A 72,089-nucleotide genomic window follows, 5' to 3' on the forward strand; every position below is an offset into this window, starting at 1 on the left:
TTTCTGTGTTTTTCCTTGGGTGACGATTTCAGGAAAACCATAGTAAACTATTGTTGGGTCGTGTGTCTAGATGACAGATGCGGATATTAGTTAAGGATAGGGAAGGTAGTTGATTTTGAGTTGGTACAAGATAGGTCCGTATAGGGAATAAGTGCTTAAGTGTGTTTCTTGTTTTCAGGATGGACCTAGGTAGTAGTGGCACGAATACAGGGGAGGATAGGCCCGGTCCTTCCAGCATGGGTGGAGGAGACTCAAATGCTGTACTACGTAGTGTCACTCAGCAGGTGATGGCTGAGATGGCCAGGAGTTCCGGGGAGCATGACTATTCGATTGAGTAGTTTACGCGTTTGAAGCCCCCATCCTTTGCTGGAGGTGATGACCCGATTGTAGCTGATAATTGGGTCCAGGATATTGAGGAGATGTTGGCAGTGCTTCCATGTACGGATGAGCATAAGGTAGCATTTGCCACATTTAAGTTGACAGGGGAGGCAAAGCGCTGGTGGAGAGCAGCGCGTTTGATAGAGGAGCAAAGGCCGGTTCCAGTTCTAGTGACGTGGGACCTATTCAAGGAGTTGTTCTTTGAGCGGTATTTCCCTGCTATCGTTCGGAGTGCAAAAGCTGCAGTGCATTTGGTACGAGGTCAGATGACGGTATCTCAGTACGCAGCTCGATTTGTCGAGTTGTCACTTTTTGCTCCACATCTAGCACCTGATGAAGAGAAGAAGGCGAGGAAGTTTGAAGAGGGACTGAGGTAGAATCTGTTTGAGCAGGTGATCAGTTTCAGGGCTCAGACATTCACGGAGGTGGTAGACAAAGCTGCGATTATTGAGAGTGGCATTTAGAGGGGTGTAGCAGCTCAGAGTCAGAGGAAGAGGCTTGTGCCTCAGGGTTTCCAGGCTGGCTCCAGTAGAGGCTCATGGAGAGGAGGTCGTGATAGGGGGGATCAAAGACAGATGTCAGGACCTCGTGGGAACCAAGGTGTGCAGACTTACCTGGTTTGTCAGACATGTGGGAAACATCATATGGGAGAGTGCCGGGTAGGAAAGGGTGTATGTTATCATTGTGGGAGACCAGGTCATGTGATGCGTGATTGCCCAGGTCAACAGGATCAGGTCCCAGCTCCCACGCCTTATCAGGGAGGACATCAGGCGGCTAGGGGAGGATACCAGGCACCTCGTGGTGGCCAGAAGAGGAATGTGGCCCCAGCACGAGTATACGCTCTGATGCCAAGAGATGCAGAGGCTGCTACGGATGTGGTGATAGGTACATTTACTATTTCATCATATCCAGTTATTGTTCTCTTTGACTCGGGTGCTACTCATTCTTCTATTTCTGCATCTTATGTTAAATTATGTGAGACTGAGACCCAGTCATTAGATATAGCACTATCAGTATCTACGCCATCGGGATTAGTGATCAGATGTCAGAGGGTACTTAGAGGCTATCCAATAGAAATTTAAGAGAAAGTATTACCGGTAGATCTAATTGTGTTTGATATGTGCGGGTTCGATATAATACTGGGTATGGATTGGTTCGCTGCCAATCATGCTAGCATTGATTGTTTCTAGAAAGAAGTAATTTTTAGACCTCCTAGAGAGCAGGAATTCAGATTCGTTGGTTCACGAGTACGTGCTCCAACACAGCTGGTATCCGTTGTGCAGGTAGGCAGATTACTCATGGAGGGAGGTCAGGGGTTTATAGCATTTGGAAAAGAAGCACCTGAAAATGAGTTGAAGATTGACAGCACTCCTGTAGTACGAAAATTTCTAGATGTTTTTCTAGAGGAGCTACTGGGGTTGCCTCTTGTGCATGAGGTAGATTTTCCTATAGATTTACCTCTAGGGACTGCGCCGATCTCTAAGGTTCCGTATCGTATGGCTCCAGCTGAATTGGGAGAATTGAAGGAGCAGTTGTAGGATTTGTTGAACAAGGGGTTTATACAACCCAGTGTATCGCCATGGGGAGCTCTAGTGTTGTTCGTAAAGGAGAAAGACTGGTCCATGAGGATGTGCATTGACTATAGGGAGATAAATAAAGTTTCTATCAAGAATAAATATTCTCTGCCCTGTATAGATGATTTTTTTGATCAGCTCCAGGGTACACGGGTATATTCCAAGATTGACCTCAGATCCGGGATCATCAAGTGAGAGTAAAAGGGGAAGACGTCGCAAAGACACTCTTCAGGACCAGGTATGGGCACTATGAATTTCTCGTTATGCCTTTTGGTTTGACGAATGCCCCGGCTGTGTTCATGGACTTGATGAACAGAGTTTTCCACCAGTATCTAGATCAGTTTATAGTAGTTTTCATTGATGATATACTGGTGTACTCGAGAAGTGTTGAGGATCGTGAGATGTATTTAAGGCAGGTGCTACAGACTCTGAGGGAGGAGAAGCTTTATGCTAAGTTTAGAAAATGTGAGTTCTGACTTGAGAAGGTGGCATTTTTAGGCTATGTGATTTCAGGATATGGTATTTTAGTGGATACCAGCAAGATTGGCGCAGTGGTAAATTAGGCTAGGCCGAGGAATGTGCAAGAAGTCAGGAGCTTCTTAGGACTGGCAGGTTATTACTGTCGTTTTGTTGAGGGTTTTTTAGCCTTGTCAGGTCCTCTTACGCGGTTGACCAGGAAAAATTCCAGATTTATGTGGGATGAAGATTGTGAGCAGAGCTTCTAGGAATTAAAGCAGCGGCTCGTTACTGCACCAGTTCTGACGATTCCATCAGGTGGCGATGACTATGTTATTTACAGTGACGTGTCCTTGAAAGGGCTCGGTTGTGTGCTGATGCAGCAGGGTAGGGTGGTGGCATATGCGTCCAGACAGCTAAAGGAATATGAAAAGAACTACCCTACTCACGATCTAGAATTGGCTGCGGTGGTACATGTGCTGAAGATCTAGAGGCATTACCTTTATGGTGAGAGGTGTGAGATATTTTCTGATCATAAGAGCCTAAAATAAATTTTTACACAGAAAGAATTGAATATGCGGCAGAGGTGGTGGTTGGAACTTATCAAGGATTACGACTGCACCATTAGTTACTACCCAGGTAAAGCAAATGTGGTAACTGATGCACTGAGTAGTAAGTCAGGAGACACAGCATAGTTAGCAGCGATAGTTCAGCATCCGATTCAGATGGACTTAGAAAGACTCGGTGTGGAGTTAGTGGAGGATGATCCTCAGGCATTTATGGCCAGTTTGGTTGTACAGCCCACATTGTGTGAGAAGATTAAAGCTGCTTAGAGAGATGATTCAGAGTTAGTGGTGGTTATAGCCAGAGTTCAAGACGGTCAGGGAAAGGAGTTCAGTATTTCTGACGATGGGGCTCTGAGATTCCGCACCAGATTATGTGTGCCTTCAGATGACAGTATCAGGAGGACGATTTTAGAGGAGGCACACAGGTCCCTATACACTGTTCATCATGGCAGTACAAAAATGTATAGGGATTTGCGAGATTCTTTCTGGTGGAGTGGCATGAAGAGGGAGATAGCAGAGTTTGTGCGGCAGTGTTTGACGTGCTAGCAGGTTAAAGCTAAGCACCAGAGACCGGCTAGTCAGTTGCAGCCACTTTTCATTCCCGAGTGGAAGTGGGACCACGTGTCCATGAATTTTATTACTGGGCTGCCGCCGGCGTTGCATGGTCAGAATGCCATATGGGTGATAGTTGATAGATTAACGAAGACAGCGCACTTTCTGCCTATTAAGGTCAGCTACCCTATGAATCGGTTAGCAGAGATATATATACAGGAGATTATTCGATCCCATGGAGTGCCAGTATCCATAGTCTTGGATTGTAATCCACGTTTTACATCACGGTTCTTGAGGAGTTTGTAGGAGGCACTAGGGACTCAGTTAGCATTCAGCACAGCTTTCCACCCTCAAACCGATGGTCAGACTGAGAGAACCATCCAAGTATTAGAAGATATGCTTCGTGCTTGTGTGCTAGACTTTGGAGGTAGCTGGATTCAGTTTTTGCCACTAGTTGAATTTGCTTATAATAACAGTTATCAGACTAGCATCGGCATGGCACCCTATGAGGCAATGTATGGTAGGAGATGTAGATCTCCTCTTTTCTGGGATGAGGTAGGCGAAAGGCGAGTTTTGGATCTGGAAATAATTCAGCAAGCATGTGATAAAGTCCGACTTATTCGAGATAGGATCAATGCAGCACAGAGTCGGCAGAACAGCTACGCAGACACTCGCCACCGAGAGTTGCAATTTGATGTGGGAGATCGGATATTTTTGAAGATAGCTCCTCTAAAAGGAGTTATAAGGTTTGGAAAGAAGGGAAAGTTGATCCCTAGGTATATTGGCCCTTTTGAGATACTTGAGAGAATTGGGTCAATTGCCTACAGGCTAGCCTTGCCGCCAACTTTGGCTTGTATTCATGACATGTTTCATGTTGCCATGTTACGGAAATACGTCCCAGACCCATCCCACATCATTAGCTATGCAGAGATAGAGCTCAAGGATTCATTGGCATATGAAGAAGTACTAAAACAGATTTTGGACAGAAAGGTTCAGACCTTACGTACTAAAGAAATACAGTTAGTTAAAGTTTTGTCGAGGAATCACGCCATAAAGGAAGCTTCTTGGGAACTCGAGGAGCAAATCAAACAGAGATACCCATAATTGTTCCAAGAGGAATAGAGATATCCAGGTAAAGTATAATAGTTAGATGAATTTCTTTTTCAGGTACATGTATTGATTTTGGTTAATAGATAGTTTTTAGTTTTATGCGTGTAATTTCCCAGAATATGGTATGTAACCATGGTATTCCTCCGCCATAAGTGAGGGCAGGTAATAAAATAAGTAGACCCTTTTTCTTTACAGAATGATGGAAGTATAGATAGAAATTTAGATAGTAAATTTCGAGGACAAAATTTTATAAGGAGGGAAGAATGCAGTTGATTACGCGCTTAAATTGCGTAATTAGGTGCTTTAATTCATGCATTGCGAATGATATTTTGTATTTAAATGCCTAATTACCCTCAATATTCTAACATTGTGTTCTATTTATAAAATTTGGGTTTTATTGAGTAATGTATGAAATTTTGGTGTTTTTTTTTATTGCAGAGCAACTGTGGGAAGCTAAAAAAACCGACGGTACTTTGCAATCTATGCATAACTCTCTCATCTAACCTCTGATTCAAATGATTCAAGATGCCATAGAAAGATAAGAAAACAATTTACAATTTTTGTGTTTTGTGTTTTGCAAAATACTGGCAGCATCAAGGCTGAAATCAGACGTGAAGTTAGCATACGCTGGTTTATGGATTTTTTCGACAATTCTTCGTAATCTTAGCGTAACTTTCTCATACGAGCTCCGATCGAGATGATTAAAAATTCTAGGAAAAGCTGAAAAAGAGATCTACATCTTTTGTGTTTTAAGCCTTGAGATTTACGAGCTGTAAGAGGGTCCAAAGTGGGCTTGAAAGAAGAGGACAGTTCATGTACCTTTGAAAAAAAAAAAGAAAATCAAAAAATCAAAAAATGAGATGTGACCCAGCCATGCAGCCGGGTCATCTCAGAAGGGAGAGTGTGCGCTGGGTACATACAAAGGAAAGACAAAAGAATGGAAAGAAGAAAAAGAAAGGAAAGAAAAGCAAAGAAAGAAAGGATAAAAGGAAAGTAAGGAAAAGTCAAAGAGGAGGGGTTTCCTTTGAGGGAGCCGTGTGCAAGAGGAAAGGAAGAGGGGGCAGCGTGCGCTGGGCTGGAGGAGAGGCCGCACCATAGGAAGAAAAAAAAAAAATTATTTTTTGGAGAGCTTTCTTGTGGTTTTCTTTTGGGGGTGCTGTGAAGATACATACACAGCTAGCAAAGGAGAGTTGGAAGCACGCAAAAATACTATTTTTTCAGAATCGAAAAGCGGCAAACAACGGCGGTGTTCGGGGTGTTCGTGACGCATGACGGCGGTGCGGCGAGTGTTGATCTTTTCCGTACGCTCCAAATTGAAGAAAATATGGTGAAATCTGTTATGTTGGATTTTATTTTCGGAATGAACTAAATTTTTGAATTCTAGGAAAACTATGTAGCCAGTTTCGAACTATGCTTGCTCTTTGATGCTAATTTGAAATAGTTTTCATTAATGTTTGTTTGAGTTATTCTGTGCCTAATGCTTTTAATTAACTGGCCATTAATTAAATGATTTTAGTCTTGTGATTTGCTACCGAAAGGGGGGATTATAGGATAGATCTTGGATAATTCAGCGTAGGTAAATATAGAGATCGAAAGACTTGTATGAACGTACGTAGCATAAAAAATCAAGGGTCTTACTGCGTTCTTGCGTTATTAATTTGCATACTCTTATGTTAAATAATAAACAAGAATAGGTTCCGATTGACTATCGAAAGAGGCTTTTGGAAAAATTGGCGATTTGCTAACAAACAGAGAAAACGAAGTTAAATTAGCTAAATGAGTAAAGCATAGTGAGAAACTAGGTGAAATCGGTTTCTTAGAAGTTTTCACCATCATCAATTTGACACACGGTATTCAGTTTTAAATTCTCCTGAATAGTTTATTTAAAGTAGATTTGTTTAAATTTTGCAGTCTAAAATTGTTAATTTTTCTAAATAAAATCAAGGTTAGTAAAATTTCGGTACTTGGTAAAATTAAGACATCAATCCCTGAGGACGATACTCTAGACATCATTATATTATAAAACTATGATACTGTGCACTTGCAGTTTGCACCGGTCAAGTTTTTGGCGCCGTTGCCGGGGATTGAGTTTTTCTTATTTTTGCCAATATCGATACAAAGTAATCTTGGTTTTAATTTAGAATTTTATTTTTAAATTTTTATTTATTTGTTTATTTTATTTTATTTTATTATTATTATTATTTTTTTTTGTATTTCTAGTGTGTTTTTTTTGTTGGATGCGCAGGGCTAGAACATGTGACATTATTCCTTTTGATCCGGAGATTGAAAGAACGCTCAGAGCACTAAGGAAAAAGAGGGTATTAGCCATGGAGAACGTACAAGATAATGCACAGCCACGAGCCTTGAAGGATTATGTGCGACCAGTTGTGAATGACAATTATTCGGGTATCAGACGCCAGCCCATTAACGCCAACAATTTTGAGCTTAAACCCGCATTAATCAGCATGGTGCAGCAGGCCCAATTCAGTGGATCGCTACTTGATGATCCCAATATCCATCTGGCGATGTTTTTGGAGATTTGTGATACTGTGAAGATCAATGGTGTTACTGAAGACACCATTAGACTGAGATTATTCCCTTTCTTTTTGAGGGACAAAGCAAGAGGTTGGCTACAGTCGCTACAACCTGGGAGTATTACTAGTTAGCAGGACATGGCAGAAAAATTTCTAGCTAAATTCTTTCCACCTGCAAAAACAGCTTAACTCAGGAGTGAGATTGGTCAATTCAAGCAGCATGATTTTGAATCACTCTATGAAGCATGGGAAAGGTATAAAGATTTGATTCGACGCTGCCCACAACATGGATTACCGGATTGGTTGCAAATTCAGATGTTCTATAACGGGTTAAATGGGCAAACGCGGACTTTAGTTGATGCTGCATCTGGGGGAACTTTGATGTCAAAGACACTTGAGGGTGCTACTGCTCTTTTGGAAGAAATGGCCTCAAATAACTATCAATGGCCAACTGAAAGAACAATGGCTAAGAAAGTTGCTGGAATTCATGAATTGGAGCCGTTTGCTGCACTTTCAGCTTAAGTTGCTTCTTTGTCTCATCAGATTTCATCTTTGACAACCCAGAGGATACCACAAGGTGCAGAATATGTGGCAGCTACAAGTAGGACAGATTCGAGTATTGGAGCGAGTCAAGAGCAGGTTCAATACATCAATAATCGGAACTACAATTATCGTGGTGATCCTTTGCCACAATATTACCATTCAGGGCTTCGAAATCATGAGAATTTGTCTTATGGAAATACAAGGAATGTGCTGCAACCTCCTGCAGGATTTGAAAGTCATCAAGGTGAGAAGAAGATGTCACTTGAGGATGCCATGATATCTTTTGTTGAGGAGACAAAAGCAAGGTTTAAAAAGACAGATGCACGGCTAGACAACATTGAGACTCATTGCAACAATATGGGAGCCACTATGAAGAACCTTGAAATACAAATTGGGCAACTGGCCACGACTATAAATACCCAACAGAGAGGAACTTTTCCTAGCAACACAGAAGTGAATCCTAAGGAACAATGCAATGTCATCACACTTAGGAGTGAAAGAGAAATTGATAAATCACCAGCAAAGGAAACTATGTCCACATCTACACCTGAAAAGAATGGCCGAAGCAAGAATAAAGGGGAAGAAGAGGAGATTGTGGAGGATACACCAAAAGAGACAGACACGCTTCCATCAATTTCATTTCCTGACAATCCTCCTATTCTCTCTACTCCACTTCCTTATCCTCAACGTTTTCAAAAACAAAAATTAGATAAGCAATTTTCTAAGTTTTTGGATATTTTTAAGAAAATTCACATAAATATTCCTCTTACAGATGCCTTGGAACAAATGCCAAACTATGTCAAATTCCTGAAGGACATCATTTCAAAGAAAAGAAGGTTGGAGGAGTTCGAAACAGTGAAGCTTACTGAGGAGTGTAGTGCTATTCTTCAAAAGAAATTGCCTCAAAAATTAAAAGATCTAGGGAGTTTTACTTTGCCCTGCACTATTGGAAATTTATTTTTGATAAAGTTTTATGTGATCTTGGTGCTAGTATTAATCTTATGCCACTTTCTGTTTGCAGGAAATTGGGACTTGGAGAGATGAAACAAACAACCATTTCTTTGCAACTAGCAGACCGATCCATCAAGTATCCACATGGAATCATAGAAGACATATTGGTAAAGGTGGATAAATTTATTTTTCCTACTGATTTTGTGGTGTTAGATATGGAGGAAGACCAAGAAGTCCCACTAATTCTTGGCCGACCATTCTTGGCCACTAGAAGGGCTTTAATTGATGTTCAAAAGGGTGAGTTAACATTGAGAGTGGATAAGGAAGAGGTTATGTTCAACATCTACCAAGACATGAGATTCCTAGAAGATCCAAGCACTTGCTTTCGGGTAGATGTCATTCAGCAAGGTGTAGAAAAAGTCTTTCAAAAAGATGTACAAGTTGATCACCTAGAACGATCCTTGCAGCAGATTACAACACAGCAGCGTGTGGGGAGGCTAGAACCTATGGTAGCAAGGATGGACTCTGTAATCTCTAAAGGAAAGATGTAACAACCTATATCTCTAGATTTGAAACAATTCCCTGAGCATCTTCGCTATGCATTCTCGGGTGATGCGTATGAAAATGCACAAATCTACAAAGAGCAGACGAAGAAGTGGAATGAAAAACAGATTCTTAGGTGTGAGTTTGCTCCAGGACAACATGTTCTACTCTTCAACTCACGATTAAAACTCTTCCCAGGGAATATATTCATAGTTAATGGTCAGAGATTGAAGCACTATTATGGAGAACAAATGGAGAGGAACTGTGCATTTATTCCTCTTGGTGATCCTGGTTGATGAAGATTGAAATGTCTGGCTGGAGACGTTAAAACAAGCGCTTATGGGAGGCAACCCAAAGAGTTTTTCTTTTGTTTATTTCCTTTATCTTTATCATTTATTTATTTATCTGTGCACTTTTGAATAATTTATAATTTAGATGCAGGTTCATTTGGCATGAGTATAGAGCTGAAAATTAAACTCCTCGATGGATTCACCAATAAGTCAGGGAAGTTTCTTTCTTTTCTTCAATCCTTCTCATTTTTGAATAACAGTGAAAAAAAAAAATGTGCGTGAATGATGCTACTTATGCCCTTCATATACCTGCATATAACCTAGGAGTACACATTGGGTCATTTATGTGTAGTTTCTATTTATATGGCTAAACTAGGAATCGTAACTCATTGAAAGTTGATTGGTAATGCAATTGTGTTAATCTGGCTATATAAACTTTTGTATCTATATGGTATCTCTTGAGGCTAAAAAAATACACGTTCACGTGACTTGTAGCACTTAGGATTCCTTGTGAACACTGAGAGAGTGCCCGTGGAGACTTTGACACCTTGTGAGGTACTGTTTAGCCATTTTTCGCTCTTTTGAGTTTTGATGTCAACTCAGAGTTCATGAAACTCAACTTTCCCTATTTTTTTTCTGGATACTCTTTGCACACTAGTCTTGTTTTTTGAATTGCTAGCCTAGAGGTGACATCTAGTGGGGAGATAAAAACTTAGGTCTTGTAGCCTACTCAAGATGTGAAGGCCGAACCACCTCTAGAAATAGACTTATTTCATGGACTCTTGTTCGAGCTTAATGCACATGGGTGGTATGAAAACAATAAAAGAAGTGTTATGATTGTCCTAATTGACCATGAAAAGAAAGAAATTGAAAAATGAGCAGAAGAAAGAAAAAGAGAAATAGAAATACCCTACAAGAGGTGAAAGATTAATACCTGCTCCACACAACTACAACAAAAGTCAAGGACAAGACGCATGTTATCCACATATGAAGACTCTTCACCCGCCTAATGCCTCAGATGTATTCACGCCTAGTTTGTGAATAAGTTGATCTAGGGTGGTCTCGGTTGGACATGACGAGTAGGTGAGAAGATGTTAGGGTGAAGGACCCGACACCTCCTAAATAGGCTTGATCCTTTTCAGACTAGTCCACTCCATACATTTAGCGTTTGTTCCTTGCAGTATGTGGGATGTTTGATCATGACACTCCTCCTCACATACGATGAGTGAACCCATCTTTTTTGAGTATTTTTTAGGGTATACCAGTTAGGCCGAGTCAAAGCGACAGTTCTTTAGGTGTCCATGGATATCCTGGGTGTAACGAGTCACACACATTACACGTGCTTCAAGATTTCGCCTATTTATACTTGAATTTATATGGTTACATTAACTCTGAATTGTGCCGCTAGTTAATTTTACGTGAGTTTACTGTTCTTAATAGTTATATAATGATGAGATTTGCATGAATGACTTACTTCAGAGTTGCGTGAATTGGGTATGAATGAGTTTGTGTGTAAATTGGTGATATTCCTCTATGTGAAAGGGTATGGTTGTGTTGCCTGTGTATTCATTCATTGCAATTGGTATGACACCACCCTAAATTGCATTCACGTTATTTGCTAGGGACTAGCAAAACTTTAGTTGGGGGGTGTGATTACGCGCTTAAATTGCGTAATTAGGTGCTTTAATTCATGCATTGCGAATGAGATTTTGTATTTAAATGCCTAATTACCCTCAATATTCTAACATTGTGTTCTATTTATAAAATTTGGGTTTTATTGAGTAATGTATGAAATTTTGGTGTTTTTTTTTTATTGCAGAGCAACTGTGGGAAGTTAAAAAAACCGACGGTACTTTGTAATCTATGCATAACTCTCTCATCCAACCTCTGATTCAGATGATTCAGGATGCCGTACAAAGATAAGAAAACAATCTACAATTTTCGTGTTTTGTGTTTTGCAAAATACTGGCAGCATCAAGGCCGAAATCAGACGTGAAGTTAGCATACGCCGGTTTATGGATTTTTTCAACAATTCTTCGTAATCTTAGCGTAACTTTCAAATACGAGCTCCGATCGAGATGATTCAAAATTCTGGGAAAATCTGAAAAAAGAGCTCTACATCTTTTGTGTTTTAAGCTTTGCGAGTTACGAGCTTTAAGAGGGTCCAAAGTGGGCTTGAAAGATGAGGGCAGTTCATGTACCTTTGAAAAAAAAAAAAAAATCAAAAAATCAAAAAATGAGATGTGACCCAACCATGCAGCCGGGTCATCTCAGAAGGGAGAGTGTGCGCTGGGTACATACAAAGGAAAGAAAAAACAATGGAAAGAAGAAAAAGAAAGGAAAGAAAAGCAAAGAAAGAAAAGATAAAAGGAAAGTAAGGAAAAGTCAAAGAGGAGGGGTTTCCTTTGAGGGAGCCGTGTGCAAGAGGAAAGGAAGAGGGGGCAGCGTGCGCTGGGCTGGAGGAGAGGCCGCACCATAGGAAGAAAAAAAAAATATATTTTTTGGAGAGCTTTCTTGTGGTTTTCTTTTGGGGGTGCTGTGAAGATACATACATAGCTAGCAAAGGAGAGTTGGAAGCACGCAAAAATACTATTTTTCAAAATCGAAAAGCGGCGAACAACGGCGGTGTTCGTGACGCGCGACGGCGGTGCGGCGAGTGTTGATCTTTTCTGTACGCTCCAAATTGAAGAAAATATGGTGAAATCTGTTATGTTGGATTTTATTTTTGGAATGAACTAAAATTTTGAATTCTAGGAAAACGATGTAGCCAGTTTCGAACTATGCTTGCTCTTTGATGCTAATCTGAAATAGTTTTCATTAATGTTTGTTTGAGTTATTCTGTGCCTAATGCTTTTAATTAATTGGCCATTAATTAAATGATTTTAGTCGTGTAATTTGCTACCGAAAGGGGGGATTATAGGATAGATCTTGGATAATTCAGCGTAGGTAAATATAGAGATCGACAGACTTGTATGAACGTACGTAGCATAAAAAATCAAGGGTCTTACTGCGTTCTTGCGTTATTAATTTGTATACTCTTATGTTAAATAATAAACAAGAATAGGTTCCGATTGACTATCGAAAGAGGCTTTTGGAAAAATTGGCGACTTGCTAACAAACAGAGAAAACGAAGTTAAATTAGCTAAATGAGTAAAGCATAGTGAGAAACTATGTGAAATCGGTTTCCTAGAAGTTTTCACCATCATCAATTTGACATACGGTATTCAGTTTTAAATTCTCCTGAATAGTTTATTTAAAGTAGATTTGTTTAAATTTTGCAGTCTAAAATTGTTAATTTTTCTAAATAAAATCAAGGTTAGTAAAATTTCGGTACTTGGTAAAATTAAGACATCAATCCCTGAGGACGATATTCTACACATCATTATATTATAAAACTACGATACTGTGCACTTGCAGTTTGCACCGGTCAGCAGTGACCCGAAAAATAATAGTATTTTAATAATAGAGAGGGAGAGAAAATAGAAACAGAAACAGAAGGAAGCCGTAGACTTCGTCGATGACATTGCACTTTGGGAATAATAGAAATTTCAAAAATTTTCCAAGCTTCGTCGACGAACACAGGGTTTCATCGACAAAGGTCTTCAGAATTTCATCGACGAATACAGGGCTTCGTTAACAAGAAAATACCGAAAGACGGTTCAGGCTTCATCAACGAAATTACTAAGGATTCGTTGACGAAGTTGGATTTATTAGTGTAGCTTGAGTTGATTGGAGTACAGTATCATATTTATACAAACCATGAATACCATGTTTACAGTTTATGAACAAAAATACCATGATATTTACATGCTTATAGAATAAAGGACTTTCAGTATACAGTATACTCAGAAAAATGTATTTCCAGTAATTTCATAATAATTAGTTTTTCAGTGCCATAACGCCCCAATATTCAGTTATACAGATAACAGTTCAGTTATACAGAAATCAGATTTTCAGTCAGTTAGTTTAGAATTTAAGATAAATTCTATAGGGTTATGGTTATTTCAGAAATCATGGTAAAACAGTATGTTAAAGATAGCAACTACCTATATAGTATTAGACCCTGATGAATCAGATTTAGCAGAGCACGGTACCGTAACTATATACAGTATAGAGTGCAATCACCTATTCAGATAATACGTGGTAGGTAGGTTGATCGTGCCCACGTGTGGACAAGCTCCCTATCAGATATGGGTTGAGGAGGGCTGATCAGACTGACGGAGTATAGTGGTTTATCCTGGTCGGCCAGCCAGGATAGATCCTGCCTATGGGCCGCACAATTCTGTCATGAGGGGTTAAATCATGACATACAGTTATCCATCGAAGGAAGTTTTCAGTTATTATTATGTATGTTCAGTTTCACAGAAACAAGGAATATATGTATATATATATATATATATTAAAAGTATTATGTATAGAAACCTAAAATATAGATATGTTAAGTAACATGGAAAAGGTGGTGATTTATATTATTTGTACTGTATTTACAGATTTAGTTATACATGATTATATATAAACATATTTTCATAGTATTGTAACTCATTTGCCACATACTAATAATAGCATATTTCGTCTTACTGAACATTGTCTCATCACATTAAATTAATATTTTTCAAGTGATCCAGTCAGGCGAGCAGATCAGGCTCATAGGTAGAGAGGCTTCAATACTGTCCTATCAGTTGAATGAGTATTTTTGGGAATATTTTTGTACAGTCCTAGCCCAGTTGAGGGTATTTTGGGAAACAGTCATATATGGATAGTTCGGGGAACATTGTAACTCTCTGGTATTGTACATATTTTATATATGGTGGTAGTGATGTAATTTTAGCTTCTCACTGCTTAGGTGGATGGTTAGTTTTATATATGGAAGAATCAGAACAACGAAATTTCACAATAATTATTATTATAAAAAAAAAAACTTAGTTAATTTTACAGGTCATTACAATAATTAGGCAAACGAACCACACTTAGGTAAATAATAGGTTAGTGGCGATTCCATCAATAATATTATCTCTCACCCCTCACGTTGCAACAAATCACAATTAGCACAAATATTTTATACTTAACCCACACCCACAAGGCTGCAATCAATTCTTAACACCCTCAAATATCATATTGAGGCTCTATATTTATTTTGAAAACATTACAATCACTTGGCGCACACTGTTCAATAACCTACTATATTAGCCCTAACAAAAATATGTAATCATAAATATTTTTTCTATCCCCACAATCACACCCGAAAATTGAAAGTTAGATTTGCTCATACATTTATAAAATTTAAAGATTAAATAAACATCATCCAAAAAGAATATGCACCCATATATCAATGCTATATAAAGTGAAAAGAATGAAGCAAAATATTTATGAAATAGTACCTCAACAAAAAACTAAATACATACAAAGATTAAAACTTTATCTAAAGAACAACATAATTAGTAAATTATATCGTTTCCGGCACTATTCTACGTTGGAACAATGCTCCCATCTCTCTCTTTCTCTTCCTTGCTATCAAAAGGGTTGAAATTTTATTTAAAAAAAAACTTTTTATTTTCTGAGGATACATTTGTATGAAGACTTTTATTTAAGAAAATAAAAAGGAAGGAAAATAATTAAGAAACTCATTTTCTATTATATTATCTCTAGACACTAAATACTATTAATAACAAAAATATATTCTACTATGATTAAGAACTAAACAAAAATCAAATTTTTAATGATGTGTAAAATAAAAAAATTATCTCATTAATTATATATATATATATATATATTCTTTTTCATTTTCCTTGATAATCAAATGTGAAAAATAAACTCTTTTAAATTCTTCTTTAGTTTTCCTAATGTTTTCTCAATTCCAAACATTACCTTAAGATCTTGAATAACCTTAAACCCATCCTCCTACCAAAATAAAATTAAAAAAAAAAAAACTCTCAAAAACTACACAAAGGTTCTAATTGCAAATAAGTAACGGTCTTTTAACATTAATTAAAATAAAGATTTGAGATTACTTATATGTTTAAATTTTTTGAATCAAGTAAGTTTTTTTCAATGAAAAAAAATAAATAAATAAAAGTAAAAACATCCAAGATCTAAGAAATCTATGCCGCTTTTTTTGTAGCATGTGAAAAAAAAAAACCCAAAGTGTATCAAAAGTTGTCCCGTCCCGACAAGTTGGCAGACTCTTGATAATTTTCATCTTGATCTTTGAGTCCAAGAGATTGATTAAAAGCAAAATCAAAAGTTTGAGACAAACAACATAACAAATTAAAATTTGGGGACTAATGTACAACAAAGGCCACAGCTTTGAACAAACAACTTAATTTTTTACCCTATTAAAATCTTACACACTAACATTCACGAGAGGTGTAACATTGTTAAGCACTTGAAGAAAGAAGAAACATTTGACATTTATGAACTGCAAAATGGGTAAAATGCTAAACCAAACACGCCCTCTCCATTTTATTTTCTTTAGTAATAATCCAAGTAAGGGCATTTGGACTTTGTAGTAAAGAAGTGGGTTCTCCTCTGGTGAGACGTGACTATCAATCCGAGATCTACATTATAATATAGTCTCCGAGATCCCTGATAACAACCCAAATGACTTTGTCAAGCAATCCCTCTACCCCTTCAAGCCAATTGGCCAAATATCTTGTCATCATCCCCTCACCCTGTTTCTTGCTCCGAGACATTGAAAACCAAAACCTCTGCTCTCAGCAAGCACATGCTACAAAATCCATCAAGCCCTTCTCATTCAAACAAATAACACCCTTGAAGTTTGAAGTTTGAATCCCCCATTCTCCATTTTGAGAGAGAGAGAGAGATGGCGGAGGGGTATTGTTGGAGGGAAGTGATACCATTTGGGGCCATGGTGCTGGTGGAGTGCCTCAATGTAGGCTCTAGCATCTTGTTCAAGGCAGCATCATTGAAGGGGCTGAGCAACTTTGTCTTCATCTTCTATTCTTACGCCATTGCTACTCTTGCTCTGCTTCCTTTCGCCATCTTCTTCCTCAGGTATGTCCCAGTGTCTCCCTGCTCTCACCATTTCACACCACAAACTCAAACACAAACATTTCTTTTATTTTCTTCAGAGCATGCAACGTCCATTCTGTCTTTCCCCATCTTCTAACATTCTCTCTTTTGTGTCTCTTAATGATGACTTATTTATTTATTTTAACAGAAGAACAGCTCTTCCCCCACTCAACTCTTGTCTTCCCTATAGAATCTTCCTCCTCGGGCTTCTTGGGTATGCTCCTGTTACTCATCCATAACCCTATGATTCCAAAAATTTCCCCATGTTCCATGGTTTAGCTGCTGGAATCAATACAAACAGTTAAGAAGAAGGAAAAAAAAAAAAAAAGAAGTTAGAAGAGCCAAATTGTGTATTAATTAAGAAATTAATTAATGGTTCTCCTTCTCGTATGTGAAATTGTTTGATTTTATTGCAGATTTTCAGCTCAGCTGCTTGCGTACAAAGGAATAGAATACAGTTCTCCAACTCTTGCTTCTGCCATCAGCAACCTTACACCAGCTTTCACCTTCATACTTGCCATTTGTTTCAGGTCTTGCCCCCTTTTCCTTCTTCAATTCTTCTGCTTAAAATGTGTGTTTGTTCATCACCCTGCTTTCTCGTGCTGTTTTCTTAAAAACTTACCTGCAAAATCTGCTACTTTAGAAAACTGAGATTGATTGAAGCGGCTGAACAACCCCTTAAATCATCCAGGAAAATTAGCAAAGACTTTCTCATCTTGGAAATCTCAGCAATACTATTATTTTTTCCAATTTTTTCTTAAGAGAGTGATTTCTTTAAAGATAAAAAAGTCAACATCTTTGAGTACAATGACATCTTCAGTTACATGTCCATATATAACCACCCCCTCAAATTAATGTACGGTTCAAATTTCCTTGATGCGGAGGATTGTTTAATGCTGTGTTTGGAAAATGGCAAGCAAAGGAAAAATATATTCCAAATCTGGATGATTTTTTTGTTTCTTCTGTTGCTTTGAAGAATTCAGTATTTTAAATGGCTATGATGTTCCCATCCTTTGGGCTAAGTGTAAAGACCCACGAAGATATATGTTTAATATTCCTTAATTTGTCAGTTTCAGCAATAGTTTTTCCTTTTTTATTTTTCATATGGTGACCTAAAAAGGATGGAAAAGTCACCTTTGAGAAGCTCAAGCAGTAAGCTGAAAATCATAGGCACCACGGTATCAATAGTGGGTGCACTGGTGGTGATTCTCTACAAGGGACCAGCAATCATATCAACTTCATCAGCATCCCATATCCTTTTCCATCCTCTAGGCTCAGCACAATCAAAGTGGGTCATTGGCGGTATACTGCTTGCAGCCGAGTTTTTTCTAGTTTCGATTTGGTACATTGTTCAGGTACATCCTAGCGAAATCTCATGGTTGTGTTTGGGAATATGAATCCGGGCCCTGGATTCGGAAAACAGTTCTGTATGGAGTTTTTTCAAATTTGTGTAAATTTGAATCCAAGGCACAGAATCTAGTGTATGAGTTTCTCAGAAAAGGCCTAATTTGATGTTAGTAGCATTTGACAGGTAAAGGTCATGGAGGAGTACCCGGTGGAGATAGTAGTAGTATTTTTCTACAACTTATGTGGCAGTGTCATCTCAGCACCGGTGTGCTTTCTTGCAGAAACAAACATGAGTGCATGGAGACTGAGACCTAAAATAGCACTAGTTGCTGTTCTATACAATGTAAGAGGACAATGGACCAGCATTGCTGAGAACTCATTAGGAAGAGCCTTTTGGTGATGTCTAAATGTCGGTTTCTCTCTATGTTTAGGGACTCACCGGGCCAACCTTCGGCACTGTTATTCATACTTGGGGCTTGCGCTTGAAGGGCCCTCTCTATGTAGCAATATTCAAGCCATTCTCAATTGCCATTGCAGCTGCCATGAGTGTTGTCTTCCTTGGTGATTGTCTCTACCTTGGAAGGTATAATTTCTTAATCTTCCTCCAGTGAGAGGTTTTCTGATAAAGAAATGACGTGTCACCCTCTTTTAGAAAAATAAAAAAATAAAAAAATAAAAAAATAAAAAAATAAAATTCTTAATCTCCCTACTTTCCCTTTCTCCCTTTTTGTTTGATGAGCTGTTGTGGAAATATTTGAAAGAATGAAGTGGCAACCACTCTTTTGCATTGTTAATCAACTGCTGATTATTTGGTTTTCCTTCGACTAATTTTCTCCCAAACTTTGCAGTGTTGTTGGAGCCATAATAATTTGTATTGGGTTTTATGCTGTAATATGGGGAAAGGCAAAAGAGGAGATGGGTGGCTGTGGAATTGGTAGCTTCGAGTCATCATCTACACCAAAAACCCCTCTGTTGCAAAGCACCAATGTTCAAGATGTATAGAACAAAAATACATAGGTGATAAAGAACAAACAGAGAATTTTACCTATTCCCATTTGAAAGCATCAATGGGGAAAGCACATCATAAGGGCGAAATTTCGAAATGTTGTTCAATATCCATAAGGTGGCCACAAGCTATAATACCACACGTATATAGACTATCAAAAGATTATAGGGGTCGACTTTTGCATCTTTCCTATGTTCTATAAATAAAACATCTTAATCCCGGTTAATGACGCTAAGAATAGTAGACCACCTAATGTTTTGACTTTTGAGAGTGATCTCTACCTTTATTGCTATTTGTACAGAAGTGTATTTAGAAGTGAAGTTTCAAAATGTTTAGTATGAATAACAGTAATTTGCCTACTCTATATCATGCCAATACTATTGAAAAAGAGAAAACATGTAACATTAGGTGCACACAAAGCTCCAATACCATTAGGGTCTAGGGAGAGCAAGATGTATGCCGTCTTACCTACTAAAATGGTTTCCATGATTTGAACTTGTCATCTTTAGATTTGGATGAAATGCCTTCACAATTGACTCGAGGCTTGCCCTTATTATGCCTTAGGGTAAAAAAATTTCCAATCTTGATTAATCTTGAGTCAATTCTTTTGCAATTATCCATAAGGCCAGCTAGAACCTGTGTATACATACATTGTGCAAAAAGATTATGAAAGTCATTGGACTATTTTTTGTAAATAGTTTGGTTAGCTTCTCAACCTTAAACGGCAGAAATGTGTTTGAGCAGAAATGTGATCAATCAGTTTGCTCCAATAGCATTCAAGCCAATGTCCTTGTATGCAATATTTAGATATTGCTCCACCTTTCAGATATGATTATAGTGGAAGGAAAATTTGGTAGTAGGTTGTTGATTGAATTTTGGAAGTGAGCAGCTAGTAGTTTTCCTATCAATTAAACATATAAAAGGCATTGTTGCTGAATAAAATTCAACGATCATTGGAGATGTTCCTTGATCACGACCACCTAAAGGAGAGAAAGTATGAATGGCTTGGAGGACCCACGGTGTATTCCGGGGGATCACTCCAATGTATAAGTAAAGGACTTTATTGAGAGGTTTATTGCAATAGTAAAAGAATGGGTATGAATGAGATGGTCTTACCTCTTCCCCATGCAATATTCAGATACTGCTCCACCTTTTAGATATGATTAGAATGGAAGGAAAATTTGGTAGTAGGTTGTTGATAGAATTTTGGAAGTGAGCAGCTAGTTGTTTTCCTGTCAATTAAACATGTAAAAGGCATTGTTGCTGAATAAAATTGAACGATCTTTGGAGATGTTCCTTGACCACGACCACCTGAAAGAGAGAAAGTATGACTGGCTTGGAGGACCTAGGGTGTATTTCAGGCGATCACTCCAATGTCTAAGTAAGGGACTTTATTGAGAGGTTTATTGCAAGAGTAAAAGAATGGATATGAATGAGATGGTCTTATCTTTTCTCCATGTCCCGCTTTTACAGTAGTGGAGTTTGACCTTTCAGTTATATATATGACATTTATGAGTGCATTATTGAGCTTGCGGGAAATACTATAGACTTTATGGACATTGATTTGGGGGGTTTTGTAACCATCCCCTCATCAGTATGGATGATTTAGTTTTCTCGTTGGTTATGGATGGCGTTTTAGTGATGGAATCAAAAATCGGTCTTCCTATTTAATGAGGATATTTTTGGGGTATATCGGTTGCCCCCCCTTTAGGTTTCAAATATTTGAAACTCGTTTCCAAAGTTTGAAAACTTTGCATGCTGCTTAGAAAGTAGTCTTACCTTCTTCTTTTTTTCCTATGCATTCGTCCGACCAACAAAAAAGCTTGTTGGCCCATCCGAGCCATTCTCATATTGGCCGAGCCATATCTACACCAATCTTGGCTTGTTTGAGCTGCCTAATCATCTTGTCAAGCCAATGTTCATCCATTATAAGCTTATCTGAGTCGTTCTACTATCATTTGAGGCGCGTCTTTCCTATCCAAACCACTCTCGGCTCTTTCGAGCCGCATAATCGGCTTGCCGAGCTGATGTTAATCCATTATTGGCGTATTCGAGTCATTCTATTATCGTCCAGGTTGTGTCTTTCTTGTCTACACCACTCTTTGCTCATCTGAGCCACATAATTGGCTTGTTGAGCCGATGTTCATCCGTTATCAGCTTATCCAAGATGTTCTACTATCATCCGAGCCATGTTTTTCTTGTCCACACTACTCTCGGCTTGTCCGAGCGGCCTAATCGACTTGCCAAGACAATGTTCATCCCTTATCAGCTCATCCTACCCGTTCTAAGATCGTCCGAGGTGCATTTTTCTTGTCTGCATTTCTCTCAACTCATCCGAGCCGCCTAATCAGCTTGCTGAGCTGATGTTGCTCAAAAATCCGAGCAGCTCCTCAGGTTAGATTTTGTAATACGAGCAGTTCTTTGAGCAACTCTTAATTCGAGTAGATTCAATTTGAACAGTTTCAATCTGAGCAACTCTTTGGTTGGATTTTATAATTTGAGTAGCTCTTTGAGCAACACTTAAATCGAGCAGCTTTAATCCAAGTAGCTCTTTGGTTGGATTTTATAATACGAGTAGCTTTTTAAGAAACTCTTGATTCGAGCAACTTCAATCCGAGCAGCTCTTTGGTTGGATTTCATAATCCGAGTAGCCCTTTGAGTGACTCTTAATCTGACCAGCTTCAATCGAAGCAGCTTTTTGGTTGGATTTTATAATCTGAGTAGCTCTTTCAGCAACTCTTTATTCGAGCAGCTTCAATCCGAGCAACTCTTTGGATGGATTTTAAAAATTTGAGCAGCATCAATCCGAACAACTTCAATCTGAGCATCTCTTTGAGCAACTCTTAACCCAAACATATTCAATCCGAGTAGCTCTTTGAGTAGCTTCTATTCGAGAAGCTCTTTGAGCAACTATTAATCTGAGCAGCTTCAATCTAAACCACTATTTGGTTGGATTTTATAATCTGAGTAGCTCTTTAAGCAAATCTTAATATGAGCAGCTTCAATCCGAGCAGCTCTAATTCGAGTAGCTCTTTGGTTGGATTTTTAAAATTCGAACAGCTTTTTGAGTAGCTTCAATCCCAGCAGCTTCAATCGGAGCAGCTCTTTAGGCAACTCTTAACACAAGCAGATTCAATCTAAGCAACTTTTTAATTGGATTTCACAATCTGAGCAGCTCTTAATCTGAACAGCTTCAATTCAAGCTGTTCTTTGAGCAACTCTTAAGGCCTCATGAGCTTTGCTCATCAGTTGAGTCGTTTCTTTACTCCTCATGAGTTGTGCTCGTCAATTTGGGCTATCTACTGGCCTCCTGAGCTTTGGTTATTAGTTGGACTATTTCTTTATGCTTCATGAGTTGTGCTCATTTATTTAGGTTGTTTTCAGGCCTCATGAGCTTTGTTAATCAGTTGGTTCGTTGCTTCATGCCTGTGTGAGCTGTGCTAATCTATTTGGGTTATCTTGGGGTCTCATGAGCTATGATCATTAGTTGGGTCACTCCTTCATGCATCATGAGTTGTGCTCATTTGTTTGGGCTGTCTTGGGGCCTTATGAACTTTCCTCATCAGTTGGGTCATTCCTTCATGCCTCATGAGTTGTGCTCATCTATTTGGGCTATCTTCAAGCCTCATATGTAACGACTTGCCTATTTTACCATATTATTTTTTTTTCACGTAATAATAATATTAATAATAATTCTAATATTGTGCTAAACTGTCATTGTCATGATCAATCAGGATCCATGAGTACTAGGGATATACCTATCATACAACTCTGATACCTAAGCAGCGAAAAACATAAATTACATATATGTCATTCACACTAGAAACCATACCAGACTTTTACTGAATTTATTATATATATACAGTCATCCACAAAAAGACCCAAAAAGTATCCTAGGGTTATAATAAAAAATACCCATCTGACCCTATCTCACCTACTTACCCTTCAGACAGGGTAGTTCCGTCAATTTCTACTACTACGGAGCTCGATCCACTTGCCTATCTAGATTTTCTGAAATGTTTGTAATGCTGGGATGAGACACCTCTCAATAAGGGAGATAAACTAATATCAGTATGTGATAACATGAGTATTTTAGTGGTATACATTTAAAAAGTACATAATTCATATCTGGTAAAACTAGTTTGTATCATATATGAATAAATCATGATTTGTCATAACATAGGTTAGCATACTAAATTTCTATACTAAAAAATCATCTTATATAACCATACCATACTGAATTATTACCCAGTATAGATAGTTAGTTGTTGTCATGTCTTGCCCCCCACATGACAGGGTTGTGTGGGCCCGTAGGCTGGACCTAGCAATGGCTAGCCGACCATGCTAAGTTAAACATAGGTGTGTAAGTACAATGAGCCTATTCCACCTGTGCCAAACTAGCAGGGAAACTACAACACTACCATGAAGTCACATTGACTGTCATCTCCTACACTCTACATAAGATGTATGACAGCACTAACATAAACATAAACGTGAACATATAGCTACAGTACCGTACTTCATGTAACTAAACTAACCTATCTGGGTTCTGATATCATATAATATATTTCATGATATTGAAATATAGCAGTTTCATATTTTAGAGTAAAATATGACATGATAATATTTTCTTGAATATTGACATAACATGCATAATTACGACATTTATACCGACATAATTCACAATATAAAAATCACGGCATTTGAGTCGACATAACATAACAGACTTGAACATGAAATTTTTGCACTATTTAACATAATATTTTTAAAATCATAGTTCCTATGCTGTTTTTATGGTTTTCTTGAAAACTGCTTTAACATGCTTATCTTGGAAAAATCATAATATTTCAATATAACATAATTTTCATGGAAATTATACTCATGCCACACAAATATAAGTAGGCTTCTAAACTCGTAATTTGTTCTGAAATCATATTTTCTTAAAAAATGTATTCAAATCATTTCCTTGTTCAACTGCAGTATTCCCAAACATAGTTGTATAACATACATATTTTCCTGAAAATAAATTATGTATAATAACAAATAATATCATGAAAAATGCTGACATAATTTATCCCTTTACCCAACTTACTGATAAGCCTACAAAATTAACCAAACCTACTTCTGTGGTATTCCCAACTCAACAACCTGAAATTATATTTTCCCCAACAAAACTTTAGTATTATTCTATCTAAAGCATTTTTCTCAGTCCAAAAACACCAAATACCTTATAAAACTTAAAATAACCAACTTACCAAGATTTTAGGATTGTGCTCAAGTTGGCCTAACCAATGAACTACTCTAGCAGACTTGAAGAGAATCTTCCCAAGAGTAGCATGGCGTTTTGATCATTGAATTGGTGAAGAACAAAGTCGAAAATCTAAAGAGAAGGAAGGGGAGACGAATTCTAGAGAAAGAGAGAGAGAGAGAGAGGGAATTTTGCATGCAGTTTCTCGCTGAAAAACCCAAAGTTGTCATATTTGTATAGTGTGGATTTTTTGACGAGACACGTTACCTCATCGACAAGTCCATAAAGGGAGTTCGTCGATGAACTTATAACCCTCGTCGACGAACTTCAGGCTCTACTAAAACCCTCTTGGTAAGTTCTTGTCGACGAGACATGAGTCCACGTCGATGAGCCCAAGAAGGCTGCTCATCGACGAGTGCTCTTCATTTGTCGACGAGACCCTGCTAAGTCCCTTTTGAAAAATCTTTTTTCTCTCCTTTCTTTTATTTACTTAATTCTTCGAGTCTCTACATCATAAGCTTTGCTTAGCTGGGCCACATTTTTGTAATTCAAAATCTTTTTTGGGCTTATAGCTATTCTCAAGGCTTGTAGTTGTTTTTGTAGGGATATGTACCTCTTTGGGATGCATACCAGCTCGATATTTGTGCTTTGTTTGGGACTCATGCATCCTAGTGATTCCCGCCTTATTGTGATGTGTGATGGTGATATCTTTTATCCTATCTTCCCTTTTGTATTTTTTATTCCTCCTGCTCTACGTCTAACTCTACCTTCTTTTTTCAGCCCGACAGCGCCACATTCAGCCCTCTTTGTCTCCCATGGAGCAAGCCATCCTTGAGGAGCTCTAAGCTGGGGTCTGTCAAGGGATCGTTCCTTATTCCAAGCTACTCAAGGAGTGAGTTTTTGTACAATGCAACCTCAGTCTTGTTCCATTTGGTCCTTACCTTTCATTCTCTCGTGAACTTTGTAGTACTTTATATATTTTTACCTTTGTCTTTTTCTTTTTTTTTTTTCCAGGCATGGACTGGAGTCACTTTGAAAACCTACTTGCCAAAAAGAAAAGGCAAAGAGCCAGCAAGAAGAGGAGCTTATGAGGCGGATCTTCTTAAATAGAGGATATACCTGGGACAACTGATGAAGTCCCCTCTCAGCCACCTCCACCCGCTATATTTGAGGGGTTAGGTTTGCAAGACCCCGTGCTCTTTGGTGCTGCCCTCTGACGCTCTGTATATCCGGAGGATGCTTATAAATTAAAAATGATGCTCCTTGAAGGCCTCACTTTAACTACCCACTATACTGCTTATAAGGTATGCTTTTGATGTGTCTATGAGTTTACTTCGCTGTTTATTCCTCCATATATATATATATATTCTTGCTATTTTTTAGCTAGCAACCATGAGCTTTACTTAGGAAGATAAGGTGGCTGAGATGTACCAAATCTCCATAGAGGCACAAAAAAAAAACCTAGCTTTAAAAGAGGAGTTGAATTCTATTGCCATCTGGGAGAAGGCTCTCCAAGAGGAGATTATTCGAATTCAGAGGGAAGAGCTCCCTGCTACTTCTAGTGCTGCAATTTCAAACTACCGAAATTCTGACTAGTTCTTGGAGGACAAATCTCAGTCATAGTGAGAAGGTTTTTAGAGGTGTCGGGAGTAGGTCAAGACTAGGTATCCTGACCTTAACATGATCGGCATCTACTCGTCTAATTATGGTAATAAGAGTCCTCCGTTAGGGGAAAATGGTGAAGAGGGTGATGAAGAAAGTAGTGAAGTTGGGGATGGAAATTCATGTTAAAATTTTATTATTACGTAATTTTCTTTTGAAGCATACAGAATTATGGATAGTATTTTTTTAGCAAATCAGAATTCCATGTGTTCTTAATCTCCTTCCCCTTTAAATCTTTCAATGTGTATGCCCGTGGTTTGATTTTTGTTCTTATATGATATGACCCCTCCCAGTTAGGCTTCAACTTACTCGGCCTAGGGTTTTGCAGGGTTGTTTCATACTTTTCTTAAGACCAAATCTCCTACTTTGAAAGTCTGTGCTCTAACACAGGCATTGTAAGATCTGGCTATCCTCTGCTGATAAGCCGTAACTTTGATCTGCACTTGATCCGGCTTCTCTTCCAGCAAATCTAAGTCTGTTTTCAACTCCTCACTATTCTTCTCTTCATTGAAATGTTGTCTTCGCCAAGAAGGAATTCCTATCTCTGCAGGGATGACCGCATCTACTCCAAAGGCGAGCAGAAAAGGAGTTTATCCTTTAATTGCTCGCTGGGTTGTATGATATGCCCATATTATTGATGGGAGCTCCTTTACTCACCTAGTTTGCGCTGACTCTAGACGTGTCTTTAGGTCGTGTAGAATCATTTTGTTCATGTTTTCCACCTGCCCATTGCTTTGTGTATATGCCACTTATGCAATGAGTAGCTTTATGCCAAGATCAGTGTAAAAAGCTTTGTGCTGGAATTGGTGTATTCCTAAAAGGGGGTGAATTGGGTATTTAAAAATTTCTTCCTAGGTTCGACTATCCAAATCAACAGTAGTATTACACAAACTTAGGATCTTTCTAGATAATCATAAACCCAATAATTCACAATAGAAAAACATAAAAATTCAAGTGCTGGAATTTAAAATGGGAAAAATTAAAAGTAGGCACAAGATATGTTATTAGGGTTCGGCCAACTATGCCTACGTCCTCGCTTTGGCTCGCAAGCCCAAAGATTCCACTATGGCTCACTTAACGGGTGGAGTGATACCATTTATAGCCAGGTCAAATTAAAGTAGGGTTGACTTCAACCTTTGCACACTCTCCTTACGAGGCGGAGAAGGCCCTAGGTCAAATTCACAGGGCTGACCCCAACCTTTACAACACACTTCTTAATAGGGCAAAGTATACCCTCTTTAGGCACACACCTGGAAATTTTGCGTACAAATAAAGTTGCTTCTAATACAAGCAGATTTGTACCGATATGCACAAGTAATAACTAATGCACTTCAAATGGATGAGAACTATAAGCTCAGTGCAACTATGTGATATAACACTCAATGTAATGTCAATAAGCAATCAAGTGCAAGAGTGTATTATCAAACTATCTTTGAAACGATATATATATATCAATCACAAGTAGGGTTTCAAAGATTTCTAATAGTATGATCAAATATCTCAAAAAATGATTTTCGAAAATATTAAACACAAGAGATATTTTGTAGCACTAGCTTGTCAAAAAGATTTTTTCTTTACAAATCACAAGACAAGATTATGAGTCTTGTAATACGAATGCTAAGACTCATAAGCTAAAAAGTTTCCCCACACAATGGATTTATTAATTAAATCGGGAGAAAAACTTTTGGCTAAACTCTCAATCAAAAATCAATCAAGCAATCAAAGCAATGAGAGTTTAGGCAATAGTAGGGAGTGTAGGATCACATAGAAATCTCTCACTCAAAAGGATTTTGCAATAGAATGATCAATGGAAGAGTATTTGGCTTAGTATGTGAAGAAAAGGCTCTCAAAAATCTAGAGTATTTTTCTTAATCCAAATTCTTAATCTTAGCTTAATTTGTGTAAATGAACTCATATATATAGACACCCTTACAATTTTGATAGTTGGGACATAGGGGACATTTCTAAAATTATTTTAAAACATGTTTAATCCTAATAACCCCATTTTAACCTTAATAAATCGCGATAAAAATAGGTCAACCCGAGAGTTTCGATCGCCTAAACCTTGGGTTCGGTCTCCCGAAAAGACACATGAAGAAAAGTGCATTTTTGAAGTTTGGGTGCTCAGTAGTAGGTTCGGGTGGCTGATTACGCGTCAAAACTGCGTAATTGGGCATCTTAACCCAGGCTTTACGGTTTATATTTTTAATTAAATATCCAAAATTGTCCAATATTTTAATAAAGTGCCAAAATCATCATTCTTGAACTTTATTGCACTATTTATGAAGTTTTGGTAATTTTTTGTCGCAGGAAAATTCCCGGGAACCAAAACCAACACCTGTTCGTATTTTATGCATAACTTTTCTTTCTGAGCTCCGATCGAGATGATTCAAATTTTTGGAGAAAGAGAAAAGGATTATCTACAACTTTTATGTTTTGAGTTTTATGAGAAACGGGCTCCAGAAGAGTCATATTTGCGATGAACAGAGAATGAAAAAATATAACAATTCAGGCCGGGTCTCCTATTCGGGTCGTGGGTTAGGGCAAGCCTCCTCCCCTATTTATTCTTTCTTTTTTCCCCTGTTCTGGGTGTGCCTTGTGCACCACTCTTCTCCTCTCTTCTTCTCCTTCTTCTTCTTCTTCTTCTTCTTCTTCTTCTTCCTCTTGTTCCTTCTCTTTCCCTTAGCTTTTCTCTATTCACTCTCTCGCAGCTTCTCTTCCGCTGTTCCTTCTTCTCTTCGAACCTTGTTCTTCTTCTTCTTCTTCTCTCCTTATTCCTTTCTTGCTGTTTCTCTTGCTTTTTTTCTCTTCTCTGCTCTTCCCCTTTCCCCAGTTTCTCCATAGCAGCCCCTCTCTCCACAGCAGTAGCAGTAGTCCCTTCGGCCACACACAGCAGCCCCTCCACTCTACAACAGCCGCAATCGTCCAGCCACCAGCAGCAACTCCAGCCCTTGTTCTGGTACGGCAGCAGCAACTCCAGCCCCTGTTCTGGTATGGCAGCAACTTTGTAACTCCACGACTCCACAAGAAGCCGACTGCCTTCCTTGGTCCATGCCACAGCTATGAACCAACCCACACACAGCCGCAGCTGCTGCCATGGCTCCGTGGATTTGTTTCTCTCTCTCTCTCTCTCTCTCTCTCTCTCTCTCTCTCTCTCTCTCTCTCTCTCTCTCTTTTCCTTTCTTTCTTTCTTTTATTTACTTTTCTTTGAATCTTGGAATATTGAAGAAAGTTTAGTTTTTTTTTTTTTAATGTTATTGGAGTTTTCTTTCTTTTTGTTTAAGTTGAGTAATGTTGGGTATTTCATTATTGTTAAATTAATCTCTTTGTTTATCTAATTGATAGTTATGTTAATTTAGTATTCTTAATTAAATTCAGATATTTTTTTTGTCGAAATTCGATTTAGTTAGGGTCTATGATTAGTAAAGGTTGTGTTTTTATTGTGTTCCGTTATTGTTTACGTCTTTTAAATTTCCGTTGAGTTCATGTTTGCATTTAAATTGTGAGTCTTGATTTGATCTTTTAATTGTGCTAAAGGTTCGATTTTTAGTAGGTTCAATTTTTTTTTAGTGTGTGTCTAGTTTAGTTTCCATTGTATATTTTTAATTCCATGTTTAAAGTTCCCATTTTTAGTTAGTATGATCTAGTGTTTTCTTAAGTAGACTAGGGTTTTCATTATTGTTATTTAATTCCGTACGTGATAGTTTTACGACTTTAATTTGTGTTTTCATTTAAGTCTCCACAATCTTAAAAACCCGAATCTGAACTGAGTTCAGTATCTTTTTAATTTCGATTGGAAAAACGTAAAATCTGAGATTAAAACACATTCCCTAAGGAGACGATCTAGCCTTTGGGCTTAATATTACACGACAGAACTCCTATACTTGGGATAGCTTTCGAGCTGCTCATTTTTTGAGTGAGTCAAGTTTTTGGCGCCGTTGCCGGGGAATGTCGGTCTTAGTCTCAAATTTGCGTTTTTTCCTTCATTTTTATTAGTTTTATAAAAACAGAAAAAAAAAAGCAGAAAACAAGAAAAATAAAAAAAAAAAATTTGAGTTTTGAAAAATGGTTGCACCTGCACCACGCACGATAATGGATTTTTTGCAGCTTGAATATGCCACTGCATCCTCTTCCACTATTTTGCCTTATGACGAGTTTAATTTCATGATGCAGCGCGGGAGGACCTCATTGCTACCCGAGTTCTACGGGTCGGAATCTGAGTGCCCTTATCAGCACCTAGCAGAGTTTGAGTTAACCTGTAACATGTTTTTCTCTTATGCTAGAACTGAAGAATCTACTAGACTGAATTTATTTCTTACTACTTTGCAGGATAGGGCACTGATTCGGTTTCATTCCTTGAGACCTCACTTTATCACTAATTGGGTTGATATGGAGCGTGAATTCTTGCATGCATTTTGTCCCTTACAGAAAACTCAATTGCAGGAACAGATTCTTAATTTTGTGCAACATGATGATGAGACATTTGGGGCTTGCTGGGAGTGATTCAAGGATCTACTACGCACTTGTCCACATCACGGGTTTGACTCATTGAGGTTAGCTGATTATTTTTATAGTGCTCTTACCCCTGATTGCAAGTGTTTTGTCCAGACTATGTCTAATGGAGAGCCTGTCAACGAGGATCCAGATCAAGTATTATCATTCTTTGATTACTTAGCTGACAATGTCCCACAGTGCAACACACGATACACTCAGACACCCATGACTGCACACCCTATCAGCACAATTAGTGGTGGTGATGCATATGAACCACCAAACTACCCAGATATTCCTCCGCCTCAATACTAGCCACCACAGATCCCTCAGAGCTGTACGCCGTCGGAATTTCTGGAGGATAGCATAACTCAGATGGCGAACATGCTCCAGCAGTTCATGCAAACTCAAGTCGATCATAATAATGAATTGCGAGACACCATTAATGCGATAAGCACACAATTGGATATCTTAGAAAATGAAGAATTGCTCGCAGAACCTCAGCCTAGTCCTCAAGAGTACCAGCAACCACAACAACAAATGCACGATGATCTCTTTGAGGCAGCAGAGGTTACCACTACTTCGAGAAGTAAGAAAGAATTTCCCCAACCTGAGATGCTCATCGTCGGACAACCAGTTGTCCCAGCACTAGAAGTCATGGCTGAACCAGAAGAGGTCAAAGAAAAATCAAAGGAAATGGGGCCACAAGCGGAACAGTTAGTTGATGAGGAGACTGATACTCATACGGAGTACCAACTTGTGGTACCTCATACTCCGAACTCAAAAATTGTGAAGTCGTCACTCCTGCCTGAATCAGATGTTAAGGAGCCTAATATGGAGGCAGACGCTCGCAGTGGTATGATGATATGTACACTCGATAAAGAGGGTGACCAGTCTGGTGAGCATATAATTATCAAAGAACCAGGTAAAACCTTTAATGTTAATACTTCTGAAGAACTGCAGGTAATTATTCCGATCACTTTCTCTCAACTGTTAGTTCGTAAAGAAGCACATTTCCTAGACACAATGTTGAATAAAGACCCTTTCTTATCCACACACGAGGGTCAACCTGCGCACGTATTGTTTGGTATTTTGACATACATTAATTCATTTGAGGCTGATTTTCGTGCAGGTATGAAAACTGATCCACTGTGGCGGCTCAAATTTGGAGATCCGCCGATGCAATTTATAGACCTGCGACCACCAGACGAAATTCCTCCTGAGCCTCCGCCAGACAATTGTGATGTTTTTTCTTTTCCTTCTTTTCCTTTTATTTTATCTTATTTTATTTTTAGTTAGTTTTTAGGTCTATTTTCTCGTAGTTCGATCTTTGTTTTTCATTATTTCACCACTTAGGTACGCTTTACTTTTCGCATGCACAATCTTTTCTATTTCCCTTATGCTTTCACATTGAGGACAATGTTCCATTTTAATTGGGGGGGATGAGCATTCGCATGTGACACTGTGTACGTACACGTATTGGGTTTTAAAAACAAAAAAAAAACAAAAAAAAATCAAAAAATCAAAAAGAGAGAGAAAGAAAGGAGGAGCACTGAGGAATTACACTGCACTATGTCATGCTTAACACTATATATACCCTTCGCATACTTGTATATAACTTATGAATGACACACTTGAGTCAATCATGCGTAGTTTCTCTCTATATGATCTTATGCTTCCATGAAGAATTGATTGGTAGTACATTCGTGTTAATTTGGCTATATAATTTCTTGTATTTACACGGCATCTCACGAGACTGAATAAACACATTCACGTAATTCATTGCACTTAGGGTTTCCTGTGAGCACTGAGAGAGCACCCGTGGAGACCATGACACCTTGTGAGATATCCTTGAGCTATTTATCGTCCTTTTGAGCGTTAATATCAAATCAGAGTTCATGGAACTCAATTCTTTTTTTTTTTTTTTGGATGATTCCTTGTACACTAGTCTCTGTTTTTGATTTGCTAGCCTAGAGGTGACACCTAGTGGGGAGATAGAAACCTAGGTCTTGTAGCCTACTCAAAATGTGAAGGCTGAGCCACCCCTAGAGATAGACTTAGTTCATGGACCCCTATTCGAGCTCAATTCCCATTGATGGTATGAAGATTACAAAAGAAGTGTTAATATTGTCCTTATTGCTCAAGAAAAGACAAAAAATGAAGAATGAGCAGAAGAAAGAATAAGTAATACACATGCACATGAAATGAAATGTCAATGCTGACCCAAATACATATCACAAAAAGTCAAGGACGACACATATTTTCCACATATGAAGATTCTTCAACCGATTAATGCCTCAGATGCATTCACGACAAGTTTGTGAGTAAGTTGATCTAGGGTGGTCTCAGTTGGATATGGCGAGTAGGTGAGAAGATGTTAGGGTGAAGGACCCGACACCTCATAGATAGGCTAAATCCTTTCCAGACTAGTCCACTCCATATACTTAGCGTTGTTCCTTTTAATATGTGGGATGTTTGATCGCGACACTCCTCCTCACATATAATGAGTGAACCCATTTTCTTTGAGTGTTCTTGAGGGTATACCAGTTAGGCCGTGTCAAAGCGACCGTTCTGTAGGTGTCCACTGGCGTCCTAGGTGTAATGAGTTACACACATCACACACACCTCGAGAGTTTACCTGTTTATACTCAAACTTATATGATTGCATTAACTCTGAATGTGCCACTGATTAACTTCATGTGAGTATACTGCTCTCAAATCACATATAAACGATGAAACTTGCATGAGTGACATGCTTCGGAGTCGTGTGCATTGAATATGAACGAGCTTGTGTGAAATTCAGTTATGTTCTTGTATTTGAAGTGGTATAGTTATATCGCATGTGCATTGATTTCATGATCACCGGAGTTTGTAGTTGTAGGCACCACCCTGAGATTCATTCATGTCATTTGCTAAAGACTAGCGAAACGTTAGTTGCGGGGTGTGATTACGCGTCAAAACTGCGTAATTGGACATCTTAATCCGGGCTTTAAGGTTTATATGTTTAATTAAATGTCCAAAATTATTCAATATTTTAATAAAGTGTCAAAATCATCATTCTTGAACTTTATTGTACTATTTATGAAGTTTTGGTAATTTTTTGTCGCAGGAAAATTCCCGGAAACCAAAACCAACACCTGTTTGTATTTTGTGCATAACTTTTCCGTCTGAGCTCCGATCGAAACAATTCAAATTTTTAGAGAAAGAGGAAAGGATTATCTACAACTTTCATGTTTTGAGTTTTATGAGAAATGAGCTCCAGAAGAGTCAGATTTGCGATGAACAGAGAATGAAAAAAAATGAAAAAATATAACAATTCGGGCCGGGTCTCCTATCCGGGTCGTGGGTTAGGGCAAGCCTCCTCCCCTATTTATTCTTTCTTTTTACCCTGTTCTGGGTGTGCCCGCCGCACCACTCTTCTCCTTTCTTCTTCTTCTTCTCCTTCTTCTTCTTCTTCTTCCTCTTGTTCCTTCTCTTTCCCTTAGCTTTTCTCTATTCACTCTCTCGCAGCTTCTCTTCCGCTGTTCCTTCTTCTCTTCGAACCTTTTTCATCTTCTTCTTCTTCTCTCCTTCTTCCTTTCTTGCTGCTTCTCTTGCTTTTCTTCTCCTCTATTCTCTTCCCCTTTCCCCTGTTTCTCCATAGCAACCCCTCTCTCCACAACAGCAGCAATAGTCCCTTCGGCCACACATAGCAGCCCCTCCACTTTGCAACAGCCGCAGCCATCTAGCCACCAGCAACAACTCCAGCCCTTGTTCTGGTACGGCTGCAGCAACTCCAACCCCTGTTCTGGTATGGCAGTAGCTTTGTAACTCCACGACTCCACAAGAAGCCAGCTGCCTTCCTTGGTCCACGCCACAGCCGCGAACCAACCCACACACAGCCGCAGCTGCTGCCACGGCTTTGTGGATTTGTTTCTCTCTCTCTCTCTCTCTTTTCCTTTCTTTCTTTCTTTTATTTACTTTTCTTTGAATCTTGGAATTTTAAATAAATTTTTTTTTTTTTTTTTTTTAATGTTTTTGGATTTTTTTTTTTTTTTTTTTTTTTTAAGTTGAGTAATGTTGGGTATTTCATTATTGTTAAATTAATCTCTTTGTTTATCTAATTGATAGTTATGTTAATTTAGCATTCTTAATTAAATTCAGATATTTTTTTTGTCGAAATTCGATTTAGTTAGGGTCTATGATTAGTAAAGGTTGTGTTTTTATTGTGTTCCGCTATTGTTTACGTCTTTTAAATTTCTGTTGAGTTCATGTTTGCATTTAAATTGTGAGTCTTGATTTGATCTTTTAATTGTGCTAAAGGTTCGATTTTTAGTAGGTTCGGTTTTTTTTAGTGTGTGTCTAGTTTAGTTTCCATTGTGTATTTTTAATTCCATGTTTAAAGTTCCCATTTTTAGTTAGTATGATCTAATGTTTCCTTAAGTAGACTAGGGTTTTCATTATTGTTATTTAATTCCGTGCGTGATAGTTTTAGGACTTTAATTTGTGTTTTCATTTAAGTCTCCACAATCTTGAAAACCCGAATCTGAACTGAGTTCAGTACCTTTTTAATTTCGATTGGAAGAATGTAAAATCTGAGATTAAAACACATTCCCTGAGGAGACAATCTAGCTCTTGGGCTTAATATTACACGACAGAACTCCTATACTTGGGATAGCTTTCGAGCTGCTCATTTTTCGAGTGAGTCAGTGGCTGGTCAAGGAGATTTTCCAAACTGCTAGAGATTCGGTCACCTGACACATAGTTCGGTTTGTCGAACTAGCCAATTCGGTTGCTCGAGGTGAAAATGAATATAAAGTTGCGCCTAGAGCAAGAGAAAAAGTCAGTCAGTAAAAGATCGTTTAACCGAGAACATTCAGTTCATTTTGATTCAGTCGCCCGACCCTCAGTCAATATTTTGACTTTTCACATGTTCGATCGAAAGAGGTGTTTTCAACGCATAGGTTTGTTCACCCAAAGCCCTAACAATTTTTAATTTTTGGTCTTGATTTTGAGCATAATTTCTATGCAAGGACCTAGGGTCTATTAATGGTTTGAGCCTTTTTAATTTAGCCTAAAAACCTGACGTCGGTCGACCTTCTTGTCTAAGGTCTTTGAGCTTATAGTTCCTACCATGCCTGTCATGCATTAATTATTACATATTTTGGATTATTATTATAGACTTGAATGATAAATATAAAAATACAACTTAAAATAAGTGAAAACTTCATGCTTTGCTCCTCTGCAATTTCATGGAATGTGCTGAAATATGTGCTCCATTAATTGCTTCTCGGCTTCCATTTCTCATCTGTCATCCGTGTTTATTAAAGTAAACATGTTCATACAATTAGTACATAGATGAGATATTGTGTTTTTTCATAATCAAAACAGGAGACGGACTCAAAAAGTTAACACTCTGAAATGGCTGTTTTGGAACTACCTTCCGTGGTCCGTCACTATGGCCGAGGGCACTCCAAATCTTCATATCATCGAAGCCCATATGAACTTGGTGATGTTGCACTCTGTTATATGGGATAGAGCTTCAATTTCCACCCATTTTGTGAAGTAGTTGACGGCCACTAGTAAGAACTTTGGTTGTCCAACTGCTTGTGGTAACTACCCCAGAATGTCTAGTCCACATTGATTGAAGGAACACTAACTGGTTAAGGGGAATAACATGCTAGCTGGCAAGTATGGTATGCTAGCACATTGTTGGCATTTGTCGCACCGTTTTACTAATTCTATCACATATTTTATTATATTGGGCCAATAGTACCCTTGTCATAGAGCTTTTTGGGTCAAGGCTTTATTGGCAAAATGGTTCTCGCATATCCCTTCATGAATCTTCCTCAACATATATTCCCTTCCTTATTGCCCAAGCACTGAAAATATGACAACATCAAGAATCACCTATACAACTCTTGGTCTATAAATGTATACTTGGCTATCTTTCTTCTTATCCTCAGAGACTATTTTTTGTCTTCTGGTAGAGACTCGTCCTGAAGGTACTGTATTAAGATGGTCCTCCAGTCTTCTTAATCCTCTTTTATTATTGCTACATTACCATTAGTCTCCTCGTAAGTTGGCTTCTCTATTCGCTCCAAGTAGATGACATTCTCCCAATCTGGTTTTGAAGCTGAAGCTAATTTCACTAGTGCATCAACTTTTTTATTTTCTGCTCAGGGGATGTGCTCGATGGTAAATTGAGAGAACGTTTGGATATATTTTTGTGCCTTTGCCAAATATCTTGTTGGAATTGGTGTATTCCAAAGAGGGGGTGAATTGGGTATTTAAAAAATTATCCTTCCTAGGTTAAATCCAAATCACCGACAGCATAGCTCAACCTAGGGTCTATCTAAACAAATACCAATTACCCAACAATAATTTAACTGAGCAAATAATCAAAGCCAGTATAGCAGGTTCAGTTTATCCCAATCATTCACAAGATTTAAATCATGCACACATTCATAATAAATTAAATATAAGCAAACATGTGCAGGAAATTAAAGTGCAAGAATTTAAGAGCAGACAAAAGATATTTTATCCAGGTTTGGCCAATACTGTCTACGTCCTCGCCTCTTCTTGCAAGCCCGAGGATTACCACTATTGCTCACTTAACGAGTGGAGCAACACCATTTACAACATTAGGTCAAATTACCAAGGCTGACCTCAACCCTTACAACCTCTCTTTAAAGGGGCGGAGAAGACCTACCTTAGGCCATGCCTAAATTACAAATGATCAAAATAAATTTTGAGTATAATGAAAGGTGCTTTTAACACAAAAATATTTGTACAATATTATGATCCAAATATGCACTCACATATAATAGGAATATATGCTCAAGTGAGATAATTTCTAACGAGATTTCAACTCTCCAAAGATGTATGTAAATGTGTATATGTGAGAGTGACTACCTTTGATTTAGAAAGATTATAATCAGTATATAATATCAAAGGAACTTTGAATCTCAAGGTAAGAATCTCAACAATAATATTTTTTCAAATATTAAGCACAACTGAGATTTGGGGACCAAGCTTGCTCAATAGTAGTTTATCAAATATTGCAAGCAAGCTTTCGAATATGGAAATGAAGATGTCAAGACTCAGAAGCTAACAAAAGTTCTTCTCAAATAATATTTATTAATCAAATATATTGAGAAAAACCCTAACTTTACTCTCCAAGAGAAATATCAAACAATGCAAGGCAATGAGAGTTGAAAGCTTTAAGAGCAATATATGTAAGCTCACACAAGTGAGAATCAAACTCACTTTAACTTGCAATTATTTTGCAAGAAAGGAGCACAATAAAAATATAACTCTCTATTTTGAAAAAGATTTAGAAGAATAAAATGAGAGAGTATTAAAAATTTGTCTTGGAAATATGAAGTATAAGCAATATGGGCGCAAGAAAAATCAGAGAGAATTTTTGCAAATTCTATTGCTAATTCATCCCTAATCTCTCTAAATGAATGGGTATATATAGAATTCTCTTAATTTTAGACCTTTAGGGACATGGAGGGAAATTCTGAAAAGTTTAATGAAAGTTAATTAAAAATAACCCAAGCTTAACGTGGTAAAAAAATAAGGCAACCCGAGAGTTTCGGTTGCCTAGTTCTTAGGACCAGTTGCCCGAATAGACACACAGAGAAAAGTGCACTTTTGGGTTTGGGTACCCAAGGGTGAGACCGGTTGGTTGAAGCCAAGGCAATTTTCCAAACAATCGAGGTTTAGTTGTTTGTTATCAGTTCAGTTTGCCAAACGTCATACTTTGGTCACTCAAGGTATATTTGAGCTTAGAGTTTGGGTGCCTGGAGAAGATGAAAAGTGACACCCCTTAGGTTCAGTCGACCGTGAACAGTGTGTTCATTTTGGGTTTTGTCGCCCAGACCACAGTCAACTTTGTTGATTCTTACCTATTCGGTCAACTAAGGCGTTTTTAATGCCCTAGGTTCGGTCTGCCGATGTCCTTTCAAGCTTCAATTTTGGTCCGAATTTTGATAAGTAGTCACGCATATTCATATAGTTATAACATTTGAGTTATAGGGGATTTTTCATGAGGTGCTTGGGGATCAAGAGTCAGTCTACGACCTAGACTTTTAAATTAAGCCCAAAAATTCGGTCAACCGAAGGTGATCCCTAAGGTCATTCTACGGTCTTTTGAGCTTATGCATCCTCTCATGCATGTGATTCAATTATTACAAACCATATTAACTTACAAACCAAATGAATTGAATGCAAATACAATAATAAAAAGGGTCTTTCATTCTTTTTCCTCTATGATGCCATAAGTAAGCTTTGATCTTGAAGTTCATATGGCTTCCTTGTGTTCTTACCATCAATGTGTGCTAAGGATGAACCTATTCAAGAAGCTCAGTGCACAAGTAAGAAACATTGGTTTTTTTTTTATAAGTAAAACGGGATCAGACTCATAGAGTCAACATATCTTTTCATATTTTGATCTTTAACTTCGTATTCACCCTTCACCTACTCAACCACTAGCTAGGAATCGTTCGAGACTCGAAGACTTTCTACTCCGAGAGATGTTGATAGCCGTAGCCTTGCTAGTAAGGCTTCATACTCGACATCATTATTGGTTGTTGCGAACTCCGACCGCAATGCATACAATACTTCAGAACCATCTGGGGCTGTAAGGATTAAGCCTGCTCCCCCTTCGGCCCTATTTGACGACCCATCCACATGCAACACCCAAACTTCTAACTCCTTTCAATTTTCATGGACCTGCTCCACAATAAAATTAGCTAAGAACTAGGCTTTAATTTTTGGTCTTGGCTTGTAGTGGGTGTTTAATTCCACCAACTCAACCAACCACCTTACCATCCTTTTTGAGGTCTCTAGCGGATTTGCTTTAGTGGCAAGCCAGTAAGCATGATCACCACGTGTGCCTAAAAGTAAGGTCTTAACCTTTGGGCTACACAGATGATTGTGAAGGTTGCCTTCTCTGCTACCGTATAGTTGATCTTTACTCCGCATAACACTTTGTTTGTATAGCATATGGGTTTGTGTTGCCTGCTCTCCTCCTGGACCAGGACTGCACTCATTGCATGTTAAGTTGAGATAAGTATAAGTAAAAGTCTTCTCCAGTTCTTGCTTTCATCATGAGGGGTGGAGAACTAAGGTAATACTTAAGTTGTTCTAAAACCTTACTGTGCTCTTCTCCCCATTAATTGTCCCACCTTTCGTAATTCTTTAAAGAATGGCAGATACTTATCTCCTGAGCAAAAGAAAAATCTGCTTAGCGAGGCAATCCTCACAGTTAGAACTTGGACTTCCTTTTTTGTTTGAGGAGCTCTCATCTTCATCAACACCCGTATTTTATCAGGGTTAGCTTCTATCTCCCTGTGGGTCACCAGAAACCCTAAAATGTTTCCTGTAGACACACCAAATACACATTTAGATAAATTTAGTCTCATTTTATACCTGTGCAGTAGTTCGAATGCCCCACTCAAATCCCTACAGTGCTCATCCGCCTTTAGAATTTTCACTAGCATGTCATCTATATAAGTTTCCATGGTGTGCCCCAAAAAATCTTTGAATATTCTATTTACCAACCGCAGGTAGATTGTACCTACACTTTTTAATTCGAAGGGGATCACTCTGTAGCAATAGAGCCCCCTTTCGATGATGAATGAAGTCTTCTCTTCATTTTAGGGATGCAAACAAATTTGGTTATAACCTAAGTATGCATCCATGATTCTCACAAGCTCGTGTCCAGATGAGGAATCCACCAACTAGTCGATCTGTGGAAGAGGAAAAATAGGGCATGCCTTGTTCAAGTCTATAAAATCAATGTATCCCCACCATTTTCTGTTTGGAATTTTCACTAGGACCACGTTGCTGAGCCATTCCAAATAGTTGACTTCCCTCACAAAGTTAGTTTTTAAAAGTTTATTTACCTCTTCATCAATTACCCTGACTTAATCTAGTGCAAAACTTCTCTTCTTCTACTTCATGGGTTGATGGTTCAGATCCACATGTAATCTATGTTCAATAACTATGGGGTCGATTCTTGGCATATCATTGGTTTACCAAGCAAAGATGTCTGCATATTTACTCAATAATCATATCAACTCATCTATTAGTGAGTCTGGTAATTGGCTCCCCACTTGAACATACCTCTCCTGGTTGCCCTTTATCAAAACACTAATTAGATCCTCATCTAGCATGCTAATCTAGGGTATTCCCCTATTACCTCCAGATCTTCAATTGCTAGGGTCTCCCGTCCCTCTCTCTTCCCCTTCAGCCCCATCACATAATAGTAGCATGTCGCCGTCTGATCTTCTTTCACAACTCCAACTACATGTGGGGTAGGGAATTTTACCCTCAAGTGATAGGTGTAGGTCACATACTAGGCTGCATTGAGTGTTAGGCGACCCAATGTAATGTTGTAGACAGAAGGGTGGCCAACCACCAACAAATCTATCATAAGGGTAATTTGCTGTGGAGGTGTCCTCAATGCCAAAGGGAGTGTTATCGTGCCCAAAGGATGGATTACGTCTCCTCCAAATCCCACCAAGGGTGTGGAGATTTGTTTCAACCACTCTCTTCCAATCTTCATCTCCTGGAGTACTGACCGAAAGATTATGTCTAATGAACTCTTGTTATCCACCAGCACCCTCCTTACTCGATAATTGGCAACAAGTAATGATACTACCAATGTGACGACCTGCTTAATTCCCACATATTTTTTTTCCCATAATATAAATACAATATCACAAAACTTAGCAGATCATAATCCACCTGGACCGGTGGGTACCAGAGATACATCGGAAACACAATGCAAAAGCCTAAGTAGCAGGAAACATAAAATCAATATATCATAAAAACAAACCATCCATCATAATACCAGAGTTACTACATCCACTGTATTTAAGTTTATACATCCCAAAAGAAAATCTAGGGACGTTTTCACAAAAATCAAATCGTCCCCACCAAAACTTACCCTTTAGAGAGGGTAGATCAATAGAACTATAATAGCGGAGTTTTACCTGCTCTCCTATCAGGGGCTCCTGAAATGTTTATGAAATTCAGGGTGAGAGACCTCTCAGTAAGGGAAATAAACTAATACTAGTGTGTGACAACATGAGTATTCCGTGTTATACATATATCATATAGAAACATATTTAGTAAACTGTTATGTCATATTTGGGAAAATGTATAGATATCATCATAGCATGGAAGAACATACTGCATTTTCATAATCATATTTCATCTCATAAAATATAATATAAAAATATTCCTGGTAGGTTAGCTGGCTGTTGTCATGTATTACCCCCACATGACTGGATTGTATGGCCCGAAGGCTGGACCTGACAATGGTTGGTTGACCATTGCCAAGTCAAGAGTACAGTCTGTAAGTCTGATGGGTCTGCCAAACCTGGTCCGTACACTAGGGGTGCTCACACTCTTCTTAAAAACCACATCAATCATCCAATCTCACAACACTCCATACAATGACGTTAACACAAATATCATGATCATGATAACCATGGACCGTGCAAGTGCTAGCCTAAACCAAACCAACCAAGTTCTGATATCATATAACATATACCAAAACTGTGATACATGGATATTTCATATCATTAATTATCAAATCAATCATACTGTTTTGCATATATACGTATATCATGAAAATCATCATCCCGTATGCCGATATTTCACATTTTACCATAGCTCGGCCTGTACGCTAGCAAATCATATCCATAGCTTAACCTGTACACTGGAAAATCACATCCATAGCTCGGCTCGTACGCTGAAAAATCATATACATAGCTCAGCTCGTACGCTGGCAAATCATATACATAGCTCAGCCCGTGCACTGGCAAATCATACACATAACTCGGCTTGTACGCCGGAAAATCATATCAAAATCTCGGCTCGTACACCGATTTTCCATTATAAAAATCTGTATCGTTAACACATTTCCAGAAAACAGTATTTCATATCAATTCCAACTCATGCCACACGAAACATGTTTTTTGCATATTTATCATACCATCATTTTCAGTAGTATTTCCCAAATATAAATCATATATAAATATATTTATTTTCCTGAAATCAAATGCTGTAATAATATACATACATTTTCATAAAAGAACTAGCTTAGTTTATCCCCTCACCCGTGTCCTGAAAAGCCCCTAAAAGAAATACTCATGCACCCGCAGGGTTCCCCGTTCAACACCCTAAGAAAAACATTCCCCAAAACTAAAGTTCAGTATTTTTATGCATACTGTACTTTCTACAACTGTCAAATAACCAAATACAGAGTAGAAAGTCATACCCTGGATTTGGGATGGTTTCCAACTTAGCCCCACCGACGATCCGCTCCAATAGATTTGTAGAGAACTTTCCCAGGAGTGTCGTGGTGGCTTCGGATCGTCCAACCGGTGAAAATTCGACCCAAAAACATAAAGAGAAGGAGGAGAAACCGAAGAATGAGAGAAAGAGAGAGGTTCTGCGCAGGAAAATGAATTGAAAAATCACATTTAACCCTATTTATACTGTGGGATTAGTCGACGAGTCATGTCACCTCATCAATGAGTCTTGTAGAAAGTTCATCGACGAAATTCAACCTTCATCAATGAATTTCAGGCTTCCAAAAATCCTCTTTCTGTATCTTCTCGTTGACGAGATGGAACTTCATCGACGATATCCTGAAGAACCCTCGTCAACGAAACCGTTCGTCGACGAGGCCTGGAAAATTTCTTGGGATTATCCCATTGAAAATACAATGTCGTCGACTACCTCCTTCTGTTTCTATTTCCATTTCCCTTTCTTTTTATATTATTCTTCTGGTCGTTACAACCAAGGCGTCGTCATGAGGCTGTTGCACACCTTTTTCATCTTCTCTAGTGAAGGTGATAATATTATGTTGCTTTTGTTTTTTTATGATTATGCCCATTTCATTTCGTTATGAGCACCTATTTTGCGTACCTTTTTCAGGCATCTTTCCTATCTCCTCCGCCTACTAGTCTGCCAAATATTGCAATTATCTCCTTTACAATCTGCTCTCCCTTATACTCATCATCTAGCTTCTTATGTTCACGAGCTTCTGCTTGGCAGTCTCTTCTTTTCACAAACCTTGATAAATATCCCCTCTTTATGAAGGCCTAAATTTCATTCTTCAAGTGGACACATTCTTTCATATCATGCCCATGATCCTTGTGGAACTGGAAGAATTTGGATGTGTTCCATTTATATGATGGTGCGCGTATAGGCTCCGGCCACAAAACATATCCTCTTTCTTTGATGTGCATCAAGAAGTTTGCTCAGGAGATGTTTAGGAGGTGTAAGACTGGAATTTAGCTACAAGTCCTAACTCCCTTGAACAGCTCAGTGGTTTGCTACTCTCTTGCTTATTCCCTGCTCTGGTGGTTTCTTCCATGTCTTTCAAACCCTTAATTTTTAGGTCAGTTTGGCTTCTCCTCGTGTCCATCACCTCCTTCAAGTTGATGTACTTTTGAGCTCTTGCCATTAGATCTCCTATATTGGCGGAAGGTTTCTTCCCCAGTGAATTTAAGAAATCCCCTAGCTGGAGAGCCATTGTCAAAGCCAAAGTTTTTGCTATCCTTCGACTACTGATAAAGTGTCTCATGGACTGCTACTCCATTTTGAAAAAGGAATCAATAGAGCCAGGCTTCAGGGTCCGATACCATACCCTGGCATTTCCTTTTAGAGTGGCTACAAATGCTCAACACATGATTGCACCTGGTGCATCTTGTAGTTACATTAACACTTTAAAGGTGTCTAGACATTTTAAATTTACTAGGTAGGGGAACGTTCATTACCTCTCTAGTGAAGGGCGGGTTTGAAGATTTCAACGAGGACTCCTCGAAGGAGGGGTTGCTGCAAGACTCCATCATTTTCTCGAACTGATCAATTTTTTTGAATTTTTCCTCCAATTCATTCGAGTTTTGTTCATTGATTCCCACACTGTTTGCATCCTCCACCTTTTTTGCAAGGTTAGCCCTTTCATCGATCTCTTGTGGGATTGCAGCCTTCCCATGTGACTCAAGATCTGCTTACTTAGGGTAGGAATAAGTTCCTTATGATCTTTTTGCTGTAGGATCATACTAAACATGTCCTCCATCCTTTTCTGGAAAGCAAGGAACTCACATCTTGTCACGCCGGAATGGTCACCTGGTGTGGAGTGTATGAACTGGGGTGACTAGTCACCCATGACAGGCTCTGACTTTGAGTTATTTGATGTAGTCGTGATTCAAAGATCAGAAAAGAAAACCTCTTAAGAAGTTCCCACTGATGATACCAACTGTTGCTGAATAAAATTGAACAATCTTTGGAGACGTTCCTTGATGATGACCACTTGAAAGAGAGAAAGTATAAACGACTTGTAGGACTCGGGGTGTACTATGGGAGATCACTTTGATGTCTAAATAAGAGACTTTATCGAGAGTTTTATTGTAACAGTAAAAGAATGGGTATGAATGACATGGTCTTACCTCTTCCCCACGTCCCCCTCTTATAGTGGTGAAGTTTAACCCTTTAGCGATATGACATTTATAAGCGCATTATTGCACTTGCAGAAATTACTCTAGACTTTATGGACATTGATTTGGGGGGTTTTGTAACCCCCCCCCCCCCTTCAATGTCGGTGATTTAGTCTTCTTGTTGGTTATGAAAGGCGTTTTATTGAGGGAATCAAAAACCGATATTCCTCTTTAATGAGGATATTTTTGGGTTATATCAGGCATATATTTATATATGAGCTTAAGCAAACATTTAGATTTTAGAGAATGACTTAAAATTTGGTGGTGTTGGAACTTCTTCATGTTTTACACAAAACATAATTGATCAGTGCATTTACAATTGGGTTTGGGTATCCCTCCTATGTGGAGAAATCCATTCAACCCTTTAGCCAATTTTCTTTGTGCTCTTTGTTGGACTTTTTTAGAGGCATTTTTTTACATCTCATTTAAGTAAATAAAATTTGGGTTGGCAGTGTAGAATTCCATCAAAAAAATTTGAGAGAGTGTGTGGCAAAAGGAGGGAAAAACACGTTGAGAAACATGAGTTTTTTTCTATAGTGAGCAATTTTGATCAACCAACGATTGGAGGGTCATCCATGGTTCGATCAAGCTAATTTTTTGTCAGTAAATAGAAGACTCATAAGCGCCAAATTTGAACAGTTAGATTGATCATCAAAGGATTGTAACGTCAGATATTGGCTTTTTAACGATAAGAATGTTGAGAAAATATGATTTTTTGCAATAGTGTGCATTTTTTTTATCAACTGATGATTGGAGGGTCATCTGTGGTTCGATCGATCTTTTTCTCTGTCAATTGATAGAGGACTCATAGACACTGATTTTGAATTGTCAGATTCGTCATCCAAGCACTGTAGCATCAGATATTGGGTTTGTGGCAGAATAAAATGAAAGATCTTCTATTTGTGAAGGCTTTGCATCTTCTTATTCTTACTTTTCGATAGTCTGAATCTAAGACTGATGAGAAATGGGAGTTTGAGTATCGACAGGTGTGTGATTTTATTTGGCAATTCGTTGAGGAAAATGTTTAAAATCACATTGATCAAGAGACACATGCACGTACTTTGTGGAACAAATTTGAAAACTTATATTCTTCAAAGACCGACAATAATAAGTTATTCTTTCTTAAAAGGATGATGCAATTGAAATATAAAGAAGGGACATTTGTGACTAATAATCTGAGTGAATTTCAAGGAGTTATGAATTAGTTAGTTGGTATGGGCATTAATTTTGATGATGAAATTGTCACGACGTCCCAGGAGCAGAGCATGCACTGGGGAAGGCGAGGGTGTAAAACTATGTGTGATTTTTTAGAAAAATTTAGAATTTGGAATCGCCACTAACCCATTTTTGGTGCGGTTAGAACATATGATTGCTACTCAATTAATAATAGTATCATTTTGCGTATACCAGAATTGGGATCGGGAGTTCAGTTATGTTAGGAGAAGGTATTCGCATCCTCAACGCACCCATTCTATGAACGGTACCTAATTAACTAAGAATTATCTCCAAATTGAATTTTAATAACCTTTTTTAATTTACTCCTTTTTAAAAATAGATAAAACAAAAGCCTATAATAAAAATCGGGTGTGAATTAGAAATTATTAATAAGACCCCCAAAAGAGGGGGGTCTCATTAGAAAAACCCCCCTCAGAGCTAATACATGTCAAACCTAAAATGTCAATTGCCCTTTTTATAATCATATGGACACACCCACATAAAAATACATAATAATATAATACAAAAACAGTTAAAAATAAATACCGCGATACATAATACAAAATATAAACATATAGTGTAAACCAAAATACTAAAAATACATGATAATAATAATAATACTAATACATCATAATAATAATACACTACTATAATAATAACACTATAATATATAGAACATGTACCGTAATATTAATAACATGCATATAATGATACCATACTATAATAATCATAATAAAATATACTATCATAATAATAATAATACACATGCCATATAATAATAATAATAATAATAATAATAATAATAACACATACTTTAATATATAAATACATACCATAATAATAATAACACATATCTTAATGTATATAATAATAACACATACCATAACAATACACCTACCTATATATATATATATATATATATATACACACACACACACACACACATAACACATAACATAATAATAAAAAAAATAATAATAATAATAATAATAATAATAATAATACTCATACCAATATACCACATAGTATAATAATAATATAACACATACCATAATAATACATAATAATTAAAACCCTTTTGTCACATAAGTGTAATAAAAACAATGATGAACGAAACCCTAATAATAATAATACAATAATCAATACCCTAAAGAAACCCTAATATCAACAATAACAATAAAGGAAACCCTAAATATACAATAATAACATGGAAGCATATCAAACCCTAAAATTAATATGCAATATACATAACAATGGAAACAATTAAAACAATAATAACCTGGAAATAAATCAAACCCTAAAATTAATATGCAATATACCCATAATAATAAAAACCCTAGCATACAATAAAAATAATAATAATTAAAAATCCTAGATAATATTATAAGCATGAAATAATAAAAAATCCTAAATAATGAACAACAATAATCAAAAACTCTAGATGTATTATAAGCATGAAATAATCAAAAACCTAAAAACTACTTAAACAATAATAATCAAAACCCTAGATAAATATAAACATGATAATATCAAAACCCTAAATAATGAACAATAATAATCAAAAATCCTAGATAAATATAAACATGATAATATCAAAACCCTAAATATAATGAACAATATTAATAAGAAACCCTAAATAATATATAAATATTAAACATGATAATATGAAAAATAATACAATAACAATAATGATAAAATAGAAAACCTAATAATAATGTACAATACATATGAAAATGATTAAAAACCTAAAAATGCATAAACAATACTAATGATAAAAAAAAATAATAATGTACAATAAAATACAATAATTAAAAACCCTAAAATATCACAATGGACATAAACACAATAAAAAAAAAAACCAACAACATAACATAAGACACATAAACAAATGTTAAACAAGACAATACCAAAATATGTAAAAATAAAAAATAAAAATATACCTTTGGAGGAGAAGAGGAGAGGGCTGCGGCTGGACGAGGTTAAGAGAGGGAGACGGCCGCTGGTGTTGGAGGCTGCAGGCTATGGAGTTGCAGGAGGTGGTGTTGGCTGTATGAGTAGCTGGGGAGCTAGCAGGCCGTGAGGGAGTAGGAGTTTGCCGGTGTAAGGGAGTGGTGCTGCGCAGGAGAGCTGCAGGGGGTGCTGCTGTGAGGTTGTGGCTGCGGCTGGAGGAGGTTGTGCTACGTGAGGAGCTGTAGGAGGTGGTGCTGGCCGTGGAAGAGGCTGGGGCCGCGCAGGGAGAGGCTGCGCAGGAGAGGGTATGCCGAGAGAGAGAGAGAGAGAGAGAGAGAGAGAGAGAGAGAGAGAGAGAGAGAGAGAGCCTCTTTTTTTGTGTTCACGGCTGTGTGTGTGTGTTCTTGGGCACGACTGCCTCTTCTCCTTAAATCCCCTATGCATGCCTCCTTTTTGTAAGCCTTTGTCAACCACAAAAATCCCTAAACCCCTATCCTTATCTTTTGGTTTGCATGAACTTTTAATTGCATGGCCCATGCACTCCTCTAATGGCCCAATTTCAATCTAAAAAAGGACCCGGTCAAAAAAAAAAAGAAACTTGATTCCCGGAATAGAAGGATCCGGAGTCAACTTTTTTAAAAAAAAGACCCCATTTAAAAGAATAAGATAAAAGGGAATTAATTTTAATAATAACAAAGACTCAAAATAAGGGACTCAATATTAATATATATATATATATATATATATATATATATAAAGGACTCAATTTTAAAAGTTGAAAGAACTCAATTTAAAAATTAAAAGAACTCGATTTTAAAATTAAAAGAACTCAATTTTAAAACTAAAAAAACTCAATTTTAAAATTAAAAGAACTCAATTTCAAAACTAAAAGAACTCAATTTAAAATTAAAAGAACTCAATTTTAAAATTAAAAGAACAATTTTAAAGACTCAGGATTCAATTAGATTTTTCAAAAAGGATTCTTCAATTTTCGGGATTTAAAGTCGACTTCTTATTATATAAGATCCTCTCGAAACAAAAAAAGAGAGGTCGGGTTAAAATTGGGGTGTCTGTAAAAATTATAGGGCTTTGGTTGGTTGCTACCCTACTAGATTCTTGGGAAATATTTCGGGTTTCACTTATTAGTTCTGCTCCCATGGTGTTGTAACTCTAGAATTTTCCAAGAATGGTGTGTTGAATGAAGATGTGAGAAGAAGGTCTCAGGGTTCTTCATGATCGTTTGAGGTTCTAGTTACTGAAAATAAAGGGAGAAGTAAATACAAAAGCAAAAAGGGTAGAGATAAAAGCCAAAGTAAGTCGAGATCAAGATACAAAAATCTTGAGTGTCATCATTGTGTCAAGATGAGCCATATCAATAAATACTATTACAAATGGAGGAAAGAGAACAAGGGTTGTAGTGTTAAACAAGAGAAGAAAGATCCCGAAAGTACTGATCGTGTTGCTACTACTACCTCTGATGATCTGGTGGTTGTTTATGATAAGAATATGATCAACCTAACATGTGATGAGACAAGTTAGGTGATAGATACTAGCGCTTCACTCCATGTCACTTCATGGAAGGAATTCTTCACATCTTATACACTTGGTAATTTTAGGGTACTGAAAATGGGTAATGACGACATGGGAGATGCCAGTCTGGAGACTAACAATGGAACAAAGCTGAAGCTAAGAAATTTCAGGCATGCACCGGATATTCGTTTGAATTTGATTTCAGTAGGAAAGCTCGATGATGAGGGATTTTGTAACACCTTTAGTAAGGGTCAGTGGAAATTGACTAAAGGCTCCTTGGATATAGCTCGAGGAAAGAAGTGTTCAAATCTATATTTGATGCATGCTTCAATTTTCAGACGCATTGTTAATGTGACAGAAAATGAAAACTCAACTGAGTTATTGCATAAACGGCTTAGTCATATGAGTGAAAAGGGACTTAACTGTTTAGCGAGTAAGAATCAACTTTCTGGTTTGAAGAATGCTACACTAAAGAACCGTGCTCATTGCTTGGCTAGAAAACATAAGGGAGTCTCATTCAAGAGTTACCCCTTCAAGAAAATTAGATTTTCTAGAGTTGGTTATTGCGCAAATGAATATGCAGCGGAAAACCGAATCACACAATGCAACAACCAACTTTGTAATATATAGAAAAACACAATCATGTGGATTATATGAAAGCAATAAAACGATGACATGAAGAATTACATGTTTCGGAAATGCCTACATCCATAGGAGCAAACGACTGTGAATTTACACTATCTTGTGTCCAGAGAAATTGAGTTACAACATACAACATGTATATAACCCTCTTGAAGGTTTTTCCCCCGAAACCCAACCTATACAACTTTCCAATTCAAAATTCAAAGTTCTGTTAGTAAAGATGTTACAACACATTTATGAATTACAAATATGAAATATACATGACTATTTGACTATTGAAGCACGCTACACATGCCATATTAAAAAATAATAAATTGAGTGTGTACATATGCTTGATATGCATGTTTGTTATTCCTATGCTCAAAATATGATTTTATTTGAACTTAATCATTTTTTATATCCTACTTTTTTTATTGATGTCAAAAGGGGGAAAAGTTTAATTTGAACAAAAATTGAGCATGGTATTAAAAAATTGAACATGATATATGTATCAAAAGGAGGAGTATTTGAACTTGAATGATGATCTTGAAGTTGAATAATGTGATGAGCGTGATAGTAAAAAAATTTTTGAAATTGATCTTGATATTGTTAAGTTTGTTAAGATGATGCTTATTGTAAGGGGGAGTCTTTTTAAGGCTCACTCAAATTTTTACTCCTTATTTGTCATTATCAAAAAGCAGAAGATTATTGGCCTTACAAGACTTAACATCCTATTTTAATGCTAACAAACAAGTGGAACTTAACATATTTGGTTAAGTGATGACATTTCAGGACTCAACTATGAAAATATAAGGTTAAGTATTCACAAGATTTTATGAAAGTTTATATTTCAAAGAAGGATGATCATATGAAAATTAAAGCATGGATTCAAAGATGATTTATCAAAGTTTGAAAGCTTACATTAATTCAAGTGATCTAGAATGAAAGCTCAAAGAAAGATGAAATTTAGAACCTAACGGATTCAAAGCAAACATGACCATACATGAAGACTTCAAGGAGTTCAAGAAATGAAAAGTTGAAAGAGTTCATAGAACATATTATGTAAGTACTTCAAGTATACATTGATATGAAATTCGTTGAAACTCATTAGATATAAGAGACCTAGAAACCTAAACTTTTAATCTTGGAAAATATTTTTTTAAGTAAACAAAACAAAATTTCAAGATTTGAGAAGCAAAAAGAGTTTTTGAAAAGAAATCTTAAAAACAATGTTTTGAACTAGACAGAATCTTGACTGAAAACCCTCAGTAGGTTGACATATTTAGTGTTTTTAAGATAGACAAATAGAAGGTCGTCAGGCTACTGACCAGACCTTGACAAGTTCCTGATGTGGTAAATTAAGAAGCCTGACTGGGTTCTTCCAAACAACAGCCACCCTTCTGCCTTTGATTTAAAATTGGGTTTTAAAGTGACAGGCTACTGCCACACAGGAAAATTTAAATTTTTTATAATGATAAAATTTTTAAAATTGATTGCTTGGGGCTCAAATTTGTCTAAAACTTGGACACTACTCTAAGTAAACTTGGGGATCAAGTAAGTCACTTTTCCAAATCTATAAATAGCCCCTAAGGTCATTGATTTTAATCAACCAAACATCAATTTTAGCTCTAAAACTCTCTCAATTACTCTTATCTTTCAAACGATCTCTTACTCACATATTGCTCATGAATTCCACTGAGTATTGCTGACTGTCAATTGAGTTTGTGCTTCAAGTCTAAATCTTTCATTCATTGAAAGAATCAACCGGTTAAGAAACTCCTTGAGCTTCAATTTCAATTTCATATTGTATTACTTTGAAGTATATAGTTTTGAAATTGTACTAATTTTCTTTGTGTGAATCACCGCATTCAGCTAGCCATAGGTGACTCAGGAGCAGCGCATGGTTCTTTACATGCGCATTTTGATAAGTTCCCAAATCCTATAAAGTTGTTTTTAATTTAAATGTTTTTTTACTTTTAATATACTAGCCAATTAACAACTGTCTAACATTGTAATAGTATTACCTATATATGCAGGAGGAGTTTGATATGGACATCCTCGAGGATGACCATGTGAGGAGGGCGGTCGATGTCCAATTGTGTAATAAATTTAAGAGCTATCGCTCAAAAATGTGCTCCCATTTTCGAGCAATGGGAGATGAAGCAGAAGCGCGGCCGTACGATAAGATATCCCAAGAGGATTGGGAGGTGATGTGTCACCATTTCTGCGACCTACGCTATTAGGTAATATGTTTGTATTAAAATCACTAATTTTTCACAATGATGTCGCTAATAAGTCGTCATTACATCTTTCTTATAGGCATTATGTGAAACAAATGTTGCGAACCGCAGCAAACTTCCTACGACGCATTGCAGTGGATCAAGGTTATTCGTAAATCATCGTCAGGTAATTACTATATATAAAACTATCTGGCCCTTACATGACATAATACTAATGATGTCTTATATGATAATGTAGCGTGATCCCGAGACTGGTGTAGAGGAGCGGCTACTGGATCTTTATCAAAGAACACACCAATGGTGATTGGGGGAGTGGTACGAGGGTGCGTAGGACAGACATGTAAGTGAAACAAAAGATTTAGTTTATTACTTTATTCAAAACATCAAAGTTTTAGTCTTACTTATTCCTTTTTATCATTTTCATGACTGAAATTAGGCACGTATGGTCAAGCTGAGGGATGCACCTGTTTTAGAGGGGAGTCAGCACATGACAGATTTTGAGATCACTTCCTAAGTGCTTGGGCAACAAGCGGGGGCTGGGTGAAAGGTCTTGGAAGTGGATACATCGCCCCAACAACATCATCATCCATGGGTGCGGCGGCTCGTGCAAAGATGGAACGATAGCGTCGAGAGGCCAAGTATGATAAGCAAGAGATGGCTCAATGGATGCATATGATGGAAATGGAGAACGAGCAATTAAGAGACACCATCTCCAGCTTTCACGCCCAGATGCAAGCCATGATAGATAGGCAAACACGGTTCGAGGAAATGATGCGCCAATCTCGACCAGATGATGCAGGTGGCTCCTCTGATTAGAATGTATGAAATTTGGAATAACTTCCCAAGAGGGGGGGGGTGAATTAGAATTTAAGACTTTCTTTTAGCTCCTTTGTTAATTCTTAACCCTTGTTAATTCTTTAACCAATTCTTTATCTTGTTTGTTTAATTTATACACAATAACTAAGATTCTTTTAAACATTCAATCTTCAACCATAATTTGAAAGTAAAAATAGCCAAACCAAGAATGAGATATACAACACTTTGAATAATGTAAGAATTTGAATCAAGCCCTGTTTTGAATTTGCTTCGACGATACGATGTTCAATATAAAATTCAATCACTCTTTCCAGATATTTAGAATTCAAATAAACTTTTAGTTAATTTATTTTTGGGTGTTTAACCAAGTAACGTACTCCCGTATGGTTTCTACAAAGAATGATTTAACCAACGTACTCCCTTTTCGATTTCTGCAACCCAAATCAAAATTGAACTTTCAGTTTGTTTGATTTCCAAATTTACGTAGTATATATGATTTTCAATTTAAACCATCCACACAATTTAAATGTGTACTAAAAATAAAGAGTAAAAGAGAGAGAGAGTGATACGGAGATTTTTACGAGGTTCGGCTTATACCCAGCCTACGTCCTCGCCTTTGGTAAACCACCAAAGGATTACTAAACCTAGTCCTTTAACAAGAGGAACAATACCTCTACAATACTCCTTAGTTAAGGCTAGAGCTTGCCTTCTCCAAACGATATCCCCTCGTCCGATCACTCCTTAACTAGGCTAGAGCCCGCCTCTTTAAACAATATCCCCTTACTTAGCCAATGATCCAAACAGTCCTTGGATTCTTCAATCTATAAGATAAAAATCAAATAGATGTGTACAACAAACTTGCTCCTCAAAGAGCTGGTTAGTACAGCAATTACAATACAATTAGTATACTTCAAAGTAAATTCAAAATATGAAATTCAGAATTGAAGCTCTTAGAGTTATATCACCGTATGTTTCTTTCTATGTATGAAAGAATTTGAAAGTTGAAGCAAAAACTTAGTTGAGAATCAGCAAGACTTTTAGCAACTTCATGCAAAATGTGAACAATGAATAACTTTCAGAATTTCAGAGTGCTTTGAGAGAAATATGACAGCTGAATGGAATTCTTGGTGCTCTCTTATATTTTGAATCAAAGCATCTTGAGGTATTTATAGAGGTAGAAAACTTCCTTGCTTGTTTCCCAAGAATACTAAGAGTTGTTTCCAAATATTAAAATTATTTAAGTTTCCAAAAATTTGAATTTCAAAGATTATATCCATTGGAAAATTTAAAAAAAAAAAAAAAAAAAGGTCGTGAGACAGGCGACTGTGAAGTCCTGGTAGTCGTCTATCCATATGTTATAACTATAAAAACATAGCCAGAGAGGTGGCAGTCATCTTTCCCTTGATTAGCAATTGTCTGTCACCTATATAATATAGTTATAATATAACTCAGTGAGCTGGCAGTCGTCTGTCCATATGGTGACAATCGTCTATCCATGAACAATTTTAAGTTTTTCAATACCACAGAAGGTGGACAGTTGTCTGGTAAAGCATTCGCAGACTTCTCACTTTGCACTGGCAGTCGTCTATCAAAGCCTTGACAGTCATCTATTAGGCTTCTGTCTTCAGTTAAGCTATACTATTTTGGCCAATCATCTGTCCATAAATAGACAGGCGTCTGTCAATTGACTGATTTTCATTTCTAGTCATTTTTTGATTTCTCTCTTATTTTTTTCTTAGATATTCTTGGAATATAGATTTTTTTAACTTTAAAAAACATGTTCCAAGTTTATATTAAGGTCTCTAAGTCTCTTTGTCTAATGAGTTTCAAAATGAAAAACTTCATATTTGAATAAACTTGAAGTACTTACAAAGACTTGTCCTAAAGACCCCTTTGATTCTTCTTTGCTTTGAATTCTCTTTCTTACTGGTCTCTAATATTTCAAACTTCTTTAAGCTTTCATCTCTTTAAACTCTCTTGATCATTCATCATTGATTCAGACTTTGAGCTCCTTTGATCTTTGAGTTTACTTGAATTGGATCATTTTGCTAATGTAAACTTTCCACGTTCCTTGATTCTTATAAGCTTTCAAGATATGGCATTTTGAGGTCTAAGCTTTATTTTCTTTGAACTTTCATGTTGATCTCTTTGATCTCCATGCTCTTATGATCTTCAAAATTTGATCCATGCTTCATGAATGCTTTCAACATTGATTCCTAAAAAATACAACACTCAACCGTAGCATGTTAAGTTCTACTTGTTTGTTAGCATCAAAATAGGATATTAAACCTTGTAAGGTCAACAAGGTATGTATGGTACTTATAGCTTAACATAGTACTTGTGTAAAAGTATTTTATGATTTTTTTTGTGTTATAATATAGCAAAATTTTCAATGATTAATGAATACTCATACTAGCTCCTTTAAAGAGCTTTATACGTTATTCTAACTTGGACACTAAAACCCATTAAGCTGAGTGTTAGGGGATGACAGTAATGGGGTCCAATTTTGGGGGGGGGGGGGAGAGAAGATAGCATTACATGTATTCTCTAGGAAAAGTACAAATTCAGGGAAGAACTAAAGTCTCATATTTAGGGCAATTTTTATATTATGTAGTTATAGATAGTTTGCATGAATACTGCAAAAAATTAATATTACAAACAGATATGACTTGAGAATAATATTATTTTTTAATCTTTCTTGTTTTAGAAAGTTCCATCAATGTTGCACTTTTTGGATGCATCATCCTTGTGAAAGTTCCATCGTTTTGGATGTGATTTCCTTTTGAACGGACCGTCATTTTGGATACGTGCTCTTAAATGTATCCTCCTTATGGATCCATCCTGCTTTTGGATGTTGTCATTTCTAATTACTTGATATGGTTACATAATGCATACATGTTTTTTTTTTTTTTATTGTTATTATAGTTGTATATCTTGTTCAGTTGGGAAATTTTCATATGATAGCTATTCATCTTGTACAGATGATAGCTTTACTTGTTATATATTATAAAAATTTAATGGATACATATATTACTGTTGTGAATTGTTGAATGCTACATGATTGCATGCTAATCTAGAATGTCTTTTGCATGGCGGATGCAGTTGATGTGTATTGCATGCTGGTAGTGGATATAGGTTCTTGTGTGCCTTGAACTTCTTATAAATGATCTATTTGAACCTATCAGATACAGATTTTATGTGAAAACGTCTAATTTATAGACGGCATGCTGCCGAAATTTTTTTAAAAAATTTTTTTAAAAAAAGAAAACCATATACACCAATAATTATGATAAGCTTCAATGTTAAAATATTTTTGAAATGATGAGTGAAAGTTAGGAATCATAATAAATGAGGCAATATAGGCTTAGTTCATTTAGATAAGCATTCATTTATATGTTTTTGGTCCGGTAAGCTTAAAGCATTTATTGCCAAGCCGAAATCATTGAAAATATTATAAACACTTGGCTAAGGATTTGAAAATTTGAAAAAGGCATAAGTTGAATATTTACATAACTCAGGAGAACCATCATTTTCATAATTATTTAAATTAAATGTTTTCATCATCTTATAACGTTCATGTCCAAATGCCTAGATGAATAACAATACTACACTGAACTCAATACTATCCACTATTTTCTGCTATTTATATTTTGAATTTAATGGATACATGTATTACTATCGTGAATTGTTGAATGCTACATAATTGCTTGCTAGTCAAGAATGTCTCATACATGGCGGATGCAGTTGATGTGTATTGCATGCTGGTAGTGGATATAGGTTCTCGTGTTCCTTGAATTTCTAATAAATGATCTATTTGAACCTATTAGGTACAGGTTTTATAGGAAAACATCTAATTTATAGACAGCATGCTACCAAAATTTCGTTACATTTTTTCCTAAAAAAAAGAAAACCATGTACACCGATAATTATGATAAGCTTCAATGTTAAAATATTTTTGAAAGGATAAGTGAAAATTAGGAATCATAATAAATGAGGTAATATAGGTTTAGTTCATTTAAATAAGCATTCATTTATATGCTTTTGGTCTGGTAAGCTTAAAGCATTCATTGCTGAGCCGAAATCATTGAAAATAGTATAAACACTTGGCTAAGGATTTGAAAATTTGAAAAAGACATAAGTTGAATATATACATCACTCAGAAGGACCATCATTTTCATAATTATTTAAATTAAATGCTCTTATCATCTCATAACGTTCATGTCCAAATGCTTAGATGAATAACAATACTACACTGAACTCAATACTATCCACTATTCTCTGCTATTTATATTCTGAATTTAATGGATATATGTATTACTATCGTGAATTATTGAATGCTACATAATTGCATGCTAGTCTAGAATGCCTCCTGCATGGAGGATGCAGTTATGTATATTGCATGCTAGTAGGGGATATAGGTTCTTGTGTGCCTTGAAATTATTATAAATGATCTATTTGAACCTATAAGGGGTAGGTTTTATAGGAAAATGTCCAATTTACAGACGGCATGCTGCCGAATTTTTGTTAAAATTTTCTTCCAAAAAAAAAAAAAAAAAAAACAAAACCATGAACACCGATAATTATGATAAAATGAATGTTAAAGTAATAATGGTTGGATTGACATCTCCATCAGTCCTAATTAAAATATTGCGCATATAAGGTCAAATTATAAGTTGGATTCGTGTAACAAGTGGATAGGTAAATGTAAATATTGTTCACGTAGCCACATTCACCCTCCCTCCATCTATGCTTCAAATTTCTAATTTTGAAAATCCGTAAAAATGCCAAGATGTGACACAAATTAGGGATTTGTCTGGACATATGGGTTGCAATGTCACTATAAAAAAGAACAAAAAAAAGTGGAAAAAAATGGTCCATGCACGAGATTACAGATGAAAGCGCCTAGGGCATATTTTATTTTCCATGATTTTCTTAGCTACCAAACAAATGACCAATTTCATGTCAATTTGATTGACATATTTTACTTAGTTCTAATATTTTCTCATTAAGACTTGAATAGATACACACTTGTTCATGTCAGTTCATGACATTTTTCTCCATGAATCTTCCTATTTCCCTCATCTGGAAACCCCACAATCACTGTTTAGAGTTTTATTTCAAGTAGAGCAATAATATTTGTCTACGAAACAGTAAAGCATGCTAATAGACACGTGTCCTCGACTGGATTTATTCGCTGCATCCCCTTCCCCACGCAATGCTAATACCTCATTGAGTCATTGTACAAATCCCCCACAAACTAATCTCATGCTGCATTCAAGAACATGCATTTTAGATCTTAAATTTAGATTTAAATAGACTTTAATAAATTTCAATATAATTTTATGCTCCTCGTGTTTGGAGACACTTTGGACTTGAATTTACATTGAATTTAAATAAAATGTATTATCAAATTGTATTAAAATTTGTCCAAATCAATTCAAAATGTTCAAAATCTATGCTCTCGAACGCAACATTACATTTTTCATTACTAATATTACTACCGTACAAATTATGTAATATGCATGATTATGAAATCTTTGCGAATTTGTTATATCACATAATTATTTTTCTTGATTATATTGAGCGTCAGCTCTTTTCGATTTGTATATGAAATTTTTTTTAATGACTCTTAATTTGTAAGATTCGCGGCTGTCATAACATCAGCACGATGTCATGCATGCATGCACTACAGTCATCAGATGCAACTTTTGACTATTTCTTTATAATTTTTATTATTATTTGAACAAATGGAGTTTTTATATTTTAATTTGAATTTGTACCAGTATTTGTATTTGAATTTTGAATATTTTTAAATAATTTTTGTTATCTGAACATATGTTATTTCTTCATTTTAATTGATTTTGTATTTAAATTCAAAATTTTGAATGATTTACGAATTTTGTAGTAATTATGGTTTAAGTTTATGTATTCGAAAATGTAATTATAGATTTTTTATATAAGAATTGATGATTAAAAAAAAATTAGTATTAAAAGTTTTTTTATTTTTCTAATTATTAGTGAAAGATTCAAATTCGTCACTAATACCCTACTATTAGTGACGAATTTGACTCATTCACCAATAGTAGGGCATTAGTGACGAATTTGAATTCTTCACTAATGTCAGAGTATTAGTGACGAATCCGTAATTTGTCACTAATACCCTACTATAGTGACGAATTTGAATCCTTACTTTTAGTAATGAATTTCTAATTTGTCACTAATACATCTTCTATTAGTGACGAATTTGAATCCTTCATAATTACCTTATTTTTAGTGATGAATATCTGATTCATCGCTAATACCCTACTAGTAGTGACAAATTTCTAATTCGTCACTAATACCCCTTCTATTAGTGATAAATTTGAATTCTTCACAAATACCTTACTTTTAGTGACGAATTTCTGATTCGTTACTAATATCCTACTAGTAGTGCCGAATTTCAAATTCGTCACTAATACCCCTACTATTAGTATATAATTTTTTATCACGTTGATAAGCTATTACCCTGCTATACTCAATGTATATGATTGAAGTTGATCTTTTACATTATTTTTTTCCTAGAATGTAATCCTTAATTCAACCAAAAAAAGGTTCCAAGCTGGGCTACAAAAAATAGGAGGTTCAAATTTCAATGCATATAGACCTACAGTCAAAACATTTTGAAATCATTGTTTGACGCTGCTCGAGCCCTTCAATCCTCCTGGAGAAATGTTGGGCAAGGTCAGGATCAGCTTTGGGCTTGATCCAAGATCTAATATAATCTCCAGCCCAACCCAATGTTCTAATATGATATTTGGGCTTTCGCATTTGAATTGGACCAAAATCGCCAGCCCAACCCAACTTGAGGTGTCTTATATAACATAAAACATAAAAGACCTAATAGAATATATCATCGAAATATAATAAATATTATTACATTTGGTATCAAAGTCACTTTGGAGGTAATGTCTTGCGGGTGAATCCTATACAAATATATATATCCTAGACAAAGAGGTGAACCACTTTGACAAAGGGCATTGTAAGTTAGGTTAGGAGCTTATCACCATCTTACACCAAGCTTATACTAGAAATTTTCACCAAATAATGATGGTTTAAACTCTACGATGCGCCTTCTTTGAAACGAAATTATGAGCATTGTGTATTAGATAGCAGAAAATATTCCATTGGTATTGATTATATTTGGACTTGTATATTTAAACTCAACCTCCATCGAATTCTACCCTTAGTTAAAACGAAATTGAACTCAAAATTTTTTATTAGATTACCATTTTACCTAAAAATTTAAACTGTTAGGTTGTGTATCAACAATGTATATCAAACCTTTACACTCCCTCGCACGTGTAGCCCGATAGCATGTGGAGAGATAAACAAATGATAAATGATACCATAAAATAAAAGGCAAGCGATAAGATTAGGAACCTAGAACTTCCTAGTAACCAGAGTTCTAATACCATATTAGATTACCACTTTACCTAAAAGGTTAAGATGTTCGGTTGTAGGTCAACAATGTATATCAAATTTTAATATTTTTCAACTTGAATGTTATAAATTGGTATTTGGGAAATTGTAATTTTTTATATTTGAGCATAGATGGGTAAAAAATTTAGAATCATCATCCTAAGTGCCATGAAAGTGCAGGGTAGCCACTGTATAAAAATGAATATGATAAAATAAAAATAAAATATGCATTATTTGTGATGTGACAGAGGGATTTGAGTCTTTAACCACTTGCATATATGATTGGACCATAAGGAGGCAATAAAGAGAAAAAAGATAATGTAGTTACATCTCAACTAATTAAGCTCACACACATCATTGTGCCCATCTTAATCAAAGCAATGACTTAAGGTTCGGGCCAGCCTCATTTGGGTTACAATAAATTATTTATTCATTTTTTTTCTAACCACATATGTAATATCAGAACTCCAAAAAATTAAAAAAAATAATATGATAATTGCCTTTTTTTCCTTTATTGATTGATATGATGATGTATGAGATTTTTTTAGCATTCAAGTAATCCACTTGTATTGAGTTCATCAATTGAGCAATGGAGATGGTAGGATGCGTTTGCTCTCTTAGAAAACATTCTAGTGATAAGAGTTTTGATTTTCATGTTAAAAGTTTTACATTTGAATGTTGAAAAGAGGTGAAAAAGCATATGGGATAAAGACATGTTCAATGAGAGACTTCCAACAAGAAAGAATAGTGTTTAAAAACTAGCGTTCGATGAGAGACTTCCACGGCTGCTGTTCCCACTGCCCCAACTACATATATTCTTAATTACAACCATCTGATAACTAGTGGGTGGGTGGTTGTGCGCCAACCGTTTTCTTAAATTGTGAAATTTGTATGTTGGAAGGTGTAAAGTCAAGGGGAATGGGGGAGAACTTGTGCCTCCAGCCTTTCTTCAAAATAAATTATTGTTAGTGTGTGGCTAATATGAGTTTTAGTGAAATAAGACACCTCACTTAATTTACTTTATCTAGCAAATATGGTATTTGTATAATATCACTCACACATATATAGTTGGAAATATACATTTTCTTCATAATATAACTCAGTTCCATACGTAATATCATTTACATAAATTCACATATATGCATAGAAGAAACCCCCTTTTGGACAAACAACATCATCGTGTATAAACCCCCATGATTGGGTTGTGCAGTCCGAAGACTGAACCTAACCCCGACTGGCCTGCCACCAGATTAAGTCAAATCTCATGTCTACTAGTCTGATTTGCCTACCCAACCTAGTCTAGACTCCAGGGGGGGTACACAACCCTTCCGTGGCCAAATCAATTTTTCAATACCAACACTTCTATCTAGAACATTGTGGTTGCACTATCTCAAATACTAGCTACGGTATCGTGCTCTCATCACAACTGGTCCTAAGGGTTCTTAAACCATATAATGTAATTTAAGTAATAAAACTGTAATAAAATTCTCAATTTCGTATTTTAGTATAATTGTCAAATCAAACCTAGCACTCAACCGTCATATCAAACCCAGCTCTAAGTCATCATATCAAACCCGATTCTCAGCCGTTATATCAAACTCGGCTCTCAGCTGTCATATCTCATTTCACAAATTCCACCACATTTCTAGTATTTACATCAAATAGTCCAAATCACATTTTCATGATAATACCACAAAAATACTCAGATTCAATTATGTAGTAAAATATAATTAAATCTCATGCCACACGATTTATTCAATAATTATAATTATATAAACTACTAGAAAACAGGTCATTTTATTACCGACATTTGTTATACCGAAAATACTGGTTTAATTATATCTACACCATTTATTTAACTCAAAATATGTATTTAAAGGAAAAACAGAGATAACCAACCCTACTCACTTTAATTCTTTACAAAAATACGTATAATAAATCGAACTAATAATTTTAACCGGTCAAATTATTCAGAAAATCTACTAAAATAATTCAAAAATCAAATATTTTAATTCAATCGGTTCAACTTTAAAATAACAATTATTATAAAATCTTTAGGCTCACAAACACCAATTTAATTAACTCATAATAATAATAATAATAATAATAATAATAATAATAATAATAATCCAAAATCTAATTTTCATATGTCAAAACATTCAAAAAAGCGTGTATATAATTCCTATAATCTCATATTACAATTTAATTAGTTAAATTATAAAAATTCTTGACATAATTTATTCCCCTTACCTTTCCCCAGGAGTGATGCTTAAGATGCCCTAATCATGAATCCACTCTGGTTAAAATGTTGACGGTCGAAAATAGAACCTATGGGTATTTTCCATTCTTCGATCGGCACACTTTTGGCTAAGGAAATCGAGGAGAGAGAGAGAGAGAGAGAGAGAGAGAGAGAGAGAGAGAGAGGTTGAGAAGAGAAAAAGTAGAGAGAAACGGAGAGAGAGAGAGAGATAGATGAGTGTGAAATTAAAATTTGGGGGGGGGGGGGGGGTCTCCAAGATCTTCCGGAAATGGATTTCCTGAGGCTTTCTTAAGCCTCAGGTAACCTATATAATATATATTACTATAATACTTTATTATATTATATTATATTATTAAATTAATAATAATAATAATAATATTTATTTAATTAATTATTTTTTTATTTTTTTGGGAACCACTACATAAATACTTTTTAGGAAAACTTTTTTGCAGCTTGTGAATCTTTGCACATTCTATTACAAGATTCAAAAAGCTTATTTTGTGCTTTATTGTAAAAATATTTTTGTGAAGCTAACCTTCATTATCTCCTCCACTTTATTGTTGAAAAATATTTTTGGAGATATTATTTAAACTTAGATCTTTGAAATAAATTTAGTGAATATTACATATTTAATTCAGAGATCATTTCCATTATCATCTCTTATATTATTTCATAAAATCATTTTTGAGAGATATCACATAAACTCTGCTGAGCATAAACTCTCATTATACTAGAGTGCATTTTAGAGCTTCAAATTTGTATGTCCCTACTTGATTTGAGAAGCATTTACTTTTACATAAAAACTTTTAATTCCTTTGTATTCCAGGCGTGGCCTGGAGAGGGAGACTCACCCTATAAGGATTCCCATTTTGGTTCGAACCCGGTTAGGTGAGCTATGAGGTGCACCATCCTATAAAGTGTGTACAGCTTGGTCCTGTCCAAAAAGTGAACCGAGGTGTCACTGCCTCGTAAGGAGAACTGGTTGTAACTCAACCCTGTAATTGAGCTGAGATGACTCCGCCTCGTAAGTAGTACTGGTTGTGGCTCAACCCTGTAATTGAGTTGGGGAGTCTTCACCCTTTTAAGTGAGTAAATAGTGGAATCCTCTTACTAGTTAGCTTGAGGCGGAGATGTAGACTGGAATAGTCAAACCTCAATAAAAATAGTTGTGTTATTCTCTTCCCTATACTTTGTACTTTCCCGCACTTGAACGTCTATATTTAAACTGCCGTGTATGATTTAAATATTTGCATATCTCAATATCCGGGGAATTGGTAATTGCTTAGATAGACCCTAGGTTGTGTTATACTAATTGCGGATTTTGAAATTAAAGAAAAAGTGACCTAAAATTTTTAAATATCCAATTCACCCCCCCTCTTGGGAATACACCATTCCTCTCATTTTGCCCAAAAAAAAAAATTTGCCTATTTGGGATGCTTCAAGACACCAATACTAGAGCTTCAAGAAAGAGTTTTAATGAATATATTTTGTTGTCGATGTCAATCAAACTCAAAAATGCTGATTTGGTATCAATTTAGCTACAAATAGTCGAAGAAAATCACAACGCAACTTCCGAAATCTCTTAGAAGATTGTGAAGGTGATAAGGCCTATTATTGAAGATATAAATGAGGAAATGTGATTTTGGATGGAGAATAAGTTCACTAATGCTACCTTCACACTAGAAGGACCTAGAAAATCCTTTTCTATGACTCGTTTAGATTTGAAGTATGGGCATGTCAATATTGCTCAACGATCAAGAGATAATGGTTAAGACTTCTTCTCGGCCACCCTTTGCTATAGGCCTACCAACCTTGTGAGCGTGGAAGCTAGGCTCATAGACTGCTTGAATTTGGCCATTGGGTGGACATTGGGGGCAAAGATCATGTACATCATACTATCACTAGGAATCTAGTCAAACTATCAATCATGATCAGCTTGGCTCCAACTATCCAATTATTTAATAGACAACCATTAGAGGAAATATGCCATGCCCACCGTTGCCTTTCCAAGAGTTTGTCTAAACCATCACTTATGATCATAGTGATTTTTTTGGGTTCGACCATCCAATTAATTATTTATTAGGAAAAAGTTATAGGCAAGTTTCGTTCACTTTGTGATAAACTCATGGTTGAAGCATCATTCATGATGATTTCATCCAAACTCAACAACATGGGGAGCATCAAAATTTGTTTATGGACACTGTTGGCTAAGAGGATTATGAAAATATTTTGCTAGTTGATTATATAGAAGATAATGAAGAGCCTGAGTCTACTATGGAAAAAAAAATTGGGGACTCTTTTATGGTCAATTATACTAAGGAGGCTGGTCTGACCATCAACATTTCAAAAAGTCTTTGTTGATCAGTGTAGAGATGAGGATTTTAAGCCTATTTATGATCTTGGGAGCAAATGATATCTCACTTATCACAAAGGTCATAAGTAGGATGATTATCAAAGCTTAAATCCCTATGGTGAGGTTGGAATGATTAAAGGAAAATATGATATGAATGTGGCACATTCGATGATGAAATTATTGAGTTGGTCAAGAATCACTCTTTGGCCTAGCCTAGACCTAGTACAGGATAATCGACTTTTATCCTCAACCATTGATTGGTCAAGCATGCTCTAAGACCAACATAGTTGAGGGCATTGATTTTAACTAAACCAATTAGGAAATTGTTCAGCCTAAGAAAACGGAGATGAATACATACTTCGCAATGAAAGGGTAGAAAACTATCAATAATATATAAATAAAATCAATCAATATTCAAGTTGTATGATATGAGAATTATTTGGCCTAGGAAAATAGTGAAGTTAAGTATATAGTTCATGGATCAAGGGTACATAATAGAGTAAAATTGGCTGATATTCAAGCTAAGTGATGTTTGTTCAAATTAATAAGGTTGGATTGCAAATTTGTGTGCTTCAAAATTAGATGTCATTTGGTGAGTTGAATTATATTGCTTAGTCAAAGTTTACAATTGATCTATATTTAGGCTTTGCTTATAATGGCATCCAATCACAGTTATATTTCATTTGACAAAGTTACAACATGTTAATCTTTGTACACCTATCCCAAGAAGCCATATTAAGGCAGTCACATTGCACAAAGAAAGTGAGGGAGAACAAATAAGGGGATGAGTTGCCACAGTCCTTTTAAAAAAGAGGATCTACCAAAAAAGAAGGAGCTAGGTGAGCAATTGATTCCGCCTATTCACCCATGGACGACACACATGCAGGTCAGTAAGTATAGATAGAGGTAAGCCTAGGGAAAAGAAATTGCAGTCTCAATTAGCAAATTGGAGAGTGGGATCCTTGTTCCTATGAGTCCTTTGAGGAATGTAGTTATTAAAATAAAAACGTGGCTAGTCAAAGTCACAATAAATGCATGCATTAAAAGGATTTTTATAATATATAAGAAGTGATATGAATTTGCAATGACTTAGGTAGTAAGATTGTTTGGGGATACTTGTAATCTTAGAGTTGACTTGATCTTAATCATGTAAACAGATATTTTTAAAAACATTCACACAATGTAACAAAATAACTATCATTTTGGCCTCTTCGCCATTTTCTCTCTTTTCTTATGTGTAATTGCCTCTATTTCCCCATCTCTATTTTTTTCTCCCTCTTGCTCTCCTCATCTCTTATAATCCATTTTTGATTAACTAGCTCCCTCCTTTTCTTCCCACTTTTACAACTTCTATTTCTCATACAATTATCTATTCCTTTGCCTTTACCTAGTAAGACCTCCTTATTTGGTAAGGGTACTCTGCACCTCTAAGGGGGTGGACATTGTCGGAGTTTTTTTTCTTGGATTACGCACTGAGTTTCCACGTGTCCGTTTTACGGTCTACGTGACTAATCCCGCTCCCCTTGAAGTTGACCCCACAACTCCAAAGGGAGGTAAATTTCAGGAATCTAGGGGCGGGAACGAACTCGAGAGGATTTGAATATCTGACCTCATGAGAGGTACTCCCGCAACCCAAATTACCGCCTGAACCATACCCTGGGGGTTACATTGTCGGAGTTTTAGATTATAGATTGTAATATAAAGGGAATGGAAAAGCTTGCTTTACATAGAAGTTTAAAAGAAGTGGACATGTGTTTGTAAAGCATTTTCTTTCTCATTAGTTTGAAATCGAGTTAAGGAAGTTGTCATGTTTATGTATATTTTAGCACCTGAATGATTATTTAAGGCCTATAATTCATAACTATTTTTTAAAAAAAAATTATAATTAATTTTTTTTTTTTAATTATTTGACTACTGGAAATAAATATCACTTCTTAAAAATATAGTTTGAAATTTAAATACAACAGTCGTATCTATTTGAAAGACGCAGCTTTTGAAGATTTATATCAATTGGAGAGTATTAATTATGCTCCATGTTTATAAATAAATGGTCCTGGCAGCAAATTATTCATTTCGAATGCATCTCTCTTCCTTGTAATTTTTCTTAGTCAAACACTCTGTTTTCGAGAGAAGTTTTAAGAAAATGACATTGGATGTGAATTGCATAATCCTTTTCACAACGAATTCATTTGAGTGAAGGTAAATATCACCTTAAAAATAGTAATGTTCACGCCTCAAAATCATCCAAACTATTTATGTATTTGTTTAATATTCCACAATTATAACTCATGGATTCTCAATTTACAATATATATATATATATATATATATATATATATATATATATATATATAGAAAACTATTGCATTATGAACGATTAGATCTTTGTGTATCCTTATCTCCCTTACCTTCTTGGTATCCATACAACTATCTTCAAACTGCCCCATAACGTAAACACAGTAACAAAGAGTCTTCACCTCATCCAAAAACCTCTCTTAAACCCTATCCCAATCCTAAATTCTGCCTTCAAAAAGTCGAAATAATACAAGGAATTTATGCCTCCATATTATTCGTATGCCTGTTTTTCCAACACAAATAAATATAACATCCATTATTACATATTTTTATATTTAAAATACAAATACACAGAAACATAAAAAGATAAATTCTCTGTAAAAGAATTGAGTCCTAATATTTCCTTTTGAGTAGACCTAACAAAACAAATCAAGTTGGATAATTCCTAACAACGGATTATCGGGTAAGGATATTACAATCACTAATGTTACATTTACCTACCAAATATCATACTTTTTCTTACCAATTGCTTTAAATAATTGTAGCATATATATATGCCCACTTCTTTGTGGGTATTGTACTATATACATAGTACAATTATTTAAAACAGTGTATAAGAAAAAGTGTGATATTTGGTAGGTAAGTATAGTATTACAGTATTACAATTCATATCCGGGTCAATTAAGTTGCAGATTTATGATCGTTTGGATTGGATACTCCAGGCAGGTAGCAGATAATTGATATTTGTATCCCTCGGATAATTTTTTTCAACTATATGATGAACAATTTATTTTGTGACCTAATACCTAAATTTATTTGTAAAATTATAATTTAGTAATTGTTAGACATTTAGTAACCAACCACAAAATTATATACTTTTTATTTTTTAGATAATGAATTTAGGGGCTTTTGTTTTGATCACGGGAATTAAATATTTGAATTTCAATTTGAATATGGGCACGTGACAAACCAAAAGGGGTATATAATAGTGCAAGATTTGAGAGTATGAAACTAGACTTTGGCCAATAGATCAGCTAATGTTAGTTGGATTAATGCCAAATAAGTCTGAGCATATAGGATTATATATAAATTTAAACATTAATTGTTAATGGATAGGTGGATATCCAACTCATTTAGGATATGTTTGGATCAAGGATTTTACTTGAAGAAATGAGAGGGAAGGAAAAACACGCACGCGCACATATATATATATATATATATATATATATATATATATATATATATATATTCAATTTAGGTCTCACGTAACCACAAGACTAGAGGTAGGATCCAAAGGCTGCGTGAGGGGTGGAGTGGGACTCCACAGCCAACCCAAATTGAATGTCATGGTTTTGGGAAGAGACATTCACTTGCTAGGTGAGATGTGCATGAATTGGGGTTTTGGACTGTTGCACATATGCGGCCCAATCAATCCAAAGCTTTTCTCTTTCTGAGTAGCCATTGGGAGTGGCATCAGAGTTGGCATCACAATGCTGGGAAACTACTCTCTTTAATTTTGTGGGCTCACCTGAATGGCTGCTTTGTATTTTATTGGTGTTTTCTTTCTTCTCTTGTCTTTTCTTTGGGAAGCCTTTTTTGGCTTATTAGGAAAATTTTGCCTGCTTATATTCTATCTTACTCCATTCTATTTCATAAAAAAAATATGATCACAAAATCAATATACAAAAAAAAAAAGACACGGAGCATTAGAACTAAATCACTTGAATTAGTGTGGAATGTGGAATAAATTGGTATGGAAAAATTTGAAAACATAATATACATGCAAATAATTTTTTATATAAACCTTTTTCCTTAGGATGACATCAGTGATTAGATGAAATTCAATTCAAATGCACAGACATACTCACATACAAAGTAGCAGATACACCTGTGATGCACATAATATTTGAATGTTTATTTTTTTTAGAAAAGGGGACTTCCCTCCCAGCTCTAATGATACTGGTTTTAGATTGCTACTTGCTGCTGCAGCCATTACCAGACGCCCTACCTACATCGAATATGCATATGGTGCTGACAGGCCAGACACATCCTCTCTCTGTACAACAGGCAGCTCACCATGCGATTCACTGGAGTGGCTCCGCGAACCACTATTCGCATGCGCCCGTCATCCATCCTCGTGAACAATCCTTAATCCAGATCACACCAGTCATTGTATTGCAGAATATGGAGAGATAGATCTACCTCTTCCAGTATGTCAACCTACAGTATAAAACGAAATTTAGTTAGAATATTCACATCATAAAATCCACATAACATAAGTACAATGTGTGGAATAATGTCTACTTATGAGACTCATATATACAACCGCAGTCTTGTCCATGAAGCATTGTGTGATGGACCTTTTCCACTTGAAGTATGGGTCAATCCAGACACAAAGGACCATCCTCCAACTCCACTGGGATGATATGCTCTCTTTGATCCTGCCATACATCCATATACATCATGTGGAAAGTCGTCCAATTGGTCACCCCTTGACCGCGTCTGTCGTATGGAGGTCGTACCATGAAGATGTACACTTAATGTGGAGAAAGGGTCGAGAATACCCTGTCGATAGCCAAACTAATGCAAAACTTGGTTAGGGAGATACCACTCCACAATATGAAAACATATGAGTGGCACTCGAGCTACCCACAAGTCACTCCCGTCATGATAATCGGTGGGAAAGTTGACTATAATTTCATCAATGTACGACCTCGATATGAAATGCACATCAATAGGAAAAAAAAAAAAAAAAAAAAATTTAAGTGAACTATACATATCTCCTACAAAAAAAAAAAAAAAATACAGATTATGTGTTATGAACTTAAACTATGATTCCTGAATAAAATACCTCATACTCCTAGTACATGTCCAACTCAAACCTGTACCAGGGCAATGTATGTTGTGCAACTGATAGAGCCCTCATGTCGTTCCTCCACCTGTACAAAATGAAAACATAAATATTAGAATGAAATCAAGCAGTAAGTACTACTTCATATGTTATAGAGTGCAACTCCATTATAATAGAAGTTGTTACTAACCTGTATGCTGGTGGTAATCTCTCAACTAAATGACCGTCTGTGTCCCTAACAATCTGCAGCATACCCAGGCGCGTAGGAGCTAGGGTATGATGTATGTCCCCGGAGTACATAATTGATGGGTTGTACTCTATAAAATATGATGTCTTTAGCTTTGGGGTTTTGGTGTTGGAGATAATAAGTGGGAAGCGAAACAAAGGATTCCATCACCCTGATTATCATCTTAATTGGAATTGGAATAGCTTTCCCAAGAGGGGGGTGAATTGGGATTTAAAAATTTTATTCCTCCTTTTTAATACCTTTGTGTTATAATAATAATCAATGCCCAAATACAATCAAAATTAATTCAGAGTAATCACAATCAAAGTAAAATTATCAACCACTCAATTCTTGTAATAATAGCCCTGTATCAATATGAAAATTTGCTGAACTTGTATAAGCCCTGTATCACAATTACACTTCTTCCCAATGTTCAGCTTTTAAATAAACTTTCAGTATAATAAGTTAAGGAAGATCAACCAACGTATTCCCTTTCGGTTTCTACAATCAATGTTGATCAAACCAAAACAAATTACCTTCCGGTCTATTTAACACTAAACACTCAGAATTTATTAATTTTAAAGCAACCACACAGATTGTAACTTTTGCTAAAAAATAAAGAGTGGGGAATAGAAATAAGAACATAGGGTTTTATGAGGTTCGGCTTCAACACAGCCTACGTCCTCACCCTTGGCAAAATCACCAAAGGATTCACCATCATCGTTCCTTTACCAGGCGGAACAATTTCAGTTACAACACTCCTTGGGTAAGGCTAGAGCCTATCTTGTCCAAAAAATATCCCCTTGTTTGGTCCAACGATTCAGCACTCAAACCGTCAATCAATCTGTTACAAAAATATAAAACAAGGCGCACAAGAACTTGCTCCTCAAATAGCTGATTAATACAAATTGAAAAACTATGTATTTCAGTAAATTCGGAATATGAAAATTCAATATGAAGCTTTATCACCGTAAGTATCTTTCAATAGATGAAAGAATCAACAAACGATACACAATCACAGTGAGAAACTCAGCAAGACTTCAGATATTTTCATGAATGATGAGAGCAATAGAAAGCTTTCAGAATTTCAGTAAGCTTTGAGAGAGTATGATAGCTGAATTGATTTCTTGGTATCTAAATTAATGAACGTTGAGGGTTTTTATAGATGTAGAAAGACTTCTTGCTTGTTCCCCAAGTTTCCTTGGAGTAGGGTCCAAGTTGTAAATTAGTTTGAGCTTCAAATAATTTAAATTTCAAAAATATGCCCATTGTAAATTTTAAAATCTGCCGTGAGCCAGACGACTGTGTAGTCACTGGCAGTCATCTGTCAATGTATATCATACATATTTTTTTCAAATAGAAAGGTGGCAGTTAGCTGTCCTCATGGTGGCAGTCGTCTGTCACTAATCAAATCAATTTTTCAAAACACACAAAATGATGGCAGTTGGCTGGCAGAACACATACAGGCGTCTCACTTGACACTGGCAGTCA

The 72,089-nt window shown here is 36.3% G+C and overlaps 1 protein-coding gene, 1 long non-coding RNA gene and 1 other non-coding gene across 4 annotated transcripts; 1 reads left to right on the forward strand and 2 right to left on the reverse strand.

Annotated features, from left to right (window-relative positions):
• Window positions 1–7,356: 7,356 nt before the first annotated feature.
• On the reverse strand, window positions 7,357–7,463 carry LOC131143640 (small nucleolar RNA R71). Its single transcript, XR_009133624.1, has one exon. It is a non-coding gene; the product is annotated as a small nucleolar RNA R71 (small nucleolar RNA).
• Window positions 7,464–15,879: 8,416 nt separating this feature from the next.
• On the reverse strand, window positions 15,880–48,294 carry LOC131167846 (uncharacterized). 2 transcript variants are annotated; one of them, XR_009140165.1, is made up of 3 exons: window positions 47,940–48,294; window positions 16,968–17,148; window positions 15,880–16,805 (listed from the first exon to the last, which is right to left on the reverse strand). It is a non-coding gene; the product is annotated as an uncharacterized LOC131167846 (long non-coding RNA). The 2 variants fall into 2 exon arrangements; XR_009140164.1 differs by having other exon boundaries at window positions 15,880–16,808.
• Window positions 16,139–19,239, forward strand: LOC131167845 (WAT1-related protein At5g40240-like). Its single transcript, XM_058126850.1, has 7 exons — window positions 16,139–16,508; window positions 16,675–16,740; window positions 16,943–17,056; window positions 17,647–17,881; window positions 18,058–18,216; window positions 18,305–18,456; window positions 18,722–19,239. The coding sequence occupies exons 1-7, from the start codon at window positions 16,318–16,320 to the stop codon at window positions 18,873–18,875; spliced, it is 1,071 nt and encodes a 356-aa protein (XP_057982833.1). The 5' UTR covers window positions 16,139–16,317; the 3' UTR covers window positions 18,876–19,239.
• Window positions 48,295–72,089: the final 23,795 nt, after the last annotated feature.

This window comes from Malania oleifera, chromosome 11 (genome assembly GCF_029873635.1).
Source record: "Malania oleifera isolate guangnan ecotype guangnan chromosome 11, ASM2987363v1, whole genome shotgun sequence".
Lineage (NCBI taxonomy): Eukaryota > Viridiplantae > Streptophyta > Magnoliopsida > Santalales > Ximeniaceae > Malania > Malania oleifera.

Coding starts and splice junctions, on each gene's coding strand:
- LOC131167845 (XM_058126850.1), top strand. CDS start 16,318: ATGGCGGAGGGGTATTGTTGGAGGGAAGTGATACCATTTGGGGCCATG. Junction 16,741..16,942: donor TTCCTCCTCGGGCTTCTTGG/GTATGCTCCTGT, acceptor ATTTTATTGCAG/ATTTTCAGCTCAGCTGCTTG. Junction 17,057..17,646: donor ATACTTGCCATTTGTTTCAG/GTCTTGCCCCCT, acceptor TGACCTAAAAAG/GATGGAAAAGTCACCTTTGA.